The sequence below is a fragment of the Bactrocera neohumeralis genome, chromosome 4, assembly GCF_024586455.1.
Source record: "Bactrocera neohumeralis isolate Rockhampton chromosome 4, APGP_CSIRO_Bneo_wtdbg2-racon-allhic-juicebox.fasta_v2, whole genome shotgun sequence".
NCBI classification, from domain to species: domain Eukaryota; kingdom Metazoa; phylum Arthropoda; class Insecta; order Diptera; family Tephritidae; genus Bactrocera; species Bactrocera neohumeralis.
This window is the reverse complement of record NC_065921.1, coordinates 88,613,410-88,681,246: the sequence shown is the minus strand read 5'-3', so window position 1 is coordinate 88,681,246 and position 67,837 is coordinate 88,613,410. Positions and strand designations below refer to the sequence as shown.

Sequence of the window (67,837 nt, the reverse complement as noted above, 5' to 3'; positions counted from 1 at the left end):
AAGTGAAGTTGGTACTCTTAAGAGATCAACTAAACGGGTACATCATATCATTCACGATTACATTGGTATGAGAAAGCTCCGTGCAAAGTGAGTGCCACGGGAGTTCACTTTCCACCAAAAACCATGACGAGTTGATGAGCAGTGCTTGGAGATGTTCGAGCGAAATAAAACCGAGTTTTTACGTCGATATGTGACAATGGCTGAAAGATGGCTCCGTAGTCCAATCGACAGACATCTGAGTAGACCGCATACGATGATCCAGCTCCAAAGCGTGCAAAAACGCATCAGATGGCTGATAAGGTTAAGGTGTCTGTATTTTGGGATGCCATGGAATAATTTTTAGTTACTGAGTTGAAAAAGGAAGTATCATCAACAGCGACTATTACGTAGCGATATTGAACGAAATCGTCGAAAATGGTCTCATTTGAAGAAAAAGAAAGTGATGTTTTATCACCGTGTCAGAAACGATGGCTAAAAGCTAATTGGTTTTCGGATTTCTTCCGCATTTAGATCTGGGCCCCAGCTCCTATTTCCGGTTCTTAGATCTTAAAAGAATGCTCGCTTCATCGAATGAAGAGGTAATCGCCGAAACAGGCCTATTTCGAAGCAAGGGGCAAATCGTACTATAAAAATGGGATCGAAAAGTTGGAGGGCCGCTATAATCAGTGTATCGATTGTAATCAAGTTCTTGAATGGAGAACTTTATTATTTAACAAGATACTTAACAATCAATCTTCAAATAAGTTATGCAGAACGGATCACTATAAAAAATATTTGTTTATATCAAATAACGTGTGAAAGGTTTTCAAGCTTCGGTGCAGCCGAAGTCAACCAGAAAAAACGGTTTGATAGATTTTCGATTACTTTTTTGCTTGCAGGCTTTCTGCATTTATATATTTGGGGGTATTAATTTACAAATCATTTTTTAAATTAAAATTTTTGCACTTTTATCAATTGAAATCATAACGAGTTTGCATGCCGAAATCATCTCAATCGAAATACCCAAAAATAAAGCAATAAATTAGAAAACCAGAAAACCGCACCTATTTGGTACTTGGACATCGCCAAAAGTAAGTTGAAATTTCCTTATTGAGAAAAATGTTTTATTATTTATTTAAATGGCAATATGTGTATGATGTATAGGTATACCGTAACACGGATAACAGTACTCACCAAATTAGAGGGAAAGATTTGTGACTCATGTCGTAAGGGGTGCCCTGAAAACGAGTTTGAGTTTAAAACTTTTCCATCACTTACAGCTATTTTCGCCATCGTGATGGTTTGACTCCTACTGCCTCCAAAATACCTACTAACAACAACTCAAATCGTACGTGTTAAGATTTTCGATTTTAGTAACCCAAAATTAGCAATAAACAGCCTCTATCTTCATAGTCGTAAAATGCCTGTAAATTAGTGTAATTAGAAACCTCACAGCTAAGACTATCTTAATATGTATGAGTTCAAATATTATTTTCAGATTTTATTGAAAATCAACGGATAAAGAGAGCATCCACGTAATACCGGAGACTGTTTTTTATAACACTTGCATTTCAGCGCTAATTTGTAGGCGAGCTCACGCTTTCATTTAAGCAAAGGCTGTGAAATATAGCAGAGACATGAGAATTCGTTCATTCACGCATTCGCACATGCTCTTAAAAAATAATAGAAGTTTTTATATATTTTCTCTGATCCAGTATAATAGTTATAATCTTAACAAAGTTCCTATTAAACAGGTTCATCAATCATACAGCTCTTCTACGATAGTTCTACACACAGATAAGCGAGTAAATATGAAGTTGTCATATTTTATGATTAACAGCGTTTAGTATGGACACTCATAATTAAAAACTGCTAAAAAATAATAATAACATTTTCAAGTGACCTTGAAGTTCTTTGTCGCGCGCTCTTTTTGCATACTTCCTACCAAGGTTTGTAGCTGGGCGCGTAAAGTGTATTTTATCTACAATGCAAAGCGATTTTCTATAGAGTGCCATAATCATATGTACATAAGTATATAAGTAGACATAGAGTACATGTTTACATAACATAGTTTGCGTATTTTTATCTAATTAAAAGCAACAATAACAAATCAAGCATTATTGTCTACAGACACAAACGAGATTAGCAGCTGAAACCACAGAAACTAATTAGCGAAAAAAATTGGCAAAAGTAAACCGATTCAATTGAATCAATAGCAAGCAAAAAGACAACAAATGCAAAAACAAATAGACAACCGCTGAAATTATAAATGTAAAGTCAATGAATGACATAAATGTTGAATATTACGGTATTAACCAAATACAAACAATCCGCTAACATTAAGAGCAACAACTGCGTCAATAAAGAATTGCCAATTTGGTGGATGCAAAGCGCATTTTAATTAGAAAAAATAATAAGCAAAACATTGAAGTCTAAAAACTGACCGCAACGACTTCAATAGGTTATATTAACAAAAATCGGATGCCACACTTTAGGATTCGGGTTGCACCTGCGCGACTTGAGAAAAAAAGAAAATGAAGCTTTAAAACCCTTCACAAATACAAAAGATTCTTTAAAATAACTTAATTTTGATGAGTCAGTTTGTATAAGTGCTAAATGATATAGTAGCCCGATCTAAATAATTTCTTCGAATATTACTTTACTGCCTCAGGCAATAACTCATGCCAAATGTGGTCAAGATATCTCGTCAATTGACAAAGTTCTCCATATAAACACTTTATTACGATCTTTCAGTTTGTATGGCAGCTATATGCTATATTGGTGCGATCTGAACAATTTCTATGGATCTTACATCGTTGCTTTAGTAAATATTCTATACAAAATTTCGTTCAAAAATCTCGTCAAATGAAAAAGTCTTCCCTACAAGCACTTAATTCCGAGTGGTCCGATATCGACCATTCCGACAAATGAGCAGCTTTTTGGTGAGAAAAGCACAGTTGATTATTTTCACATCGATATCTCAAAAACTGAGGGACCAGTTCGCGTATACATCTTATTCAGGGCATAAAAACTGCTGCAATAATAACAGCACTGTTGATTTTTTATGTTAGCAACATTTTGCTTCTATTTCAATTAAACATTTTCATTAGTCTGAGCTGGCTGCCATTAAAATGCATTTTAAGTGTCACAACAACAACAACATTAGTACAAGTATTCGGCTGCTTGGAAAATATATTATGTGACGAGAAAAACTGTTTACCCCACAAACTAAAACATTTTTATGTTTGTATGTGTGCAACAGCACATGCATGCACGCGGCCACGGAGATCATTAGTTAAAGCACCTGTCTCAAAATGGGTTTGTCAAAAAAAGTTAAAATAAATAAAAACTGCGCCGAAATGTCTCGAAAAATATTTTCCCACAGCCCAAAATGCGTGTGTTGTACAAAAACAAAAAATACGCATTAAAATGCATTTTATTGCTATATTTTTCACGGCTTGGAGTTTTGATTTTGATTTTAAAAATGGCAAAAAATCATAATTCGGAGACAATTTTAATCACTTAATACTCACAAGGCTGAAGGCGCAACAACAAAATAGTATATTATAACTAATGAAAATTTATTCAGCTATTTATATTTTGCTTAGCATTTTTTAATATTCATTACTAGCATTTATAAGTGGTGTTTGGTTATGGATCAAAATGTATACGTGTCAAAAAATTTAATAGAAAATTTTGATTTTTAAAAATTTGTATAATTTGTACATAAAAATTTATTTTTTTGTCAATCCGGATCAAATTTGAGAAAGGAAAAGTTTTTTAGAATTGGCTATTTTTCAACACTACAAAATTTTGCACATACATATATATGTACATATGTAAATACATATATTTCACAGACCACAAAAAATCAATTACAAAATTCCAAACTTTTTTTTATTTTCGACACTATTTATGTACACAATTAAATCCCTTTGATCTTGAAAATAATATTTAACTCTAAAAAACACCTTTTATGTTATGCGATTTGAAACGAATTAACCTTTTAATTATTTATAGTCAACTCACTCGCATTAACAACTAAAAAAAAACACATACATTTCATCACCTTTGAAATAAATAAATTTTAAACACACGCAATTTTTATACACAAATTTTCTTTAGATTTTTACACTTCTTCCACTTCTTATTCGTCACATTTACCGTTCACGACGCTGTTGCAAGCGCAACGACTGCAGGCAGACTGTTTTCTGCAGCACCAAACACCGGCGAATGCAACAGCTGCCACCTTCAACTCTAACCAGTTGCTGTTATTGTTGTTATTGTTAGTGACAGCGGCAACGGCAGCTGAGATGCAATGCCAAGATACACAATAAAACAGCAGCGCGCTTAGCAAAGCAGCTGTCACAGCCGGAGAGCGATAAATAGGATGTTTAGATGCACCGCCAGCACGCAATTGACAACAAAAACAATAGCAATAACACATAATCGAACGAAGCGGCGCATAATTAGAACCATGCGAAATTTGGAAGAAGCAAAGCACCACAAATCCTCAACCTTTGCAGCCAATGCAACGTACGTGTGTTAGTTCACCTTTTGTTTATTAACTAAGCGCCAACAACAACAATACTAAGCCATAAAATGATTTTAAATACAATTTTGCACCTTTCAGACTACTCGCGTCGCAAAGTCCACATGCACCCACCTCACAGCATTGCAGCAAAACAACAACAAACGGTGGTCTTCACAATATGCACTGTCTATAAACACTTCACGCATACATTTGTATGTATGTGTATGTATGCAGTACGGTTATATGAAATCACTTATTGCAACTCCGACGTTACTTTACGTTCACTGCGAGAGACGTGCAACATTCGTTGACGGCTCATCAATGACTGAAGCAACGAACGTGCCCCCTCGCTAAGGTAAACAAAAGTCTCGGCTGCTCGCTTGTATTTTTGCACACTCGTGCCGCCGTTCAGACACATGAATGGGCATACATACTATATATGTGTGTGTTTAGGCGCACAACAGCCAAGACGATTTGCCTTTTGCATAAGGTGCTGCTAGTAGTGGTGAAGGTGACTGCTTAACCCTCCGCTGACTGTCAAAGACACATTTTTAACATTTATTAGAATTTGAGCAATATGAGTATTGTGTGTGCTGCTGTACCGCTAAACCTTTTACCACAACTATCCCATCTACTAATTAAAATGTTTACTAACCTGAAATAGTTTTCCTTCAATTGTTTAAATAGTTTATTTATACCACAGTTTTCTTCGTTCCTTCAGCTCTTCAAATCCAGGAAATATGCGCCAGAATGTTTCCCATAAGAACAGATCACTACACAACTAAAGAACGATTGATGTCAATTCCAAGACGTTCTCAATAATTGGGACTATCTCAAACCACAACCTGGCGGATTTTGAGAAAGGATTTGGCATTGCATCCATATAAAATTGTTCTCACTCAAGGACTGAAGCCATTGGAACACCATGAATTTGCTGAGTTTGCACTGAAACAACTTTAAAACGATAATGATTTTTGTAAGAAAAACATTTTCTCCGAGGAGGCTCACTATCGGTCGGTCTGGTGTAAAGAAAATCCACAATTTTGTTATGAATAAAAATTACATTCACCGAAATTGAAAGTTTTATATGATTTCTGGTCTGGTGGAATCATCAAAAAGTTGTGATTTAACGTCATTAGACTGCTTCTTGCGGGATTATTAGAAGTCATTGATCTGGTGGTAAACCAAACTCTCTTCAAGCTTTAGAATTCAATATTGAACGTGCTATTTATGACATACGACTTGATTTAGTTGTTAAAGTACTCGAAAATTGGGTTTATCGAATTCGTTCCTGCAAAAGAAGTCGTGGAGGCCATTGAATGATATTATATTCAAAACTTAATTGTATCGAGTGTACTTCCCATTAAAAAAATTTGAATTTCAATTTCCTTAACGATTAGTGTTTTCTCATATTTAAGGAATCATGTCGCTCGTATTGGAAAACCCTGTATATACATATCCAATCTATTGTATAGACAATCAATATATAGAATAAGAGACATGTGAATATCTAAAGAAAACTCTATATATTTGCAGTTTCTTCTCAGGTATTTAAATACACAGTCGCCTTCAATGGGTTAAGGCATATTAGTACGTGCGTATTTGTTCTTGACTTTATTTTTATTGTTGCTTTACTACTAGTATCAACTTTTATGCGCCTACACAACCACCGCCAACTAATAAAAACTCTCTCCCTCGCTCTCTTTTGATCAATTGATAAATGTTGCTACACACAATGTTGCCAGCAACATTTGAATGTTGAAAGTTGCTTTTTGGCTGCCTAAGACAGCAAAAACCACGATAACAGTTAATACATGTCTTTTAAAACGCATTTCCTCGTAATAAAATATTAGTTTTTTCCATTTTTACCTTTTTAAACGCAAGTGCCAACCTTAAATTCATTCACGCATCCCCTCGCGCAACTAATTAACACACACAAAAAATCGAGGAAAAACAACGGAGTTCAAACAATCATCTTCGTAGCCGGCATTGGTGTTGGCACATAGTAGCGCAAGACACAGGTAAACTCTACGGGTTTTCATTTCAAATTACGCCACAGGGCGACGTACGCCCGCGGTGAGAAGGTCATCAGCGGTGGCGCGCAGACGTTGTCCGTCAACAGACTGACCAAGCCATTCAGCAAAGATATCAGAAGTACGAGACAGTTGAAAAGTGACTACAAAATCGGAAAGTGGTGTCTGGCGCGCAGCATTGGACGCCCTCGAGCTCGTAGCGGGGCACAAGGTGCAGTACGTGCCCACTTAAATGACCGTCGTGTACGCCTTCATGCGTATTTTTGGTTCTTTTTTCTCAACTGCGCAGGCCATATGCGGCAATCGTGGCAGCTGTGCATAGCGATGCTAATATGCAGCGTAATTCCATACTCTGTCAGAGGTGCACGCGGGTGAGCAGGCGCACAAGCAACGAGTTCAACCAAAGGGTTCAATTAAAGGCATGCAGTCATTTTGTTTTTGATTTTTTTTGTAATTTCATCACTTGTTTCTTATTATTTTTGTAACTTCGACTCTGAAAATTCTTATAATGCTGACCAGCGTTTCGGTGCCAGACGCATGCGCAGCTATTCTTGTGAGCAATTTAAATTTACAACCACATAAACCACTCACTTTTCATGTTGCTGCCTCCAACATTTTGCTCTTTGAAATTGCTTCCAAATATTTTCTCTGCCCATCGCAGTGGTGCGGAGTGTGTGTGTGTTGTGGAGTATTTATTTTACCTTGTTGCACGTTTTTGTTTGTTTAGCCCAAAGTGAAAGGATGCAGCGCATACAAATGCTGGATGATAAGGATGCATCAGCATTTTACTTGAATGGTTTGTTTGTTTTGTTCTTGTATTTGTGTATTTTTATTGTGTTTGCGTTGAGTTCGCTCGAAGGTGACGTGTAGGAGCGCGCCAAGTCAAGTCAAGCAAACTACTTAAGTTCATAAATCAGTCGAGTTGTCAGTGTTGTGCATAAGCAGTTGCTCCACTTATGCTCTTTTGGTGGTCCATGTGGGTAAATAACTGTTGTAGATTAGTGCAACCGGTGTGGCAAGTAGGCTTACATAGGCGCTTCAAAGCAAACGAAAGGATTAAGTTGCACGAAATTGAGAAAATTAGGAAAATTGAGATAAACTGATAATTGTTGGAACAAATATTTACGCATTACCAAGAATATAAGGAGATCCTTCTTAGAAAAAACATAGAACAAAGTCAGAAGAAGCACGTTCGATTTGGAATTCCTTCTAAGTTAGAATTTGGAATCGGAAAATCTTTTAAAAAAATATTTGAAAAAACACTTGAACTTATTTGGATATGACATTAAGGCTTTAGCGGTAACGTGACGACCTATTACTCCTAGCTTCATACAAATAATTTGCTGCAAATTAAGAGCTCACGATTTTGAAAATCATAAAAATGCATTAATTCAATATTCATGCCCTTACATACATACAAACCTACATATACATATTTATCGACACTAGTAGTCATTTAGGAATGTTCTACCGTGTCTCAATAGATGTTTTCTGAGAACTTTTCCATCTTAGCGCGTCTGGAGGCTAAATACATAACAGTATAAGCTCCTCTCTAACAATGGCAAAGGCAACCGAAAGCCAAAAACATACAAAGTGGACGCATACACAAGCGCATCGCTTTGTTAGAACAAGTATTCGAACGCCAGCCATGCCGTTACGCCCACAACAGTTTGTTGGTGGCGCTGGTGTTGATGCTGACGGTTGCGCCAACAACACTGGCAACGACACGAATTGGCAATTTGTTAAAATTTTATTGCAGAAAATGTGAAAACGCGCACACCAAAGCTTAGCACACAGCCACATTCATATATACGTCTATAAATATGTATATAGATACTGGAGCGCGCGTCTGAGCGAAGATCCGAAAGCGCATTTTCATTTAACCACCAACGCAAACAACGCGATTGAAGCGTTGCGTTGTTGTTATGCTCTAGCAACATGTTGCTATAAAGTATAATAGTTTTGTTCACATAACGGTTTTTTTATCCGCTAAAACTAAATGAGTTGGATATAGGGTTATATATATATATGTACATGTACAAATGATCAGGATGATGAGCTAAACTCAATATATCACACATGTTCCTTGGCACCAGTCATCCCAATTGTAAACAAAGGTTGCGGACTTGGCTAAAAGTAAACGAATGGGTCATTGACCTACAAAATGTTAACAAAGGGATCATTAACCTCGGGAGAGTGTAAACAATAAGGTCATCGACCTCTTAATGTAAACAAAAGAGCCATTCACCCAAGGTTCAGTGGACCCTAAATGTAAACAAAGGTTGTGGACTTGGTTAAATGTAAACAAAGGTTGCAGACTTGGCTAAATGTAAACAAAAGGCCACTGACCTATAAAATGTAGACAATAAGGCCGATAACCGCATAGTGAAAACATAAGGGTAATTGACCCCAAAAAATGTAAATAAAAGGGTCAGGCCAAGTTGTGGACTTGGCTAAAAGTAAACAAATGGGTCAATGACAAAGGGGTTATTGACCTCGAAATGTAAAAAATAAGGTCAGTGACCCCAAAAAATGTAAATAAAAGGGTCATTGACCTCATAATGATAATAAAGGAGTCAATCTGCGACCATAATATTCAGATCGGACCCCTACAGAAGTGCAAAGATCTTTTTATACCCTATTATGTTATAAGAAATGCCCCTGTAAAGGATATAAGGGCTTCGGTGCAGCTGAAGTTAACGTTTTTCTAATTTAATATAACTTTTGGTTGCACCCGAAATAAGCCCGTCCTCGCTAAGTTCTTTTTGTTTGCAGAAACAGGAAGCCGAATGAATTTCGCACATTGTGCCGCGCGGCTTGGCAGTGATAGTTTACGAATGTAGCGGCAATTAACCCGCCGCGTGAGTGTAGGTCAAGTTGCCGCCACTCGACACGCGGCACTCGCTGTGCAAACACACACACTCGCGGGCACAATGAAGAGGAAGCGTATGGCCGCGACATGCGAATCGTTTCTTTATTATTATTATCAGCAGCAAGCGGCCATTATTTTCGCGCACATTTTTATATTTCGGATCTTTTTTGAGCATTTTTGTGGCGATTATAATTGCCATGGAGTAGCACGGCAGCGGCAGCGGCAGCTTACAAATGAAATGTGGCAGCAGACAGTCGCTGAGTAGCCATTAGTTGCGTCGATGTCTTGTTGTTGACTGGCGCGTTGTTATTGTAATTGTTGTTCGCCAAAGTTGTTAGCCAAGTTGACAAGAAGATGCTGCGTTGTTAAGACTGAAGCTGAAGGCTTATTGTTGCCGACGCAATTGATTTTAGTGCTACTTCTTCTGCGAGGCACTGCGACTGCGCAGATTCTGAGGCCTTTGTCACACTTCATTTCACTTCCTCTATAAGTTAACTGTTCGATTGTCTTCAGGTGAAAGAGCAATTGTGCAGAAATTAATCTGGTGAAATGGGTGACAAATGCAACATGTTGCACACACCAGAACTATTAAAGAAAACGGTATAAATATTTCTATGTTTGTAAGTAAGCACTCGGGTGTATGCATATCTAAGCTTAACATATACACCAGATTGACAAAAGAGTTTTATATTATTTACAGAAGATAGCGCGGTCGAAGAACCTCCCACTCTTACGAGCTTCCTTCGAGCCACCCAGAAAAAAACTTATATTATATAAGGCCAGCTGGCAGCCAGCTTCCCGTGAGCCCAACTTATGACCTCCAAATCACGGCGGAAAAGTCACTGACGCACTGGCCAGGCACGATGCCTGCTTTACTTATATAAAGCCAGCTGGCAGCCAGCTTCCCGTGAGGTCACCTTCTATCGAGACCCGAGAGTCACCCAAACACTGGCCAGGCTCGGTGCCTGCTTTCTTTTATAGAGCCTGCTGGCAGCCAGCTTCCCCTAATGTCAACTTGTGACGCTAAACCTTTTCAATATCTTAGAACAGAAAATTTTCAAAATTTATTTATAATACTTAGAAGGGTTGAAGAGCTTACAACTTAAAGAATTTCAGATCTTGGAGTTCATACACTACCCAGTAACAATTTGACACTTCGACTAATAAATATATTTCACTTCATTCGTTTCCTTTTCATGTGACGACTGCAATTCGCCAAAGTAGCGGTTTTCATTACCAATCCGTTAGCATAAATGTCAATACATCAACACATTTGCAACGTTTTATTAAATAAATCATCATTGTCAACAACAACAACGTCTAAATTGAAGACAACATTCATTCATTAGCCTATCCACACGACAATCTGACTCGCATGCACCTCTTGGTTGCATGTGCAACGCATTGACATTCGCGTGCACCGCTTCCAACTCCGAGCAACGTATCCAAGCTGTTATCACGCGCAACGCCGCCAAATGGCTGTCACCAGTTCGTATTCCTCTGCAACTCTCGCAACCATGAGCCTATAAACACATGGAGATGTGTATGTGTCGGTATCTATTGGAAGCGCATGCTCCAGCGCGTCGTCGCCATTAGCCACTCAGTTCCTGCATCGACATTTCAGATTGTGCGCCAAAGCGAAGCGTTAGTGCGTTGTTATGCGCTAACGAAGTTGACATTTTGACATATGAACGCGGGGCATGAAGTTGTTGGCGATATTCGCGCATGTTTCATTTAAGCTCTTCACTTTGTTGCTGCCTCGCATGCAGCGCCACCTTCAACCGGCTGCGCAACCGCCATAAACTGCACGTCCGACATGTTGCAGCTGCAGTTTCCACTCTCGAGGTAAGAATTTGAAATAACTGGTTCACCGCTGCAGAAATCAGAGCAGACATGCGTTCGAACTGACGTGTCAAGAAATACAAAAATGTAAATATTTCAGCGATAAAAAGTACTTAGCAATAAATTCCTTCAGCCGATCAACGCTGGTTGATGTGACATTTGGTTGCTGCAGTGGCGTTGGCGACCTGGCGGTAGGGCGGTGCACATTCGCATTCAATTTGCGGTTGCATATTTGTTTTGAGAACTTTACAGCTGCAAAATGTAATCACGCAGCGCCTTCGAATTTATTCACTCGCATTTTCAATTGATTTTTTTCGGACGTGTCTGGTTTCAGCTAAGTGGTGAACTTACTTGGTTTGCTGAATATATTTTTAAAACGATTTTTGTGCTCAGATACTTTTTAGTTCTATAATCGTAAAGGCAAAATGATGACAGGTTGAAGAGTCCTCGATATACCATAGTAAAATACTTTTTTAATTCTTATTTTTGTTCAACATATGTATGTAGTTCCCTTCAACGGTCGTATACTGATTATAGCGACTCTCCAACTTCTCGATACCAATTGTAGTATGATTTGTCCTTTGCTTCTCAGTTTCGACAAAGCAGCAAATTTCTTCCCATCGAGCATTCTTTTGAGGTTTGAGAACAGGAAATAGGAGCTGGGGGCCAGTTCTGGAGAATACGGAGGTTGCGGAAACAAGTCAAAGCTCAATTTCAAAGTAGCCAATAAAAATTATTCCATACGCATCCTAAAATACAGAGGCCGAAACCTTACCTGTCGACTGTTGCGTTTTTCCTCGATTTGGATCGTTTTCATCATGTGCAGTCCACTAGGATGACTGTCGATTAGACTTCCGAGTCAAACGATGGATCCAGTTTTTATCTATTGTCACATATCGACGCAAAAACTCGGTTTCAATACGTTTGAAGATCGCCAAACACTGCACCGAATCATGAAGTCATCGTTGTTCTTGGACAAAAGTGACCTCGCATGGCACCCACTTTGCACAGAGCTTTCTCATATACAAATATTCATGATTTATATGATTTACACATTCAGTTGATATCTTAAGTGTGCCTACTCTCTCGAACAACTTCACTTAAGAGTCATCGAAAAATATTTTGTGCACTTTTTTGATGATTTCGTTGGTAACAATCTTTTTAGGGCGCCCACTGCGTCATCGTCTTCTGTGCTCATTTCATCACGTCTAAAATAAGCATACCAATCCTTGATGGTTAATTTTCCAGATGTAGCGTCCAGAAACTCACCATCAAGCCAAGTTTCAGACAGCTGTCAAATTTATACTTAGGCATTTTGAAATGGCTAATCAAGCCAGGCCTTTTCAGTTGACGCGTTATATAATGTTACTACTAATATCCAACTGGCGAAGGTTGTGAGAAGTATCAACTGTCACCTTTTCCTTAACTTTTCTCGGGTTCGAAAATTTATGAATATTGCCTTGCCAAGTCATAAAAAGACGAATTAATTTTTATAACGGGTCTTATTTTATTTTTTTTTCTGTACTAGAAAACTTCAAACACCTTTTCTAATCGTGCATATACCGAAGTTCCATATGCCAGTAAAGAGGAATAATAAAAATTAGTTAGTGTAAACTAGTGTAATAAATATGAACCGTACGTTTGAATTAGAAAATCACCCATTATAACAGTATATTCCATACAATAAGACAGAATTGAAGTCCTTAAACAAAACATTAAATAATTAAGTAAGCAAATTAAGTTTATGTACAACAACACTCATGTTAAACTAGCGCTAATACAAAAGTAAAAAAATGACAAACTTTTTGAGTTAATTCCACTACATTTCGCTAAAGCCAACATAAAACTAATGTCTCTTATCTGTGGTTTCATTTCGTTTGATACTCGATCTTTATAGTTTCGCCTTAACTAATGAACTCGACTCAACGGTGGTTTGATGCAGCGACGCTTCTACGCCACTCTTTTTGCTCGCCGCCTGCCACTGCTCCTCGGTCAGCAAATTTCCTGCGGCGAAAATATTTTTCGGGTCGAGTTGTCTTTTCGCCGCCAGGTACAGTGCACTGCCGGATTTGGAAACGGTATTCTCATACCATTGGCTGCGTATTTTACCAACGCCGTGATGATGCGACAGCGAGCCGCCCGAGGCGAGTATCTCGTCGCGTGCACCCGTCTCAATCTGCTCGAATGTGGCGACAGGATCGGCAATGCCGGTGTGCCTAAAGCCGAAGTAGAAGTAAACGCAAGCGCCGGCGTCGTAGGTCTGCGTTACGCGACAGGAAATGATGAAGTTCTTAATGCTACGCTTGTGACATTCCTGAAATACAGAGATAGTTAACGGCTTTCGGTAATTGAATCAACATTTTGAAAGTAGAGGTAAAACAGGAAGTGCCACGCTGTGTATTATCTACACAAAACGGCAAAATTGCCTACACAAATTGCAAAGAACTCACCGCTTCCACACGGCGCTTCACATTCCGACACAGCGAACTGCAACGGTCCCATGGCACAGATGTCTCAAAGGACTCCGCAACGATCTCTTGGTTTAATGCGAAATCCTGCAGCGGAGTAGAAATAAATATTATTACAAATACTATTGGATTTCTTTTGTGTCTCGCACTCACCCTTATGTACGCTATGACGAATGTTAGTATGTAGCCACGTTCGCCATTATCACCACCTGCCGGAAATCCTTTAAACTGCTTAGCAATCTGGTAAATGAGCGCCTCCTCTCGTCGCACATCTTCCTCATTACCCTCAAATAGCAAAGTTGCCGCACACATTTTCGTTAAATCCAAACCCTTCCAAGCCGTGATGTAGGTTTTCTTCAATGAATCCAGCAAACCAGCCAACCAGCTTCGCACTGGCTTCAGTGTTTGTCCCATAACGAATTGTTCGTTATCCACTAACCGCACCGACGCCGGTTGGCAGCGGCGACGCGCAACTTCCCGCATAAATTGTACGCCGCTCTCGAAATCGGGGAAAACCAGCGAGCCATAACGTTTCACGGCGGGCAGTGGACGCACTTTCAGCACCACCTCAGTCACAACGCCAAGTGTGCCCTCGGAGCCCATTATCACATGGTTGAAATCCGGACCACACGAAACACGCGGCGCCATACACTCACGCTCCAGCACCTCTCCAGACGCGGTAACCATACGGACACGCACCACCAAATCCTCTATATTGCCGTAGACGTTCTTCTTCATGCCAGAGGCGCGTGTCGCCACCCAACCACCGAGTGTGGAGAACTCATAACTGTCCGGTTCATGACCCACAGTCAAACCGAGTTTTTGCAATTCGCGCTCCAAATCCTGTCCCACAATGCCCGCCTCAAAGCACACAGTCAAATTGGCTTTATTCAGCCACAGCATACGATTCATCTGTGACGTATCCAACACGCAGATCATACGTTGCTCCGCTTGCGGACAAGTAATTGAGCCAGACACAGAGGTGCCACCGCCATACGGTATAACCACAACATTATGTCTATTGGCGAGCGCCACAAGCCGCACCACATCCTCGTGACTGTGCGGCCAGACGACTATGTCGGGAATACGCTTGAATTCATTGCGCCAAAGATAGTAGATATCGTGCAGCGTCTGACCATGACAGCGTATGAGACGGTCCTCGCCAGACTGCGAGCTCGTCAGCTTAGTTGCTTCGAGTTCGCGCAGGAAGGGCGCATTCACGGTGGGTGCCGGAAACTCGGTAGGCATTTTCGGAGAGGGTAAATTCTTCTCGATACGCAAATTGAATTTACTGTAAACCCATTCGGTGAAGTAGGGCAACATGCAGCCTTCAAGTGGATACCTGTGGAAAAGACGAAAAGCTGCAGTTTTCCACACACTGATACGGAAGTTTTCTTGTTTGTATGTATGTAAGTGAGTACTTTGTTGTCAGCGTGATGAATTAGAGTACTTCTCAGCTGCTTCTACGCCGGTTCAATGATTCATTCAGACGCGCTAAATTAGCGAAGTCACAGGAAGTATCCAATATCGCCGCCAAACTGACTCGCTGATAATTGTAGCCACCAAACTCTGGCTAATACCAGTTTCAGCATAAACAACGCACTCGCTTACATATGTACATACAAACAATAAAGTCATTATGTAGCCTAAATAAAGCAAACGTCAGAAACAAACGTGTCTACACAAGCGCGTAAACAAACAAGAAGACGAGCTTCATTACATACTTGTCACCCTTGAAGCCGATGATGCCATTGTCCACATAGAACTGTGAGTCTTTGTAGCCCCAGCCGTACCACTTCAGCACGTCCTGACTGCAGCCGCACGGAAACGATAGAGATTTGTGTTTTTAATACAAATTTTCGTTAAAAGTGCTTGAGTACTCACCGTCGCAGCGGATACACACCCTGCACTTGCCGCGAGAAGCGCTTATCCAGCAGCACAGTGGCGGGCGCAGCGACCGGCTCTTTGGCGTCGGCCAGCTTGCTGCTGCAGTTGTTGCTTCTGCATTCGCCGACACTGTGGCTCCCGCAGCTGGGGGCTTGAGGCAGCGCGTTGAAGCGTATATTTGCTGTCTCCATGCTTAATAATAACGCAGTTTTTGGTTTAGTTTTTGGAAATTTCACAAACAAAATGCAATTGACTTGTGTTGACGTGCGTCTCTCTTAGTGTATGTGTGTGTGTGTGTGTGTGTGAAGTATATATTTTTAAATAGCTCCGCCGCCTTGCGCGCACTTTGTCCGTGTCTTGCTCACGCACAAAAATCGATTTTTTTCAATCCGTCGCCAAACAAACTTTCAGCCTGCGTATCTCACGTGTTTTTTTCCTGCTTTTAGTTGTATTATTTATTAATAAATTATTTTTATTAGTATTTGTTTTAGTAAGCGCTTATTTCTCTGCAATTTTCATTCAACTTATGCACTTTGTTTTCGAAGGTATTTTTCCCTAAGTTCGCCAGCCATTCAGTTATGCTGTTAAGCACACACGTTGTCGCCTGCCGTTCAACTAACTAAACTCTAGTAGTGAGTAGCATTTCAGGGGTGTGCAGCGCTTTCGTGGGCAAAGCGTCAAAGGGAGGCATTTTCCTGTCATATATAATGTGCACGCTTTGAGTGATTCCAAGCATTGCCGGCACTCAGTGAGTACGCCTAAAAGCCTAAAAGCGCTCAAGTAGAGCGTCGCCTGCTTTGAAATGCGTGAGAGCGAAGGCGTATGGCTAAATGGTTCCTAATGTAAATTGAAATTCTACTCTTGTTTAATTTTTTTGCACAGCTGTGTGGCCCAGTTTCGCACCACAATATATCGCACAGTAGTTGTTGTATGTAAATACTGATATATATGTATGTATGTATGTATTATTATACATAATGTATGTATATTGAAATGTTTATATATTTCAGGTCAGAAGCCAAGCAAACGCGTGTGTGGTTAAATGCTGCTTGTATTTTTTTAAATTTTTTTAAACAACTTATCTTTTTTTAATTTAATAAATTGGAAAGAAAGAGCTTTAGCAGCTTGAACCGATAATAGAAGATTGTTTCGTTTGAAATCTAGACAGTTTATTGAGTCCAAAATTTACAAAATGCATAGCAGACAGTTAAAAAATTCTTCATGCATTGCTTATATCATTAAAGTCATTCATAATATCCACCTATCCACCTATTTTCATACACTTATCAAACCTACATTGGCTCAAAGTCCACTAGCCTTTCAGTATGCATATCACTTTTCAATTTAAAAGGCGTTCAAGTGAAATGTAATCGTTCGATTAGCTTATTATGATAATTAAAAATATATAACAAACTAAAAAAAATAAAAAAAAAATAAAAAGGCAATTGCGATAAACTCATGGTCCATTTTGTCACGTTTTTTCTACAAACTCGTATGCGCGCATTGACAAACTTGATTACAGTTAGGAATGCGTAAAAATAATATAAAAAAATTATAATTATGCGTCTACTCACTAGCACTAAACTACATACATATGTATATTCTATTCCTGCTTGCTGAACACACGGCATGATGTGTTTATGTGATATCACCTTTATGAGCCTTCAAGTCGTGCATCAAAAATTTTTATGCGAGAAATGGATAATGTTAAAATCAACAGGTCATAAAAGTATAAACATGAACGAATAAAGTTTAAGTGCAAGGTGTGAACATTCCGAAATTAAAAAAATGCCTACATTTTTCTTAGACGACTATGCACATTAGAGCGGGTTGATTTACAAGGAGCCATAAAAAAAATGGATAAATCGCGCTTTGGAGATATTTTCTACAAAACATTCAAAACAACTTTGCCTTAGAGATTTTGGGTCTAAAAGGGGTTTCGAGCCAGCGATTTTTTGGGCGTCTTTTTTAGGATTTTCCGAGATAGCCGAATAAAACTAAATACGTAGGCGCATTTTGTTATTCTCTTGCTCATTTGTCGAAATCGGTAAGATCGTATAACCACAGCACATTCCCCGGAATAGCCTTGAGAGTCGAGGTGCATGCGGCTTGGATCTTCTTTCATCGGCCTTTTCAGGCAAAGAAACAAACCCGGTTTTAGACCTACAGTCCCTCATGCAAAGTCATTCAGAATGATCCGTAGCATATATGCCGCATTCCGAAACTTATAGAAACAAAATCGGCCCTCTCTAATGTACATGGTTACATATACAATAGACGTGTAATTGACTTGGCGGGTAAATATGACGCATACTGTTTCATAGAAATCCATACACACTGCCAACCACATTTATATTAATACTTAAAAATGTATATTACTGCGCCCCCTCCCAGAAATGACAACACACCATGTGCACGCTGCTGATAAAAATCAGGCGTACGGCTGCTTGGCTGCGAAAGTGGCGCAATTTCTGTATGACTAAACGCACTCTCGCAGTGAAGACGCTCCAAAGCGTTGCGCGCGATTAGCTCACTCCTTTCACGCGGGGGTGGAAAATGAGTGCAAAAGCTGGCATTTACCGGCTAGTTGAAAGTGTACGAAATATTAGTGGAAAATATGCGCAGAAAATGGACTTATTTGAAGAGTACTACACCCGCTTTCGCTCTGCTAGAAATGACTCAAGAGAAAAGCTAAAAACATGCTATCGCAAAGTATTCTACTTAAAAAAAACACTGGAGCCCATAAAGCACTGTTATCGCAACGTTGGGTTTAGATAAGAACGAGTTGTTAGTGTGGGGAACCTTACAAGTTAAGCAGGTGTTGTCTTCAAAGGCATTAAAACATAATATAATCTTGCGCTTTGGCCTAATTTCTTTACGATAAATAGGGTATTTTACGGCGGTCCAAAGTAATTACAGATAAAGCAAGTTTTAGGGTACTTTTTTCTTGCATGGTGTTTTTTTTATTGTTGTTTAAACTAATTACTGTAGTTGTTGTGGAAGTAAAGGGTGTCACAAAATGAACGTAAGATTTAAATTTGTCAACATTTATGTATGTAGTAAAGTTTTCACAAGCCTAAAAAAATCGAGGGCTAACAGTTTAGGCTTAGAAAAAATGGAGCTTTACACAATGAAACAAGGTGACTTCATTGCACAATACTTCAAAAATAATGAAAGCTTGGCGGCCGCAGCGCGAAAATTTCACACAAAATGTGGTCAACTGTGAAGAGTTTATTTGAAATCGCGGCAAATTTAAATCTTGCGTTCATTTTGGGACACCCTGTATTTCTTTTAATATTGGATTTTTTTTATAGAAAATATAGAAACTTTTAATTTTCAAATATATAAAACTTTGAAAAAACTTTTTTTATTCCCCAAAATTCAATTCGGCATTTATTTTGGGACACCCTGTATTTTTTAATTTTGTAAGGTTCATCTAATTTTGAATATATTTTTATTTGAAAATTTTTTTTATTCCTCAAAAATTCAATGCGGCATAAATGACCCCTTCAATTAAGGCACAACGTATAGTCAAATATTGTTTTAAGTTATGTACGTAGCACTGTTATTATTATTTTATGCTGCCTTACTATTTTACTATGCACTTAAAGCACTACACATGTAATTTCCATTATCACACTTGCTTTATTATTAGTTCGTCCTCACAGCTGGCGCCTTCACACAGTTAATAATAATGCACAAGCAATGCCGACACAAACTGAAAGAATTTCACTTGTTAGGGGTCACAAAGAGCCCACGTAACCTTACAACTGAGTCTTGAGTTTATGAATTACATATACATATACAGCCTGACTCACGAGGGTTCCCGCGACTGCTGCTTTTCTTAAGCCAATGCAAGCGCTGCACTAAAAATTCTTTCAAAATTCACTTTAGAATTTAGCGTATACAAATGTATGTATGTACATATGTATACAAACTACGTGAAGCACAAAAATGCATGCGTTCTTTTGAAACACACTTTGTCGCGTCAAATTCAAATGCCTCGTTGGAATACGCGCCCTTCGCCATGTAAATCGCAACTGGCAGCCAGCAATCTGCGACTTTATCAGTTTCAACGCCCGCCAATGTTGTGTGAATGCTGATGAAACCAACCACATACATACCTACATATAACATTGTGTGTATGTAATTGTTGTTGTACTTGTTAAACACACACACACATAATAAATTGGCAAATATTGTATTATAGAGTCTTAATGCTTTTGCAGTTGTTTTGGTTTTATTGTTTTATTAATCCCTTCTAAAAGGCGGCAAACTCGTGCCAATACTACAATCGTATAATGAGTGCTGGATTGTGATCAATATTTGCAAACGTTCGAGGTATCGATATCCGTATGCACACACGCATTATGAATGCAACTACAAATATGAAAATTTACAGTAAACTGCTTTAGATAAATATTTAGATACCTTTGGGTGTCGCCCCATAGTAATAAATGCAAGTGAATGCGCACGCATACTTACGTAAATGTACAATAAGTATGTGTGTATGTACATATGTATTTATATGGGGTATAATTGCAAAATGTTTGAATAACTTTGAATACCGGAAATGGATACTGAAGTCAAAGTCTCTTTCTTCATGGAAAAAATTTTACAGTTACCATTTAGACCAGAGAATATAAAACTTTACGAGTTTTATAACGACTTTTCAACAATACATTATTTTATATTTCTTAAGGGTGAACATACATATGTACATATATGTACATACATAAGGAAGTATATTAAATATTATACATATAGGGTAGTCGAAAAAGTCTTTTCGTATTTCTAATCAAACTTCAATATATAGTATATGGCATAAAAGGAGTAAGACTTATACAAAAACATGCATACACACATACATACACTTGTATATATACATACATAGCACATAAGCCATTTACCTTCTATATGCAGCGAAAGCCCAAACCACTTTCGGTTTCAAACGTATTTGACTAACTTAACAAATGTGCATACATTGTATGTATGTACATATGTATGTATAACTGCGAAAAGTGCGCTGCGTTCATCAGCAAATTTGCACTATACTTGAAGGTGCTTTGCTCATTGCCGAGTTTGCAACAAAAAATAAAAATAAAAATTAAAAAAAAATATAAAAAATAAATAAAAAAAACAATAAATATGTAAACACAAACACATTTCTATATAGCAAATACTACGAAGGCATATAATGCCACACACAAGTTTTACAATTTTTTACCGTTACAAATCTGTTAAAGTCAGGAAACAAGAAACGCGTTAACACCGTGGTTAACATGTTAGTTATCCATTAACGATGTTTAGACAAAGCGATAACAAGAGCAAATTTCCGCGGCACACCCTATAACAGCTTAATACTAGCAGTGCAACTAAGTCGACTTATGTGTGCGCATATGTATGCATTTACATACGAACGTTAGCAATTTGAAAAGTTGTTAGGCAGCGGAGTAATTAAATTTCACCGCAAATCAGTTGAAATAATACAACAACAATGTCTTTTTACACATTTAAATCTTTCACTTTTATTTAAAACAAGCGCATATGTACATATATACGCACATAACGTATAGCATAAAATATTTAAAAAACAAATACAAAAAAAGTCCGTTAAAATTTTAGCGCAAGCACAGACTGCTCATATTAACAATTGCAACCCTGCGTTACAGCTGTGCTTATTAAACACAGCTGGAAATAAACATGTGTGTTATATAGAGTTTTGTTTATAAAATATTTTTGGTCGAGCAAGTGTTTTCCCTTTAAAAGTACATAAATATGGCTGATGAGAAATTGGATTTGCAGAAAACGTGGACAGATGAGGAGCGTTTAGCTTTGGCCGCAAAATTGGATGAGGAATTAGATGCGTTCATTGATGGTTTGGAGAAGAAACGCTATGAGGAAGGTTGGCCAGAGGATCGTTGGCAAGAAGTATGTAAACTTATGTTATGAAAGGTATTGCTATACAGAAAAGTAAATAAATATAATATGTTTTGTGCAAAGGAAATGGACAAGCATCCGTTCTTTATGAAAAAAGCACCGCAACCTGGCGACGATGTGCATCCCATGTTCGAGGGTCTGCAAAAGCTGAAGTACGATCCAGAGGAAAACACAGCGGAGGAACTGGCACTTAATTATAAGGAGGACGGCAATTTTTATATGAAGCATAAAAAATTTCGTACTGCAATTTATAGTTTCTCGGAGGGCTTGAAAGCCAAATGTGATAAACCGGAAGTTAAATCTGTGCTATACAACAATCGTTCTGCTGCACATTTCTTTCTAAAAAATTACCGGTAAGACGCGCTTCAACATATTCTATCTTCAGACTACAACTTCTTGTGCTTATAGTTCGGCACTCATGGACGCGCAAAAGGCATTGGAATATAACGCAGAATATGCCAAATCGCGTTGGCGCGCGGCACAGTGTGCCTTTTATTTGGACAAGTTCGAACTATGTGCCCAATTATGTGAAGAGCTACTGAAACAAGATGCAAATAATAACGAAGCACGCGACTTGTTAAAAAGGAATAAAACGAAAAAGGTTTTGTGAACACAAAAAATGCTCAACTGAAATATTCAACTTGGTTTTACCTACATTTACAGCTGGAAATTGAACGAGATCAACGCAAAGAAGCTGCAGAGGCAAAGAAACGCATTGTGAGCTTTCAACGGCTAACTGAAGCACTAAAGGCACGCGACATTAAATTCGATGATGTAAAAAATAATAAACCCATAACGGAGGAATTGTTGCGGCCAAAATTTCTGCCATTAGAAGATCATCCAGTTCATTTGGATAGTGACAATGAGACGCTTGTGTGGCCAACAGCCTTTTCATATCCAGAATTTTTATTTAGCGATTTTCAGCAACAGCTGTCGGAGCATGTGGTGTAAGCACATGCATTTTTTTTTAATTGTACAGCAACTGTTCTTTAGTTATAAATTATTTTGAATTTTTTTCCTTTTTGCAGTATGGAAGATTGTATCAACGACATGTTTAAAGAGCCACTGCCATGTGACAAAACGAATAGCTATCGACCTGGCAATTTAAACATTTACTACGAGAACCGTAAAGTGGGATGCGTGCATAAAGTGGATTTAAATAAAACTATAAAGGAGATTCTAAACGAAAAGGGGTATGTTGGTCTATTGTACTATGCGATTCATGATACGAATATTATAAAATTTTTGAAATGCAGCTTCTTTGTTACTGGCGGCTCGCTGCTGTTTTATGTTGTACCAAAGAATTCTCAGGTCGAGCGCGAATTCGTTAATCAACAAAGAAGACCATTGATTTATGCGTGAGAGTGAACACGTTAATTGTATGTTGAAATTGCGGGAACGAGTTCATGTATATAGCATTTGTAAACAATAAAGTAATTGTATTTTATGTACAGTAGTATATTTTGTATTTGATTAAAACAAGTTGATTCATTTGTGTACGGGTGCATGTATTTCTCATATAACACTTAATATCTTATACATAACAATTCTATATAATACACATTTGATTTCATTGTATAACTTTGATTAGGAGTCTCCACGCCAATTGACACACATATGTGTGTAATCGATGTGATGTCGTAAGTGCACAATGTAGTGCACGCTAAATAGATGTATACATAAGCTATTTCAACGTGTATGCCAATATTATATTTGTCTTATTATCAACTATTGCAAATCGGATTTCTGCTACGATGTTTCAATCGCTTTTGAAAACAACGTATGTATAAAAATAATGTAGAATTTTTTCTCGTGGCAGGAATAGGTAGGATATTATTTATCTATATTCACCATACAAGTATGAGCATTACTTTACTGTGTTCGAGGTTAGCTTATATTAAGCTTTTTGCTAAAAAAATATAAAAAAAACGTGTAATATTGTTAAGAAAAAAACTAATTGTGCGTATAAGAATTCAATGATCATTTCGAATTCAATAATATCATCTACAATGCTCTAAAATACATACATACAAGATTTCTACTACAAATTGATCCATATTTGAACTTTAATATTTATGTACAAACTTTGGTTTCTACTACTTGCTATTTAGGGACAGTATTCTTTTTTTTGTTGAGATTCGTTAAATAATACATATCATGTATATCTATTTACAAAATGTGAATGTGCTTGGTGTGTGGAATATATTTAAGCTAATGAGAATATACATACATACAGAAAAGGGTTATTATTCAACTAAATTGCATGCATGCAATTAGTAGGGATGACTCACACGTTTATTTAAGGAGAAAAAGTGTGTTATTTGAGTAAGATTTATAAAAAAATATTAATCGTTAGTGCTAGAAATCTAATAAAAAACATATACAAGAGATTCTACAAATGCTTTGCCTTAGTCGGACATACATATGCATACAATATAACATAAAACAATATAAAATAATTAACAAAACAATTTTCGGGCACAATTATAAATTTCGGTTCGAATAAAGTAAATACGATATGCCATTGGTATCCAACTAAAGTTTAAGGTCTGCCTCCGAATTAAACTTTCACAGATGCATACATACACAGAAACTAAAAACTATTACTTACTTTCGTTTAAACGAAATGCTAAAAATACTTTTTCTTTTTACCTTAACCTTTTTTAACATTAAATGTTCTTGTTTGTTGTTTGTGTTTTAAAAATACTCGCCTGCTGCTGCATACACTTTCGGGCAATGTTTTTCGGCGAGAATACCATAAGCTACGTTTGCACCCACTTTCACATGCCTTTGCTTGGAGTGTTTGTTCCATACATGCGCTATGTACGAATCACGCAACAAATTCAGGGTTTCAGTCAGGTACTGTGCTTCAAAGAAATATTCCCACTTTTTCCAGGGTACCGCATAAAATGCTTCTCTTGGCATTATGTGAAATCCCATACACCGTTTAGCATTCATCATTAACTCAATGTTGGCTGTCTTGCAGACATCATTCATGACACGCGTTATGACACCTGGCCCGTTGTTACCCCAATCACTGCCGTCGAAATTTAATAGGAAATCTCGTAAACATTTTTCAGCAATTTCATGACCAAATCCATCGGGAGCGAAGTTCATTACCCCTGCTGCGAGGTATGTTGTTGATTCCGCTCCTGTATAATTTGGTGGCAATTTTTCTAAACTACGCAACACTACGACATCCATATCGAGATAAGTGCCACCCCAACGCCATAGTGTTAAATAGCGTAAAAAGTCGGAAAGGTGTGATAGCACATAACTGAAATTTTTACATATTAGATCCGCTAGATATCATTTAATTACTATTGTTTTGTTGTTACCTGGATCGAAAAAGTTTCCCATCTTTTAACCACTGGTACATAGGTGTTCCAGCTGCATAAGTCCATATATTTAGGTTCCGTAAATGTACATTTGGGTAGCTGAGTATCGCTTCTATCACTGGGGGAGTATTATTGTAATCACGGTAAGCGGGACTGGCAAAAAGTACAAAAACACTAAAACCAGGATTGTGTAATGCAGCCGATTCAATGGCACATGCTTCCCGTGCGGTAAGATCCATCATATTAATTGGTGCGCTGCCCAAGTATTGCATCCTACTACGTAGTTTTTCATTTGGACAACTGGTTTCGTGAAAGATAATGCTACGCCCGCTCGCATTTGGTTTCGGTTCCGTAAGCATTATATCGTCCAGGAGATGCGGACCAGCACCAAACTTATTTTGTGCATATTTTTGTTGTGCATATGAAACTGTTGGAGATGCACTGAAGCTATTCATGAAACAGTAGCGTATGTCTGTTTGATTTATGTCTGAACCATAAAGTAGACACCAGCTTATTACAAATAGCGATAGCAGGAAGAGGAGTATCCATTTCAATCTGGGTTTGGCTATAATTTGTTTCATTTTTTTTACTTCAGAAATACATTTAAGTTGTGAGATTCAAAGATAATAGAGAATGTGAAATTCCTATGTCATATTTTATTTAAGCGATATGTAATTGCTCAACTTCCCCCAAACCGAATAAAGAATCAGGCTGTTTCAGGAAGTCCACATCTTCGTTTAATAAGGATAATACCACGGCTTTACACTAGTTTGAACACAATCACTTAGCAAAAATATACAAGTTTTCTTATCGCTGTAATATTTATTTTATTGTACTTTTGACAACCTTGAAATTACCAGGGTGTCAGTTTTTTATACTTGAAAGGCACTATAAGCATTACATATGTATTTTTTTATTATCATTTGAAATGTTGTCTGGAATAAGTAAACAAACTTTTTAATAAAAGTATTATTTTAGCGAATTCAATGAGAGAACGAAAATTAATAACATTTGATGTATGTACATCTAGTTAACAAAATCCAAAACAGACTGTCCAAGGAAAACCCCTAATTTATTTCACATAATTTCGAAATAATTAATCTTGCATATAAAATCGTATAACAATTTTATTTGTAAGAACGACCAATTTTATGCAGTGATAACATGCCTGCCCTTGCTCAAATCACTGTGCAATTAACTGCGTAAAGTGCAACTCTGCTCGACGCTTTCAAATGTCAATTGAGCATTTTCTCGAGCCGGGGATTGTAATATTAAGCAAGTTTTGCATGATAATTTAGATAATGTAAACATTTACGAAATTAAAAGCAAGTACTTGCAAGTTGAACAATATTAAGTGACTATATAATTTGTGTGTTAAAATAGCATATTATTATAATTCTATCAGTCAGACTGGATTCAGTACAACGGCGCTGTTTGAGGTTAGAACAGTTTTGGTGTTGAGAGCAGTTTTTTGTTTGGCATACGTTGACAAGTTTGCGACCGGAAATTTGTCATTTTACCTGTAAAGCGTATTTAAAAATTTTGTCTTGCACAAAGCAGAGATATGAATGTACCTCCGGGAGCGGCGGGTGGTGCAGTACCGCCACCAATGGGCATGCCGCCAATGTTTAACATACCGCCACCAGGTTTTGGAGGGCCACCTCCACCAGAACTGGCGGCAGCATTTGGTGGTATACCGCCTAACACTGAATGGACAGAACACAAGGCTCCCGATGGACGACCATATTACTACAATAACAACACTAAACAAAGCTCATGGGAGAAGCCCGAAGCACTGATGACACCAGCCGAACGGTTGACTCACCAATGCCCTTGGAAGGAGTATCGTTCTGATGCTGGTAAAGTGTATTATCACAATGTCAACACAAAAGAGTCACGTTGGGAGCCTCCACCAGAATTCGTAGAAATGCAAGCTAAAGTCAAAGCAGAAGAGTAAGATTTTTTTTATTTTCTAACTTTTGCGACAAAAAACTAAGTGCACAATTGTATATTGTTTTAGAGCTGCTGCTGCTGCCAAAGCCGTTGCTGCGATGACATCTTCCAGTTTGGCGGGAATGGTGCCACCGGCTGCGCTAGCCAGTATACTTCCGGCAACTCTACCCACCGTGGTAAATATAGCTACACCTGATATTCGTTCACCTATGACCCCAGGCAGTAATGAAAATTCTTCATCCGCCCTTGATCAAGCCATGGCTGCTACATTAGCTTCAATTGAAATGCCACAAACAGGGAAAGAAGAGAAGGAAAACAGTAATCGAATAATAACATTCAAATTTGTTTACGATAATAATTATTGAATGATTTTTACAGATAAAAAAGAATCACCTACGGAAGAACCCAAAATAGTATTTAAAGATAAAAAAGAAGCAATTGAAGCTTTCAAAGATTTACTGCGGGAGAAAAATGTACCATCAAATGCTAACTGGGACCAGTGCGTCAAAATAATTTCCAAAGATCCGCGTTATAGTTCCTTTAAAAATTTGAACGAAAAGAAACAAACATTTAACGCATATAAAACACAAAAACTGAAAGATGAACGAGAAGAATCGCGTTTACGCGCTAAAAAAGCCAAGGAGGACCTTGAACGTTTCCTAATGTCAACTGATAAAATGAACTCGCAAATGAAATATTATAAATGCGAAGAGTTATTTGCGTCCAATAAAATATGGACCAGTGTGCCGGAACAGGATCGTCGTGATATTTATGATGACTGTATTTTCAACTTGGCTAAGAGGGAAAGGGAGGAAACGCGTTTACTAAAAAAACGAAATATGAAAGTATTGGGCGAGTTGCTCGAGTCGATGACCACAATCACTTACGAAACTACATGGGCGCAGGCGCAACTAATGCTGCTTCAAAATGCTGCCTTTAAGAATGACGTTAATCTACTTGGGATGGACAAAGAGGATGCGCTTATAGTTTTCGAGGATCATATTCGATCATTAGAAAAGGAAGAAGAGGAGGAACGTGAACGCGAGAAGAAGCGTCTCAAACGTCAACAGCGCAAAAACCGCGATTCATTTTTATCCTTATTAGATGCACAACATGAAGCTGGAAAACTTACATCAATGTCGCTTTGGGTAGAGCTGTATCCAATAATATCGGCAGATTTGCGTTTTTCAGCAATGCTCGGCCAGCCGGGTTCTACGCCCTTGGATTTATTCAAATTCTATGTGGAAGACCTAAAGGCGCGCTACCACGATGAAAAGAAAATCATACGCGAGATACTCAAAGAAAAGCAGTACGTGGTACAAGCAAACACTTCCTTCGAGGAATTTGCTACTGTTGTATGTGAAGACAAACGCTCTGCAAATTTAGACGCGGGCAATGTCAAATTGACATATAATGCTCTGCTTGAAAAGGTAAATAAACTTGACATATTAAAAAAAAAATCCTATCTAAAGGCAATCATTTTATATTCTTGAATAAAAAAATAGGCCGAAGCCGTCGAAAAGGAGCGTCTGAAAGAAGAAACTCGCCGTTTGCGAAAATTGGAAAACGAAATCAAAGCGGAATGGCAGGAGGCAAATATTTCTGTACAGGAACCTTACGAAGCTGCAAAGAAGTTGGTGGAGCATTTAGAAGCATTCACTGTTTATGAAAAGGAAGTCGGAGTGAAAAAGATCTGGGAGGACTATATTAAAGAAAGCGAGGACGCCTGCAGTCATCATCATTCCCGCTCGCGAAAGTCGAAGAAGAACAAAAAACACAAGAAGAGAGTGCGCTCCAGTTCTAAATCGGTAAGCAACACAAGTGTACCAACAAGTTTCAAAACAATAACAAATTTTAAAAATATTAATTAAAGGACATTGAAAATGATCAAGATGAATTTGAGCCGGCAAAATCAAAAAAACGAAAGTCCCATTCGCGTTCGGTAAATATGCATAACCAAATTCTAGGATTTTTTACATTAAATTTACATTTATTTTTTTGCAGCATTCGATTAGTTCTAGCCTCAGCATGGAAAGTGAACGCATATCGAAGAAAAAGAAGAAGCGAAAGAGCAAAAAAACCTCACGAGCTGTATGTAGTGTACAATATACCATGAAAAATGTTTGAATAATGTTAATATTTCCTTACAGTCCTCCTGCGAATCTGAACGCGTCATCTCCTCGCCAATTGCTTCGCCAACCACTTCACAATTGGATGATATTACAGTTAGCAGAAAGAAAAAACGCGACAAAAAGAGCAAGAAGGAAAAGAAACATCACCGCTCTATTACACCGATAAGTGCAAATGGTAGCAATCAGTCCGATGTTGAAAATTCAGGTACTAGTTCGCGTAATGCCGAGGAACAAGCGCTAAGCGAAACCGAACTGGAGTCAAAACGCGCCGCATTATTAGCACAATTGAACGAACAAATGGAAGATTGACCGACGGTGAAAAGTCAACTATGTTACAAATCGTCTAGACCAATAATGAACAGTCGCAGCAGCCAATAACTAAGCCAAGATCAATAAAGCTTTGTACAGAAATTGCAAGCATTAGATATTCGAAATTCTCTTTTACCATGATACATTGCGTACAGGACTTCTAAGCAACTGCGAGTCTTTTAAGAATAATATTTATTATTATTATTAATGTTAATTTTATGTATTTTATGAATTGCACATACAAACATATATGAATCTTGGCATATACTTAGAAACAAGTAATTGAGCAACTTGTACGATTAAAATAAATATTAAAAATATTGAAGTTCACTGGCGCTGTTTAAATTAAATATAACTTTTGTTATAAATATCACACAAAAACTGCACAAAATTTATTTGAATTAAACGAAGCTTTCCCCGAATTTCTCTTTTTTAGAGGTTATAACATTTTGTGCACACGCGCTGACGTTTTTCTTGTTTCTTAAAAAATGTGTCACAAGGTCAGCGCCATCCTCACTAATCAGTTCATGCTGTTGCCCGTGAAAACCGCATAAGTTCAAATCAAGCAATTTTTACCACACATACAAACGAATGAGTATTTGTGCGCTGCATTTCCGAGGGATTGCCGCACGAGCAAATATTTGAAAACCCGAAACGTTTTCAATTTTCTCGAATTGCTTTTCATTCAATACACCTAGAAATTATGCTCTCGGCGCAGTTGCACTTAGCATGTGTAGAAAATGCAAAAATATATTGCAAATGCGAAGAGTTCTTTGTATTGGAAAATAATTTCGCCTGCAAGACAAAATAAATAATCCACACACTGCATTTCGGTTAGTGGTTTGGCGTGCAACGAACGTTTCTCCGTGGTAATATTCCTTTTTGAATTTAATTAATTTTCCACTCAGCTGTGGATTTTAGTTTTCGCTATTTCAAATCCAAGTGAGTTCAAAAATACAAGTACAAATATTAAAAAAAAGTTGTAAGTGCATGTGGACAGTGCAGGGGTTAACAAATATGGTTATAAGTGTTTGAAAAATATTTTTATTACGCAATAATCAGCAAATTGCATATTGTGGATGCTAAATATGAAAACGTTATGTAAAAATTTAACAACAAATGCTAAAAAAACAGTAAAAAATAAATGCCTAAATATATTGATATAGAAGGAGACGTAAGCAATACTAAAGGATTTTCACTAATAATATACACCTGAGCTAAAAGCGTAAAAAACCGTTTACAGTACGAAACAAAATTAATTTTTAAACTATTTTCTTAAACTGGGCTTTGAAATTAAAATAATCTTATACTACAAACTTCGAAGTTCGACTGAAATTCTCTATACCAAAAAATGCATAGACCTTCAATGTGTTAATGACCTTCTCTGTTGAAGCATATGTAGATAAAATAGAGACAGTTGGCCTCTAACTGTAATCAGCGTATTACATCATTTTTGGCAAACGACTGTGCTAACCTAAAAGTCAATAACTGACAGCGTACATTAATTTAAATTTAATTTGAAATATTTATTTTTAAATAATTAATTTTATAACTGAATTATTTAAATTTATGTTTTTATATTTATTGCATTTATTTTCTCTAATTTTGCTTTTATTTTTGTGGGTTCCATAACATGCAGCCTGAACTGTAAACATTGACGAAATGCTCTTCACATCCCTACTTGAAGCCGCCCAAAATTCTCCCTTTAAAACTCCCTTTTCGGCAGCCAGTTGTCAGGCGAGCAGCCGCAGCGATGGCTCAAAACTGACGCCAAACCACCAGATAATGGCTGCCGCAGCCGCCGAGGGAGGTAAGTTAAAACGACTTCAATTTTGTTAAGGAATTTCCACAAATATAAATTTCTTTTGTTTTACTAAGACTCCTGCGAGTTCGGTTCGAACACCTACTTTGCACTCTGTGGTCTGGGTGGTATCATCTCGTGCGGTCTAACTCACACCATGGTGGTGCCATTGGATTTGGTCAAATGTCGCTTACAAGTCGACCCCGTTAAATATAAGAGTGTGTTCAATGGCTTTGCCGTTACACTTAAAGAAGATGGCGTAAAAGGTCTTTCTAAGGGATGGGCGCCAACTTTCTTCGGTTATTCTATGCAGGGTCTCTGTAAATTTGGTCTCTATGAAGTATTTAAAGTGATCTACTCTGATGCGATTGGTGAGGAGAACTCCTACCTGTATCGTACTTGGTTGTACCTCGCAGCTTCCGCATCGGCTGAATTCTTTGCCGATATTGCTTTATCTCCTATGGAGGCGGCCAAAGTGAAAATTCAAACAACCCCCGGGTTTGCAAACACTTTGCGTGAAGCTTTGCCCAAGATGTCGGCACAGGAAGGCATTGCCGCATTCTATAAGGGTTTGGTACCATTGTGGATGAGACAAATTCCATACACAATGATGAAATTCGCCTGCTTCGAAAGAACGCTGGAACTTCTATATAAGTAAGTGAAGTGTTTTCAACAAAAATTAAAATATGTTTCTTATACCTATATATCTGATAAATTGCATTGTACCGTTACAGATATGTCGTACCCAAACCCCGTCAGGACTGTACGAAGGGTGAACAACTGGTCGTAACTTTCGCCGCTGGTTATATTGCGGGCGTCTTCTGTGCCATCGTATCCCATCCAGCTGATACAGTTGTATCCAAATTGAACCAAGCCAAGGGCGCCTCAGCCTTCGATGTGGCCAAGCAACTGGGTTGGGCTGGTACGTACATACTTTTCTGTAGCATTCTCTTATATTTATTAAGCTTCATATTTCTTATGACTTTCTCTTCCCCCCTAATAGGTCTTTGGGGCGGCCTTGTGCCTAGGATTGTGATGATTGGTACTCTAACTGCCGCTCAATGGTTCATCTATGATGCTGTTAAGGTGTACCTGCATATGCCCAGACCACCTCCACCAGAAATGCCCGAGTCCTTGAAGGCTAAACTGGGTGTAGCTTAGTGTGGCGTATGAAATAATTAAATATTTAGTGATAATTGACAAGCGGCATTGTTAACTGTAAATTTACCCATGCAATAAAAAGGCAAACATATTATAGAATTCGCGATATCATAAGAAACGAAAGATTATGCTGAAATAAAATTTATTAGAATTAAATTAACCAATGAATTATTTGTTAGTACACATTGAAGGGTTAATTTCGTGAGACATTAAGACATTGCTGCCCTTAATTAGTAATGATCGCCGGTAGTAAAAATACAGTCTTCCCTTCTCTTAGATAAATAGATAGAAACCCCAACCTAAGGTCTTCTCCTCTATCACACAGACTTACATAGTCCAGTACTCGGATAAATTCCAGTACCCTGATGGCTGTCATTTAGGCGATATGATCCTTATTCAAATATATAGATCCCAGGGCCTAGACACTGGGTCTACAGGCTGGTGTGCAGTCTAGAATGAGGTGCTCAGGAGTTTCCTGCTCACAAGTAAACGAAATTTGCCCCTTGGGAAGTTAATTATGCTTTTAACCCTAGTGAGGTTGTAACTATCCATTATCAATTTTGCCTGCCGTATGCCGCATGTGCTTGTTGCCAGCATTTTTCCCTACCTAGTCTCTCATCCTCGCGAAGCAGCTTCATTTTTGTATGAAAACCAACCGCAATGCTCCGATCCTTTTATTCTGGAAGCTGCTGCAAAGCGGGCAAGCTCGCCACTCAGTTCATTCCCGACTACACTTTGTGATCTGGCACCCAGATGAGGAGCATTCAGTTGCGAACTGATAGGCTGTAGAGCTGTTTTATACATTCCAGCACCAAAAGCGATGTAATCTCATATGGTAATACCACTTTAAGTGGCGCTTGACTATCGCTTCTGCTCAGGAAATGCTCGAAAAACGTCTCATAGGTTTCGAAAGCCTGGTACGCGATATCAAACCAAGGCTGGTCCACAGATTTTGAAGCCAAATTAAATAAGTGACGGTTACCCTGCCATAAACAACTGATAGTACACTGGCTCCCAAATTTAATGCAAGTATAAACAAATGCACGTGCCAGGCATAAATGTCAAAATAAATTTTGTTTTCAATTAAAACACGCACTAGGAAAATGCCTGCAGTTAAAACAAAAAAGATAAAAGTCCATCCGAAATCTAATAAAATAAAAACTATTGAAGATGCGCTGGAGAATAAAGCTTGGGAGAAAGTGAAAATCAAAGGCAATATAATCTCTGATGACGGTGGCGGCTTTGAAGGTCTCATTGGCCTAGAGGTATTGGAAGAATATGACCCTAAATTAGTAGAAACTGCTAAGGTAAATAAAATATTATAGAGAATGTATTTATGTGCATCAATCATCACCTTATATGTATATTGAAGGGAAAACGCTCAAGGAAAGAAAAGAGAAAGGAAAGCAAGTTGGAAGCTAAAAAACGTAAGTTGGAGAAGCAATCAAATTCGGAAACTGATACAGAAGATGATGATGATACAGAATCGACTACGCCGAAAAACAGAAAGGAACGTCTGGCAGAGCGGAAATTAAACTCAATTGAAAAACGTAAAGCAAAACGTGAAAAACGTAAACAGAAGAGGAATGAAAATAAACAAGACGCTGATGTTCAGGTCGACCAAAGTAATGAAGAGGAATATCCTCCAGATCGCTTTGCTTTGCTGAGACCACCAGTTGAAGATAGTGATGTAAATATTGAAACCAGTGATGATTGAAACTGAGGCTCCACAGTTGCTGAATGCGTCAGCGATAAGCGTTGATGACCTTGAGGTAAGAATAACTTATTTTGAGAATAACTTATTTATGATACAAACATGCATTTCAATTTAAATGCAGGGCTGGAATGGATTAGGTGTGCCACAAGTCATTCTTCAAGCTATTGCTGAAAAAGGCTTCAAATCGCCGACGGAAATACAGGCTATGACACTGCCTGCTGCCATTTTGGGCAAAAAAGACATACTTGGGGCGGCGGAAACTGGCAGTGGTAAAACTTTAGCATTCGGTATACCGTTATTAGCCGGTATCATGGAACTGAAATCGAAAAACCTACGTAGTGGGATACGTAAAGCGCCTAAAATAAAGGGACAAACTCAGGATGTGAAATCCAAAGCAATTGAAGAAGATAGGGAGCTAACTCCACCACCAGAAGAACTTGATTTTTATCCGTCTTTACCTACAGAGGACGAAGCAAGTGATTCGGAGGACGATCAGGAGCACAACGGACCACTGTATGCGGTGGTGCTCACACCAACTCGTGAGTTAGCAGTACAAGTACGAGATCACTTAGTAGCAGCCGCGAAGTACACTGGCAAGAAAATTCAATTATATTGATTAACTTATAGTAATAAACGCATTGAACCTTAGGTATAAAAGTTGCGGCGATTTTTGGTGGATTAGCTGTCGCTAAACAGGAACGTTTACTGAAACGTTGCCCTGAAATTGTTGTTGCGACTCCCGGACGCTTATGGGAGCTCTATCAACAAGAAAATCCACATTTAAGCAAAATTGAAGACATAAGTTTCTTGGTAATCGACGAAACTGATCGCATGGTAGAAAAAGGCCACTTCGAAGAACTTCGGAGCCTTTTGAAAGTGCTGAACGCAAATGAAGAGAAGAAGCAAACGAGGCAGAATTTCATATTTTCGGCTACTTTAACACTGGTGCATGACTTGCCCGACCATATGCAACGTAAATTGCTTGACTAAATTTATTTAACATATGTACATATTTTGATGATATTTAATTTGCAGGGCGAAATGTGGGAAAACGGCCCAAGTTTATAAAACAAACACCCGGCATGAAAATTCAAGGTCTTATAGAAGAGTTGGGAATTTCACAGCCCAAAATTGTGGACATCACCAGCAGTCAACGTAAGTTTAAGCAAACCACCAACAATGTGGAAAGTTGGAAAAGTGGTCCCACTACTGAAACCTATGTATGAGACCCACCAACATATTGAGTCTTATAACAACTTACCACCCAAATGAGACTAGATAACCACTACAACAACAACAGCTTCCATGTAATTATTAAACCATTTCATTGCAGAAACGGCACATAACCTCACCGAATGTCGTCTCATATGTTCAATCGATCAAAAGGACTATTATCTATACTATTTCGTACAGCGTCATCCAGGTCGCACTATTGTGTTCTGTAACTCAATTGACTGTGTGAAACGCTTGACAACACTCTTTGGTTTGTTGGAATGTGCACCTTTGCCGTTGCACGCAAATATGGTACAAAAACAACGTCTTAAGAACCTGGAGCGATTCCGCGACAATCCGAATGGATTCTTAATCGCCACCGATGTTGCGGCGCGCGGGTTAGACATACCAAATGTGGAACATGTGATACACTACCAAGTGCCACGCACCAGCGAAAACTATGTTCACCGTTCAGGGCGAACTGCTCGAGCAAATAAAAATGGCATAACCGTAATGCTTATGGAGCCCGGCGAAGTGAAGAACTATGTAAAGCTTTATAAAACCCTGGACAGATGTGAGTGCATAGTCGATTTTTTCTTTTTTTTCGAATGTATATGCATATTAAAATTCAATACAAACAGCGGAAGATTTACCATTGTTTCCCGTTTCCGAGAAGTATCTACGTGCGGTAAAGGAGCGTGTGAACTTGGCCAGGGAGGTTGATAAGCTTGAACTTAAGCAACGTCGCACACAAAGTGAAATTGGTTGGATGAAGAAGCATGCGGAGGAGATGGATATGATAATAGATGGATTTAATGACGAGTCGTAAGTAAAAATAGTGCAAATAATTAATGGTATGATATTTAAATTTTCTACATTTTAGTGGCAGTGACCAAGACGAAGACGCTTTCGTGATCGAACGACGACGCGATCGGATGCATTTGGAAAATATACGTGGTCAGCTCAGGTCTTTGTTGTCAAAACCAATGTTTCCAAGCGGGTTCAGTTTTAAGTAAATTATTATTATTACTTTTTTAAATATATTTCTTAATTTAATCAACTTATTTAAATTCGTAGATATCCAACTAGTACCGGACAATTGCAAATGCCGGCCATTGGCAACACCGTTACAGATACTGATAAAGGGAGCGCTGTAAACGTAATGAAGGCGGCAATAGAGGACTTAAAGGAAGCAAAGAAAAATCGGAATAAAAAACGAAAACTAGCATAAAAATACACAATTATTGAATAAATGATGTTTTAAAAATAATTATTAAATAATGTAAACTAAATATAAGTCAGTGTTTTGATACGAAATAGCGCACACCATTCTCCGTAAGAGAGCGTGCATGTTTGGCCAATAAGGTCGACACAGAGAGGGTAGGTGTACTAAAGCATCTACAAGAATAAGATTTATATAATGGGTGTTTGGTGTACTGAATTGTAACGGTAATGTTTACTCACTCAATATAAGGCTCCATTTCATCTTTCGTCCAACGCGCTTTGTTTTTGAACAAAATTCGCATTCTTTCGTGAATATTTGTTGGCAGCAGCTCTTCGACGAGCGATCGAATACAAGGAGTAACACCCTCCCTATCAATAATGCCCAGGCCACGTAAAAATTTTTCCTAAATTCAAAATAAAAAAAAAAAAAAAAATTAAAATATGAAAATGCAACTATTTTTTCTACTTACATCACAACGCATGCCCTCTGGTAATGCTTCTTGCCAAGTGCTCATAAATTCGTCTTTACGAAACTTTAACTCCGGTTGCAATATATTCTGTGCAATGATACGTGAAACAAGGCTCTCTTTATAGGTATATTTTCCTTCTTTGCCCTCAGTCGGCGCTGTGTAAATGCGGAAAAGTCCTTTTACAATTTCAGTTGGCGCGATTCCTTCCAAAGCCGACAAAGTCTCTTCATATTGCACTTCATCTAAAGGCCACGAATTTTCACTCAACAATCCCAACATAAAATTCACTATGCGCATTTCATATTCACATTCGAGTACGCGCATGCGTCCTTCGAATTCCATAGCACGAAATTGTATTAAGCCTTCATCGAATTGCTTACGACTACATTGTACTGTATCCAACAGTTGATCATATGTGAATAGCAATTTGCGATCAATATACTCCTCGTTTTCCGGTCCAGAATAACGTGTTAACTGTAACAGTTCGTATATCTTTCGGTAACGAGGTCTTATTTCGCGACATTCAAAGTATTCGTGAAATATTTTAAGCACTTTACGCTGCTCCAGTGCTCGATCAACCGAAATATCGTCATCATCATCGTTCAAACTTGTCTCAAGTGAAGAAGTCCCGGCGCGAGGACTCTTCAACGGTGATGTGCTAGTAGCAGCGGCGAATTTTAAATCCGGCACCAACAACAGACTGTTAGAGATCTCTGCGCCCTTCACGTCATACGTTTTCTCCTCAGTACATAGCACAATTTTTTCATTATGACCCCCTTTAAAGTAGAGCTTCTGACCAAGACGTATTTGTTGATGCATATGTGTATCCAACTCTAGCAGTTTTAAATTATCGTCGTCCATTGTAGAAGATGGGTAGTAAAGTGCTTGGGTAACTTGTGTGAGATTTTTAGCATCCAATTTGGCATGTTTAATGATACTTTGGACATCTTCCAAGGTTCGCACATATCTAAAATATTGTAAAGCTATAGCTAATGCATTTCGCTCAATTATTTGTATCTGGGTATTACTTTATATCACTAAAATGTGTACCCAAAACCCCGAATGTTTTGATTTAGATCAAGATTACTTACGGTTTTTCTTCATTTTCTCCTAAATCTACTTCCATTTCCAACTCACTCATGTTTTCAGTAATAACCTTTAACAAACGTTTTATAAAGTACCAATTTTACGAATTTTGCGCCAACATGAAAACAGCTGTGTTTGTTTACAATACGAGTAAACGCCATGTTCCAATGAATCATTTTTGGATCCCATACAGTTTTGAAAGAACTGTAATGTTTTTAGATTGTATTCACTTTTTGAATGATGATTAATGTGATTTAGCGCTAAAAACTTAAATTAAAATTGTAAAATAGATATTATTTAGATTTATGAATTACAATGTTCAAATATCAATATGGTTTCAAATCAACTTAAGAATTTTACTAAAATAGTACTGATATTATACTAGTGTTGGATTTTACATTTTTCAAATTGTCGGCAACACTGAAAAGGAACGGTATCCTTCTTGAAAGTCTTGATGGGCATTCATTTATTTGTTATTGTACATACAAATTCAATAGAATTTTTTCCAGTGGCTTTTCTGAAAATATTGTTTTGAGTTATGAATTTTGTACTTTATACTGCAAAATATTAATTTTGTTATCAAAAAATAGTGTTTAAAATGGAAAACAATGAGATTACAATGTATATGGATGTTAAACTGGATATACATAATAAACGCCCAGATTCACTGAAGTTTAAGCAATGGTCCAGATGTGAAGTAAAAATTGAAGGCATCAAATGCCTACCTAGCTACTTACGTATCGCAATCACGGGATGTAATGATGCTGAAGGATGTCTGACGGAGGAACAACGTTTCCAATCCAAAAGATATATTAGTGTTTCCATTATAGTGCCGGGTGTTAGCATAAGTTTAGCATCTTCGCGAACGAAAGAGTTCAGCTATGGGCTATTCTGGACACAAAATCGAAAGCAGTGTTTCATTTATTTTGCTTTGGAAACAGAGATAAGTTGCAGGCGTCATATGAAATGGATAAAAAAGACTATAAAAAATTTAGAGTTACATCGGCAATTAATGCTGGAGCAGAATAGAATGAGCCGCGATCCAAGTATGGGCGTGGCTGGCAGCAACACAAGGCAGTTCGAAAAGGAAAATATGCAGATTCCGCTGCCAAAAAATTTGAATGAAGAGTAAGTAATCAAATCATTTAGAATATATTATAATATTATTTACAATAAAATAAAATTGCAGTTCGACTGAGGCTATTTATTCATCACTTGGACCTTTGCCAAAAATTCCTATATGCCATGATAATAACGAACACGGTTGGTCTAGGCAAAATTCAGATATTTATGAAGAAATACTTGAATACGTTGACGGGCAGCCACGTCTTTCAAGGCGTGTGTCACGAGCATCAATTGCTTCCGGTATTTATGAGGAGATGAAACCTACTACAAAAACATTTAACGCCATACATGAAGAGACCGCTGAATCACAGCAGCGGTCCACAACTGGAACTACACCACCGCCACTGCCACCGCTTCCACCACCCCGCAAACGTATAAACACTTTCGATGGTCAAGGAATCTTAGGTGAAATACCGCGTTCGAATACAAATCCTGAGTCTGAATTAGCCAAGAAAAAGAAATATAAAAATGTTTTGGACAATATATTTGGTAGTGGACGAGCCAAACGTGCTGAAAGCGTAAGCGAAACACAGGCTTGCACTGCAGAAGATATAATTAACAGTATTACGCCGACTAAGCCGATTAAAAATGATGAAGGAACTACACCTATTTATGCAAACGATGCCATTGCAATAGCGCAGAAAAAGTCATGGACAACAACTGTGTCTGCTATATCAAAACGAAATAGTTTTTCCTCGCCAGACCTATCAAAAATCAACTACTTGGACACGTTTGATGAAAATGAAATCGTTGGCGGTGCATCGCATGATTCCATTGCAGCCTGTGATGATCTAAATTTAAGCGGCGAAAGTCTGCATAACGCTTGTTTCGTGCCGTCCAAAGAAGCATGTTTATTAGCCAATGGAAGGATATCAACGGATAGTCTAAACGTGTCTGAAAAAATTCCAAACAATTTTAATTTTTCTGCTATCAATTCGTCTAGTATAAATTTAATAGGCTATAATGGTGCCACCATACCTGCAAGTAATCAGAAAAGAAATAAAATATTGGTAGACGATTTAACGGGATATTGTGTGATGGCACCTATCCAACCCAAGAAAACGGAAGACACGGCTACCGACAAGGTACCTACCGACCCAACCACATCCGGTTACTCCACTAACTCATATCCATCGACAAGTTCTTCGTCTGCAGAAGAACCGAAAGCATCAGCTCCAAAAGTAAATCATAAAGACACTGCAGAAGAGAGTGCGATTTATGAGCAAATGTTGGATCTGCACAAATCTAGCACCGACGTAGATACCACATCAAATAAAAGTAATATGAAGCAAATCGATGATTCGGCTACTCTCAGCTCAGCAACTGCTTTGACATCTACCTCCAACGTTGATGATTTTACCGGTAATTTGTACGAGAATTTATTGGCTGTTAAAGCATCACAAGAATTGGAACATAAACTGCCGCCTGCGTCGCTAAGCACAAGTACCCCAACAGAGTCGCCACACACGCAACCAGCTGTGGAAACAGAAAAGTCGGCAGAGGAAGAGGAAAACTACTATCAAACGCCGCGAAAGTCAATTATCAGTGTCGATGACAAAATTCCTTCTTACTATCCGAACAGCTGTGATACAGCCAAAACTCGCCGCCACCACATATTGGCCACAGCGAGTCCGCAACAAACAGTGGCTAATTCTTCACCAACAATGTCTGGTGCGGGCACAACCGAGGTAGGCACACACTGTAAAAAGAAGAAAAAATACAAACTATTTTTGTTAAAATACGTTTTGTTGTGTTTATTTTACTTTGTATGTTTTTATTTAGTTGTTTTTGGGAGTTCGTCAAACTCTTTCGATTATTGTAGATTGTCTTCATTGTTGGAAACTTAGTTCGAGCGTTATTTAAAGAAATTCATAATTTATTGTTGTTATTATTATTGTTGTCTCTTGTTGCTGTTTTCATTTTGTTACTCTGGCTGTTGTTGCTTTTCCATCCTGCCTTTGTTGTTGGCGTTTCCCTTTCTAATTGGTGTTGTAGGTTGTTGACATTTTGTTGTTGTTCTTGCTGTTAACATTTTGTTGCTGTTGACATTTTGTTGTTGTTGACATTTTGTTGTTGTCATTTTGTTTTTGTTGTTGACGTTTTTGTTCTAAAGGCAAAAACATTCCAGACAGTTGTTAGATGATTTCTCTCATAATGTTAATTTATGAGAAATGTTTGATATTTGATAATATTTCAGAAATCCAATAACCCCGCCTCATCGGTTGGTCTACGTCACTTAGTGACTTTGAAAATAAAGCGTGAGCGCAAAGAGAACCTTTACATGTCATCACCACAAAGCATCATAGAGCAGCGACAATGTGGCAATTATGCGACGGAGGCAGACAACAAAAGTGCACCGAAAAGCAGCAAAGTACATAAAACTCTACGGGCGGGTGCTTTAAAAATTGCCGAACATGTCTATACCGTTAAGCATGCTAAGCAGAAAACGAACAGTGCCGACAAGAATTTCAACAATAACAACAATGAAGCAGATGTGACGAATTTGGCCGATGATGTGCGTGAACGCCTGCAAACGGAGCTGCTACAGTTCGCACTGTTGCAAAAGATTGACTTCAAATTTGATGACACAAAAATAGCTGCCGATCAACCGAATCCATTGGAGGGTCTTAAAACACCCTCACCTACCGGAAGGCGACAACCAACCAACGCCACCGATAAGGAGCGCATCTACGAAAATCTGCTGCACCACCATCTACAGTTGCGACAAACTGAAAACCGTTTAGCTGCTGGTATTGGCAGCAATTTGTCCACCACGCCGGTGTCTAGCAGCAGCGTGACAAACTCCAAATTGGAAATGCATCAGAGCTGCATGGCGGGTGTAGGCGATGAGACCAACATGGTCGACGGTGGCATGGCTGAGGCGGTTGACAGCTGCAGCGCAGACGCGGCTGTAGGCGGCCAGAGTGGTGTGAAAAAATTTGCTTCGCTGCCGCGTTTCAAGAAAATCGACTTCTCGCCACTGCGCTTGAGAATCAACAATGTGCTGCAACGCGGTCAGCAGCAGGATTTTTAATTGCAAGCACCATCCCACCCACAATCTATATCGGAAAGGGTGTGTTATGTAGTGTAATTCAGTTTAAACGTGCGGATCGTTATTAGTTTAGCTGTAATCGCTTTAAAAGTGTGCTTATGTAAGCTCTAAATTATTTTACACTTGTTGAGTTTTCTAAGCTATTTACCATTTTACGCAGCTTTAAGCTCTTGCGCTTGTGTTTAACCTCTAGTTGTAAGTTTTTATGTAAGCTTTATCTCATTTCAAATAAGCTTTGGCTGTTCTATATATGTAAGTATGTATGCATTTGGAATACTGTATGTTCAACGCTAATCTCACCATATCAATTGTTATTGTTGCTTTTATTGGCCGACATTTAGAGTACAAAAACGTCGAAATTCGACTCAAAAATGTGATTTTCCGTGAATTATCGTATTGATACTATGTAACACTTATTTTTCCATAATTTTCACAATTTGTGCTTAATTTATATGTAAATATATATATTTTTCGTTTTCTTTATATAATTTGTATTTTAAAATATGTGTGTTTACTGTGTGCTGTATAAAAAACAACATTGTACAATGTACAAGAATTATATGCTCAAAATGAATTTTTAAATATTGCTATTTAATCTAATATATTATTTTATTTATATTTTATATTATTATAATGCTACCTTTACATATTTTTTATTTTATTATTTATATTTTTTAAAATATTTTTTTATAATAATTTTGTTTAATATTTTTTATAATTTTTTTTTTAATATTTTTTTGTGTATACTTTCTCATTTTACTATTTATATATAACTCAATATTGTTTATTTTTACCTTACTTAAGCCATTTTATGTAAATATTTAAAATTTAATGCTGTCATTTGCTACTATTTTTTATTGAATTCTTTTAGTCGATTTTATCGCCGGCGTTTCTAATGCCTGTTTGTTTTTAGTGTAGCGAATTGTCTTACTCAATCATATATCCGTATGTATGTGTGTTCAATAAGGAAAAGTCCAAAATAAATATCAACAAGTGTATATGAATGCTGCGAGCGCATATGTTATAATCGCATATTAAATAAATTAGATACTCAAACTAAAAAGAAGCGTACAAATACTAATAACCGCCGATTTAAACGTTCTAAACATAGTTTATACATTTGTAACAACTAAGTAAATAATATTAGAAAAATAAAATATAAATAAATTCGAGTTGTGTTAGCTCAAAATATTTTAATAACGAAATAGACTAAAGAGTAATATTATTGACAGCATGTTTGTGCTGCCAGCATGTTTTTAGCGAAAATATCAAATGCAAAGCAAAAATCTGAACGCAGCTTCATTAAAATAACAACTAACTTATAGTCTATATATTTAGGCATAAAAATATTCCTACAAAATCTAAAATTTAAAATATAGACAAGCGAAGCATAAAAACACAAAAAAAGACACACAAATGTTACTAAAAGCATATCCCATAAAAATATCCGAAACTGCTCGAAAATTAAAGCGCAAACGCAACGCTTTGCTTGCATATTACTTTATACAAATAACTACTATATAACTATAAATATCAGTATTCAATTTACTAAAATAAATGATTTAATAAAAACTGTGAATTATTTGTGAGAAAAATACTCAACACAGTGGTACTAAAATGTTACTTAAGTTAGGCTATTGCTGTGTTTTGTAAGTATGTAAGCGTATTTTGCTTACATTTGGCGTTAAAATACTAAAAAATATGTAAACAGTGTCGTAAGATATGCTCAAGTAAATGCTTTTTGGCTTACTATTTTTGTTAAACTTAAACATATCATTCAAGCTGCAAACGAACTGCAAATCATCACAGAAATTCCAAGAATATCACTCAAATTATAAGAAGTACACATACATATGTATGTATGTTTATACATATGTACATATTATATACTATTATAAATAACTTATTATATACATAGACGAAAAATGCTTGTAGGCAAACTAATACGCGCAAAATGTGTTCAACGACTGTTAAAATTAAAGCTAGCCATAAATAAGTTGTAAGAAAAATGCCGAATATTACAAGCGCTTATTGCCAAAATTTCTGTTTCGAACAAGATTTTGAAATTTTCTATATGTATCATTAGAAAAAATTTAAAGATTTAAAAAAAAAAATTCGAAATTTTTCGAAAATAAAATCGAAATTTTTCGAAAAAAAATTTCAAAACCAAATTTCAAATACAAAACAACAAAAAATTTCAATAACAAATAAAGTTTTAAACTTTTTTCGAACATTTTCAATTTTGTTTTCGAAAAATTTCGAATTGTGTTTGGAAAATCTTTAAAAATTTTCTCAAGATATATATACATACAGAGAAATTATTATTATCGAATATTCCTAGCGATTTGCAGATATTTCTTTTTCAAACAAAATTTTGAAATTTCTTTTTCGAAAAAATGTTAACACCTTTTTTAAATTTTTGAATAATTTTGTTTAGAAAAAATTTTTTTTGTTCGAAAAATTTGGAATATTTCTTTCGAAAAATCTTTGAAATCTTTCTAACAATACATACTACATATGTACATACATACATACATACCTAGTAGTACATTGTACATATGTATGTATGACAATTGAACAATTTTGAGATTAATTTCTTTTTTTTCAACGAGACGTATAGAATTATTAATTTCGAATAAAGCCATAGCCATAAAGACAAAATTTTGATTTTTTTTCATCGAATTTTTTTTCGAAAAATATTTATATTTTCTACGAAAAATGTTCGGAATTCGTTTAACATCACATACAGAAATTATTAATATCGAATATTAAAAGCGCTTTTGCAAGACTTTTTCTTTGAACAAAATTTTGAAATATTTCGTTTGAAAATGTTTCTCAAACTTTAAATTGTTTTTTGAAAATTTTGTCTTTTTTTGAAAAATTTCGCAATTTTTATTTTCGATCTATTATAATTTTTTTTTAAATATACATATTTGAGATTTTTTCACGATACGTATAGAAATATATGAGCAATTCACAACCTGTCGTAAAGCATCGTAAAATCGTAAAATTATAAATTTTTACACTTGTTTTTTTCTTTTTTTTATTTTTAATTATAAATTTTTACACTTGTTTTTTTGTAATTTTACGATTTTACGATGCTTTACGACAGGTTGTGAATTGAACAATAGAAAATTTCAAAATTTTTTTCGAAATTTTTTTTTTGAAATTTTTTGTTTGAAAAAAATTTGGTATTTTTTTCTTTTAAAAAAATTTTGAAATATTTCGTTAGAAAATATTTTTAAAATTTTTGAATTTGTTTTCGGAAAAATTTTGAAATTTTTATTTTCGAACATTATACGTTTTTTTTAATATATTTAAGATTTTTTAACGATACGTGTAGAAATATCGAACATTGCAATTTTTTTCGATTTTTTTATTAATTTTTTGTTTGAAAAAATTTGGAATTGTTTTCAAGTATTTTCTTTTCGAAAAATTTTTTCGAAGAATTTTCGAAAATTTTTGAATGTTAGATATACAATTATTTTTTTATGTTTTACTTATGTTATATAGAGCTTAATTGTTGTTGGTAGCATCTACAAATATAAATGTAAGAAAACTATTTTACGCTAGATAAACGTGTTGCAAGCGTATGGAAAGTAAGATATCAACACTACTGACGCTCAAATAGTGAAATTGCCGAATATTACAAATATAGAACATTTATAAAAATAAATAAATAAATATGCACAGGAAAAAGCTTTGTTTAAAAAGCTGTAGAAAACAAAAATTGTTTCGAGTTTTTAATTTGGAAAATAGTTCGAAATTAATTTTAATTTCGGAGATGACCCAGTTACACTCACAAACCCATTAAACACTCACAACTGAAAATAAACGGGATAAACGCAAATTTTCTCACATTTCTTTTAAATTTTGTTTTACTTTTATTTTTTATTTTTTTTATTTTTTTATTATTTTTTTTTTATTTTTATTTTTTTTATATTTTTTTTTTTTTTTTTTTATAATTTTTTTTTTTTTTTATAATTCTTTTTTTATAAATTTTGTTTATAAATAAATTATTGGAATCAATTTCAATATAAAACACACTCAAACACACAGTCTTAAACACTAAAAATATATCTACAAAAGCACGCTCTTCCAACGGCCTCGTCACATGCATTCCACCTGCTGATAGCGCAGACAAGCGCCTATATTATCCTCCGCGCTACCCTTGCCCGATCCGCTGCCGAAATGCACGCCTACATAGAAGGGCGTCACGGTTGATTCGATGCGACATGGCCACACGCCGCTGGAGCAGAATTGTGTGCCACAATGCACCGGTTCGCAGCCGGGCAATGTCGGTGAGCCCAGCGGACCCATGCCTATGAAGTCTTCGATAATACAAGGCAGGGTGAGCCGATCTGTGCAACGCGAATACAACTGACGCGCGCTTTTTGGTGGTCTCTCGCTACCTCTGTGGTTTCCGTTCTTTTCAACCAATTGCCGGCTACTGCGTCGAAAGGTATGGAAATCGAATGCGCTGCGCAAGAAACCGAGCAAATCGAAGCCTCCACGCACGGGTCTAGGTCGACGCGTTGGGGCGCCAGCAATCGGGTCGGTATCACCGCCGCCGGAACCTTCATCTGCAATTTCATCGCTGAGCGTAGTAGAAGAAGTAGCCGGAGTGGTGCTGCTACGCGTGTCTAATGTGGTGGCGCTACTGCTGCTGGCCGGTGTTTCCGTTGAAGAAGCAGGCATTTCGGAGGCAGCTGGAGCGGCGGCTTTTTGAAAGCAATAACACGTCCAAATATACACACAAATATATATACATATTTTATGAAAATACTCACATGTAACCTCTGTGCTGCTGGGAGGTGCCGCGCTACTGCTCGCAGCCTCTGTTGGCATAGTGGCGGCGCTACTGTCCGTTGCTGCTGTGCTGGCATCCATTACCGCGGCGGTAGTAGTTGTGGCAGCATCCGAGGATGCGGCGCTAGACATCATAGCGGCTATTGTTGTTGCATCCATCATTTGCAACATATTGGGGTCGTCTGCAAGCACTGTAGACTGCATTGTAGGCATGGCATCCAACGCCGGATCGTCGTTAGATACAGCGCCTGTTGCCCCGCCACCGCCACCCATCATGGTGCTCATCACCCCAGCCAACATAGGATCCATCATTATTGCTGGCGCGCCCATATTAAGCATGCCCGGCTCCGCAGCGCTGCCTGGACCAATGCGAAACGATTGTTCATCACACGGCTGGTACATAATCGAACACATGTACTGTTCCTGACGCATGCAGATGCGATAGTTCTGGTTAGCCAAATGACGACCGTTCTCAGCGAAATTGAAAGTCTAAAGTGGAGAGAAAGAGAGTAAAAAGAGCATAATACCAGTTAGTTTCCTAAAATAAAGTCAGTCGGATTGACGCAGACCTGTATGATGCCTTCGGTGCCCGTGTGGTACTGCAAACAACCGACCGGCGCACGTTGACTGAAGGGAATTTGCGCGATGCGTATCTCCCAGAGGCGTATCGGTTGGAAACGTTGCGTAAAATTCATGACGATCTCAATAATCGGCATCGCGCCGTCGCTGCTGTTCGGATACAGCTGACTGAAGGTGAGCGGACGCAGATTACCAAAGAGTGTCTGTCGAGGCGCAGAAGCGCCACCCACTTCATAATAAACTGAAAGCAGAACAAAATTAGACACTCTCGCACTTTCGCGGCTCAATTACTCACTGTGCTGTCCGCTGTTTTGACCGCACAAGGTCAGCGCGCCACTTGGACCGCCATTGACCGCAAACACGTCGCCGTCGCAAACGCCAGTTCGTCGATTCGGCTGCCCCATTGAAAAGTGGTAGAAGTCTATGCGCAGCTGACTGACCTCATTGCTCATAAGTTTTATTTTGTAGCTACAGGGTGCGCTATAATTGCTCGGCATAAAGCTGGGGAATTGCGGCGACACCAAATATGTGATGTTGTTACTAATGGTGGTGTTGCAACTGGCGATGACTGCATTGATGAAAGAAGCAATTTGTTGAATTTGTTGATATATAGGCATACGAAGATAACGGTAAAGTCTATACTTACATATGCAACACACGCCAAAGCCCATTGCACAATCGCCCTTCGCGATCCCGCCTTTGGCCCTGCATTCGTATATGTTGAAGCAGTTGCCGATGCGTCGGCCATCATCCGAGAGACACTCGCCGTCCACGGGCACAGGAAGCAGGTGTATCACTAGGGAAATGTTAACTCAGTAAATAACTGTAAATTCTTTACAATATTATGTTTATATATTCGTTATTGCCACGCGAAAATTAAGCTATCTGTACTCCGGTCCGGAAAGTAATAGGACCGAGTCGATTTAAAAAAAATGTATTGGACCAATCGAGTGTTGAGAGCCGAGGTGCATGCTGCTTGATTCCCCTCTGTCGTCTCAAAATGCTTGCCTTTTATCGGCCTTTTCAGGCAAGGAACCAAAAAAAAGTCCGAGGAGGCCACATCTGGGCTGTAGGGCGGCTGCGGAAGCGTTGGGATGCCAGTATTGGTTAGGTAGCTGTTCACAAGAAAGGCGTTGTAAGCCGGGGCGTTGTCGTGGTGCAACTTCTAATCGGCTGCGATGTCTTGTCGGACCCGATTGACCCTTCGTTTGAGTCTCTTGAGAACTTCCACGTAAAACTTGGCGTTGATGGTTTGTCCAGGAGGAACAAATTCATGGTGGACAATGCCTCGTTCGTTAGCTAAGAACGCCCTCTACCGAATCCAGTCGTTGCGCGTGGCTCCGAAGTACAGTCGTGGCGAAAGAAAATCAGTCCTATTACTTTCCGGACAAACCTTGTATCACATTTCGTGCAGTTAGAGCAACATTTTGTTCGCGAATAATCATTCATACTCAAAATTTTCGTTTGCACAGTTATGGCTAACGGTGCAAATGAACTTTTTTGTCAACGGAGAAAGTTTCCACGCAGAATTTGCATGCACACAAGGTCACTTACCGCGATTTTGGCGACTGTTTGGCGGGTCCAGTGTGTCTTTGCTTTTCAAATGCTTTTCAATGGTATCTCTGACTGCAAATAGATTACAATTTGCATAATTTCGGCTCAGAAATCACATCTCTACTCATGCTTACCACGTTTTGGCTTCTTGTCCACTTTCTGCTGCACTTGTGTACCGTTAAGAGCACCGGATGTGTGTTCGTGGGGCGCTACAAAATCAGTACCAGCATACTGAAAGTCCTCAATAGCATGCCATGACTGCACTTCCGGCTCCTCCTCAGCCGCCAGCTCAGCTCCGGAGCTCGACTGCTCTATTGCGCTCCAAATATCGATGTGCTGCAGGTTAGGTGGCCAAGCGTGGTCAATGCTATGCGTACCATTTGTGCGCAAGTCCGATTTAAGCCAAGCGAGACTGGGCGCAGCTTGCACCAGCAATGCTGGCGTGTGCGTACAACAGCTATTTAGCGCCAATAAAGTGCATGTCAAGCGCAACAAAGACTGTAGCGCCAGCAAGCAACGTTTCGTAAACAAAGTCCAGTTTATGGTGCGTTTATCTGGCACAGTTCTACTTAAACAGCGTGTATTCCTTGCATTTGCGCTTAATACAGGTCGCGCATGCGCGTTTTCACTTTCCATTCTGGCGGCTGCGATTAAAATGCAAATGACTTCAAATCGAATATATTTTTGTGTGTCTGTTTGTCTTGCTGGACAATTGAAAATTCGCGCGTCTGCACCTCGGTAACGCTCAAAACAAAATGCACGCAGCCTACATTGTTATGATTGCGCTCAGCTACTGAGCCAGTGAGCCACTTGGCCGATTGGCTGTGGCCGCGACTAAATATTGTCATCAACGGGAGTCGCCGCAGCCTCCAGCAGCTATTATCGGATATGGTGGTTAGAGCGGTATTAGCTTGGCGATAGACTACATGCGAGCATGCAACTAACAACAACAAGCTTTACAATATTGACACACTGCCACAGAGCGTCTCGTAGTTAATCGTGCGGTGAAATGAAAGTGGCGGTGAGAGTGTTTCTCGTTTTTCACGCCGCCACCGTTTGAAACGTGTTCTTTGAAAATGCTTGCTCTAGCCGATGGACACACACACCACTGGCTGCGCTAGTGTCGGCCACAGCGCTCCGACCAGACTCCTTGGTGCGTGTGTTTGTGTGCGTCTAATTGCACATCTAACGCACACGTAGGCCCAGCTACGTCTAAATCTTGGTCGCACTCCACATTACCGCATTTATTTGCTCATCTTTCGGTTTGTCCTCCATTGAAGTCTCACTTTGCAGCACGCTGATTTGTTATCGTCAGCTTGTTGACATTTTGCTAGTTATTTGTTGTTGTTGTACCACTGGAAGTTTAACGTTTATTTTGTATTTTAGCTTGTTTTGAAAAATTTAAATTTTTTTTTTAAGAATTTCGAATTTTTTTAAAATCTTTAAAACTTTTCTAACGATACATATTGATTGTTCGAACAATTTTGAAATTGTTTTTTTTTGTTTGAAAAAATTTTGAAATTTTTCCAACGAGACGTATAGAAGTTATTAACCTCGAATAAAGCCATTGCTCTAATAAAGATTTTTCCCCAACAAATTTTTTTAATTTTTTTCATCGAAAAAATTTTGAAATTTTTTAAAAAACTTTTGAAATTTTTTCCGAAAATTTTTTGATTTTTTTTCATCAAAATGCAAATAATAAAAGACCATTTTTTTCTTTTAACAAAATTTTGAAATATTTCGTAATAAATTTTTTCTCTAATTTTTTAATTTTTTTCAAAAATATATCGAAATTATTCGTTTGAAATTTTTTTTCAAAGTTTTTTCCGAATAAATTTTGAATTTTTTTTTTTTCGAAACAGTTTTGAAATTTTTTTTAAACAATTTTTATTTTCGAACTACTATAAATTTCATATTTAAAATTTTTATAACGATACGTATAGAAATTAATAACATCGAAAATTACAATATTGTCAAAATTTTTTTCGAAATTTTTTTGAAAAAATTTTTAAATATTTTTTCGAATTTTCTTTTCAGAAAAATTTTTAAAAATTTAATTTTTTCGAATTTTTTCTTTTCAAAAAAAAATTTTCGAAAAATTTTGAAATTTTTACTTTCGAAAATAAATTTATTTCAAATATACATATTTAATTTTATTAATAACATCGAAAATAACAAGAGCTTTTAACAAAATATTTTTTGGAAATTTTGTGTTTTTCAAAAAGATTTTTTGGTAAATTTAATTCTTTTCAAAAAAGTAAAAAAATAACTTATTTCGAGTTTTTTCTTTACAAAAGAATTAAAATTGTTACGTTATTTTGTAATTTAGCTTGTTTGTGTTAGAGAAATAGACGCATTTTGAACAAAAATCGAAAATATGTACATATGTACATATGTACATACATAAGTGAAAAGTTCGTTGCTTAAGTCTTTTGTTTTGGTCCGGTGAAATACTTTTTTCGAAGTTTAACGCTTATTTTGTGTTTCAGCTTGTCTTCTTTGGTTAAATAACGGCATTTTGATCAAAATTCAAAAATAAGTGAAAAGTTCGTTGCTTAAGTCTTTTGTTTTGGCGCCGGAATTTGTTTAACGCAAATGAACTGTGGCACGGAAACCGCTTTACTGCTATATCTCACATATTTCGACAAAAAAAACACAGAATTTTCATTCAATTTCTTACAATTATTTTATTCATAAAAAACTTCACCATAGTTCTGCCCTCAGCGGCAGCATAAGTTTGTGTAAATAATGAAGTGTTCATATTCAGTAATATTTTATTTGAGTAAACAATTAGTTATTAGCTTAAAGTAATTACTTGGGTAAACAACGGTACTTTTTATATGCATTTACTACTGCACAATTTGTTTTTGTTTTTGTATACATAAGTACATAGTACCTCACTTTAAATATATTTACTATATTTTTTAGACATAAAGTCGAAATCAAAGACATAGAAAGCATACAATTGCCGAGGTGGCGCCTTAACGACAGACTAAATGCGATTTATATACTAGTTAATAGACGACTATATGCGGCAAGAAACAGTTTAAGTCACTCAATTTCATTACAACAAATTTCTTTAAACACTTTAATGGGCGAAAATCGTATATCTAATGGATGGTGGCATGTAATACTTATTTAATAGAAAAAACAAAGCCTTTGCTTTAACAACTCAAGCAAAGTCATGACATGACATTGCCGTTAGTTAGTGTTGGCGCATGGAAAACAGTTGACGTATTGTTGCTGTGAACGTGCAATTGTGGTAATATTAATAATTAGAGTAATAAAGAGAGCGATTTCGCGACAATTTCACTTTCACATGAATTCGCATTGGCGATTACGATATAAAGTGATTTGCAGCGTTTTGCAGGTAGAGACGGTGTGTGATGTGTTCGTAGGTAACTTGTAACAGCACAGCTTTAAATGCAACATTTATGTGTGTATATATGTATGCGTGTACGCATGCATTTGAGAGCTTAAATATATACACTAATCAATAGCTTAAAATGCAAACTTAACGCTAATAAAATTTTTGTAAAAAGCTGCAACAAGAAGCGATAGCTGGACACAACTACATACATGCATGCTTTTAAAAATTGACAAACAAGTGTGTAGGCCTAAAACTGTTAGACAATAAAAATATGTAAATATTTGCTTAAAACGTAGGCGCTTGGAAGTACTGATTGCGGTAAAGCATTACACATGATTTACGCAGCTTAAATTTAACTTATGCCCACATTTAAGTTAAGCAAACACTTGCTGGGTTAATACTTTCAACTTATTGGCTAATCTATAAAGAGCATATGCGATCAGTTGCCATAAAACGGTTTCGTCAACGCGGTAACTACGTTTCCGTCGGTTCCATATGTCTATGTACCGTTACCGGCGCCAGTATGTAGCGCGGCGCCGCCATGCAGTCCTCGGTCGAGTCGTTTAGCGGCAGTGTTGTCTGGCCATAGACCGGTGCAGCGTCGCCAAAGTGGCGTGTGGGTGTCACCGCCTGTTGGTACTTTTTCGGTGAGTTTATTTGGTAGCGCGTCGGCAAGATATCTTTTGCTTGCGTCGGCGCTGGTGCTGGATGGTTGAGGTATGGGTTTTGATAGTGTGGTTGATGGTGGCGGTTTGTGGGGCTCGATATGGAAGTTGATATGGACATGGTGTCGGATTTGCTGTGGCGTTTGTCATGCAGGAGGAGTGGTTCGGCCAGAGCGAAGCATTGGTGATCGGAGGAGTCTTCGTGCGGCGTCATAGTGGAGTAACCGTGGTCCGATTCACCGTTCGGCGGCCGGCGGTAGCTGCTGCCGGTGGACATATGGTAGGGCGAAATGTCGGCGGGATGTATAAGATTACGCTGTGCGGACGGATGATCGTAACCACCATTGCTGCCGGGTGGTTCGTCATGTGCTTGGCAATCGTCGAAATTGAAGCGCGACAGTGGCAGACCATAATTCTCTTCTTGCATCGAGTCCACATAGAATTGCTCTTGCGATTGTGCGTCCATATTGTGGCGATAGCAGTATATGGCGAAACCCATTACGAAGGCCAACACAATAATAGCGCCACCCACTGGACCAAAAGCCGAGTATGAGCTGGGCTTTTGCCCGGGATTGTAGCTGTGTGCGGCGATTATGTCCACATCGTCCAAATCACCATACGGTGTAAGTGAGGAGAGCACACCTATTTGCGAAATTAAGAATGATTATTAAAACAAAAAACTGAAAATATTTGTGATTCGCGCACTCACCATTAAAGCAAGATGCCTGCGCGGCACAAAAGGACGCCGTAAAGCCATTGCCGTCTAGGTCTTGCTGGCACCATTCACAACCCATCACACCGAGACACTCACTCTGCGTGCCATACACGTCACAGTTGATGCTGACGCACGAATGCAAGAGCTGATATTCTGCGCTGACCGGCGGCAAGGCAATGAAATGTTCGCTGGGCGGTTCGCAATACGAAAACTGTTGCGTGTAATTTAGAAAACGTGCTATGGACGACTCCGCAGGGTCCGCTTGTTTTGCGCCCACAGCGCCATTGAAAACCTCCATTTCCATGGGGCATTCACACGGGCACTCGCAGTCCATCTGGTCCATACGATTGCAGTTCAAACAAATGCGATCAATCGTGCTGCAGGGACAGAACGCACCGCCATCGCAGGTCGAATTGAGCACGGCGGCAAATATGTTGCTGCCATAGACCAGTGCGATGGCGTATTTAGTGCGTTCGCCATGCACTACATTCGTGAGTATGTCGCTCAGCGAGGTGTTGAACACATAGTAGCGTTGCAGCGTACGATTTTGGTAGTTCGCGCAGGCCAATTTGCGCACCAGCGATTTATGATTGAGTATATCGTTGGCTAGGTAGGATTCCTTGTGTGTGAGGTGCTCGTGTGGCCGACGTTGGTTGCGTGTTTGTGTGCTCGCTTCTAGCATACTCGGATGCGCTAAAAGGTAACCTTCGTTTTCGAAGAGCAGACATTTGATATGCTTCATCTGGCAGAGGGGCGTGGAGTCAAGTATCATTTTGTAATGGTATGCGTAAGGCAAGTCGAGTGCAACAATGGCTACCGGTTCATCGCGTTCAACAGAGTGCAACGCATTTGATTTGCCTTCGAAAATCGTATGCGCAATGGTGACGATGTACCCCGCGCCGCCAGCATCCAAATAGGGTTCGGTTGTGATAATTTTACCAGGCTGTTGTAAAGCCTTACGGAACCACGGCCGACGTGTCGGATCATAATTAGTGCTAAGCAAACAACCTGGGTAGACTTGAAGTACGCCATTTACACTGGCTATGTAACGGCGTATGATGTAGTTCTTGAGTGTGCCACGTGCATCCTGATGTCGTTTCTTCAAGTGTCGCATGGCATTATAAAGCGCACTCACTTCTTGACGTATTTGTGGGCGCAGACCTGGATTCGCCAGGAGGCCAGTGGTGTCTTTCAAGTAAGCCATTATACTCTCCACCGTTCGTATCTGGGCACGTGGTGAGTTCACACGATTGTTGTGTAGAAAGGTGAAGGGCGACATGAAAGCGGAAGCACTCAAGAAAAGCGTGGGAGTATCTGAAAAAAGCAATTTAGTGTATTTCATTTTTGAGTAAAGACAATTAACATACCCATAGTGGCCACTTGGCGAAAGTAACGGCATGCCTGACCATTAGATGGTGGCACCAGGTCCAGCCGGTGATAAAGCAATTCCATGCTGGAGAAATAGTCATAATTATTGTTGTGGAACCGAGCTGTGTTCTCCTTGGTTATGCTGAAACGCTGTAAGTTTAATGGCAAGCCGGGTGGCACCGTTAGAGTTGCTGCTCGCAAGCTGTTATCAGTATTTGCTGCCGTGGAAGAGTTGCTGGGACTTGTTTCTGCTTTAAAAGTAGACACGAGGCACAGTATGTAGATGCCCAATATGGACTGCCATTGATAAATTCGCTCAAAAGACTGAAATTACAGCAAAACAGTGCGTCGGGTGAGAAGTTTTATATTAAAAGGTACATTCATATAGTAAAAATTGTTTTATGTTTTCATGACCAAACCTCGATTTTACGGTCCCTGGTGAGGTAGACGTTCGTCGTCAGGTTTCCACGCTCTTCGTGTAGAATTTGTTTCCTCGTATATGCAAAATCCGTTGAGTTCTCCAAGAAGGCTATATCCACGGGAAATGGTGTCTGTTGCTGTGTCATGGGACGTGGAAATGCCGGATGCGCGATGGTTATACCGTTACGATCGATAAGGAATGCGTAGCTGAACTCATTTTTATTGGCGTTTTGTGTTGGTTGTCCATAGCTGATTACGTCCTCTACCAAATCGGTCAAATAAAGATTAACGCCCACTAAACCGAAAGGCGGCACGGCATGTGTGACTGATACAATAGCATCTGTAATGCGTACATATATTATTAATTCTATATAATTGCGGATTTTTATTTTAACAAGCTTTACGTACCACCACTATTTGGCTCCACCACAGGCAGCTGCACCTCCAGACTCTGGCTCAAATATCGCTCGCTAAATGTATGCTGAAATAATGCAACGCACAAGCGCATCAGTTCGTCCGTTTGTGTTTTAGTCAACACGAAAAATTTCCCGACCAATTCTTGGCGATCAGCCTCACCTTCTAACCATTCGTTTACCGGTATTTTGTACTTAGTATAGTTTTGTGTGGCGATATCAGTGAGAAATTGCTTCTCATACATTATGCGCTTTTCATCGGTGACCACCGCGCACGTGTGTATAACTATTGGATCTATTAATTGACGCTGGCCGTTTGCAATCACTTGGAGCACATGCATCGTGTCGGAGAGATTGGTGAGTAGACCACGCGTGACATAAATAAATTGTATCGGATTTTGTTCCGTTATCACACTGATGTTCTGAAGCTGATATACTGTTTGGAAGGCATATTCGAAGCCGAGCGAATGGTTTGTTTGGCCTTTTGTCACAGCGAGTGAATGTATATAATTCAGAATCTCTTCTTTACGTGCTCGGGTAGCATAGAAGACGCCGTTTGCTGCGTCGTTGGGGTAGGTATCGAACTGCATAAGATGTGCCTCATCGGACACCGTCGCTATGGAAATTAGATCGCTAGGCGATAGTAGTTGCAAAATATTTGCAGCTGAAATTAAATGGAAAAATCATGTATATTGTTATTTTTAGTTAACGGACTAAGCGAGTTTACCCAATGCCTTCGTTAGTTCCAGCAATTCCATATTCATAGCCGAACCGACGTCAAGTAATAGAAAAACGTATTTATTTTTTATGGACGATACATACAATTGCTGGAAATAGTTGTCTTCGTAATAGTGTGTGCGCAGATCGTCAGCATGATCGCTGCGCGATAGGAAGTATATATGTTTAAAGTGGTTTCCTAGGAATTTCAGTTTCGCGTTAGTTGTGGCTGTTGTTGAGGCTGTGCTGCGCACATTTGTCGGTAATTTAGTAAGCTCAATGGAAAAATCACTTTTCATTAATGCATTCTTCAAAGTTTGTAGTTTTTCGAGTATGTACGCATTGGCGCGCGCCTCAAAGGAACCTTCATCCATAAAAGTGTTGGAATGATCGAAATGCTGTAAGTACTGTGATTTATGGCTTGGTAAATCAGTCTTAAGATAGTTTAGGATTTGTATTTGTTGCTTGTTGTAATTTGACTCCGCAATTATTTGCCTATTGTTGGCATTGCTTTGAAAAGCCTGTATGCATGTGTGCAAATACAAGCGCAAATTACGCACGTCATGTCCTGTGTCCACCAATCCATCTAATTCATCGATTTCAACATCAAATTCGTCCTCTTCACTTTCAGCTTCGTTTTCTTCATCATCTTCATCTATCTCTATATCATCTGCTTCAGTATCGACATCGTCGTTTTCATCACCATATTCGGTTGTCTGCAGATGTTGCTGCAGCAGCACTTTTGTAATGTTTGTATGGAAGAAATCTCGCAGTTCCAACACTACATGCGTCGCCTTTTGTAGCTTCTTAGCGAGTCGCTTGCCGAAGATCTGCAAATCTTGTTCTAGAGTGGCCGACAAAGAACTGTACAGTGCGTCGCTACTATTCTTCTGTGCGCCCAGGTTGAGTGCGGCGCTATTGCCACTAAAATGCATCGAGTCAAATAATTCCTGCAAAAAACAGCGTTTAAGTTAACGTTATTTTATAATTCCATCTAAAAATTCACCTGTATGGTCGCAATACGCATTTCAACATTGCGTATAATCCGCAAACGCGCGTCAATGTTGCGCACCAGCTCCAGCACATTTTGCTGATTAATATAGTTTGTGAAAAACACGCTCGCTGAAGTTTGGGTGAATGGCGAAGAAGCCGATGGTGCGATAATACTGCTACTTACAGCGCTAGCATTAGATTCTTCACTTGTATTGTGTCTCAAAGACACTTTTTGAGGCGCCACACTGGTTGAAGACGGCTTTGGCACCGGTAATGCATTGATATTCACAGTGACAAAGTCCTTCGCCACTTTCGGCAATTCCGTGGTTACTTTCTGATATGCATTAAAGCTAGTATTACTTAAAAATAGAGGAACATTACTGTTAATGTGATTAGTAGTATTTGCATTGGAAGCTATAACTGCATCACTGCCATCGAAATCATCCAGCACCACTGCGTCACAGCTGAAGAGCAAAAGCATTACAAATATCCACTCCATATTGCTAAGCATTAAAGGCGTTTAGTTTATAGCAATGTACACATAACCAGCTACTGAAATGTTCTGTAAATAAATTCCATTATCATTCTTGGTACGGTTGATACGCTGTAAAAGAAGAAGTATATATTTTTAAACCAATTAAAAGATTTGTTAAGCAAAACTGGTTCGTCAAGTAAGTTTTGTTTTTTACCGCTGGTACATGCTAGTTGTTTGTTAGTGAAAATAAGATGTAAATGTGGCCAAATTTTTGTTAATAAAATAGCTGCAATTTCTTATTGGTATAAATGAGTTAAGCTGGAGTTCATGTTTTATTAGAAATGTAGAAAAATTGCTTATTTTCGCTCGTCTAGCAAGCAACTATGTATATGCATACATACACACTATCGCTATGAACAAAAGTTATTGCGTTCGTAAATAAGCACAAATCGCGAAATTAAATGTAAATATTTATGCTTATTTCGTTTTCGCACACCATACGAGTTATATATATAGCAACAACAACATGTAGAACATATAAGCGGTAGACTTCAATCACTGACTTGTTTTGTTACCTTTTATATTTTTTCTCGGGCTGGCTTTTTTGTTTATTTATCTATTTCCTTTATAGTTTGCCGCTCCGAGCAGTACATTCACACAAACTAACATACACCAAAAAGAAAAAAAAACACTGAAAAATTTATTGACCATGCCTTTACTTCATTGGCTTCTGATCACTTTAGACTTATTTATTTCAAACTCCATTTAACACACAATTGTCTGATATTGTTTTAATACAATTTCTAATATTTTTACAGAAAATAAAAGCAACTTTTTCTCAATAAAAACTTTAAAACATAAATGTTACTATCGTGCTATGCGCAACCAAGCGATGAAAAACAGTGCTATACTGCGAATGTCATATAAAGCGGAAGATGATAATTTTGATAAGCAAAGGCACAATAGAAAGTGGTGGATTTTGGATTTGGAGCGATTAGTGAATATTGTGCATTTCTTACAGCAACGGCAATAATATCGAAAAATTTACGATAATAATATAATTAATATCCAAATTGTCATAAGTTTATTAGTTACCGTTTGAATATTCCATATTACTGAATATAAATTATTTAATCGAATAAATTCATTTTTTGTAGCTTGGCAACTTCAAAACTCTTGGGTATTTCGTTTTATTTTCTTTCTTTCCTCTTTTACTGTTTTTGACAGTTAGCTCAGTAGAAAATTTACCGCTTTCCGGTGGCGTCGGTAACTGATTTTAACTTTATTTATTCTAAAAATTAAGCTAATAGAAATGAAAGTGGTAATAAATATCGATTCAGTGCAAAGGATAATGTGTGCAAAGTGTGAGTTCTGCCAATTCTGTGAGTGATGTGGCCCTCTTTAAAAAAATGGTGTTTGCAGAAGTCATTCGCCAGTTCTTTCAAAAGCTTTCATGCTAATTCGTGTGTGTTGTGTGTTTTTAAATTAAGTGTTGCAAGGGGAAATCCTGAAGTCTCGTTATGAAATTAGGAGAATTTATTTCGTCCAATAAGAAAACAAACACCAATCATTACATCTAAAAGGTATGCACTTATATATATTCATTTACATACATATGTATTTACATCTGTCCATACACCTTAACCTTGATTTCAGTTATACATAGCTATAGTTATGTTTACACAGCCAAGGTATTATGTGGCGCATCTAACGTAAACGATATTATTTTTTAACAATTCTGACTAATTGCCCATTGCTGTTGGATTTGAAAATCGGATCGTTAATTTCACCTACAGGCGTATACTGCAATTGTGCAGTGAAACCACCATTCTTTCGAGCCTCCTCCTCACTTTGTGTAGTTGTGAAACGCACCAACTGCAGGCGATTATCAGGTCCCAAAACATAATATTGACCACGAGTCGCACGTGAGGCGGGGTAGCCGGCACTTGCTTTCTTTGTACCGTCAACGTTAACCTCCTGCACATCTGCCTCTGATGCACCGTCATCACTACTCACTGCATCAGGTTCGAGTTTACGATTGTAAGCGTCTTTGGCTGCATTAAGTGCTTCGATGGCAATACGCGTTGCTTCCTCCAATTCAGCATCCGCTTGCCGTGGCTCTATATCTTCCGGGTAGTTAATGGTAAATTGTTGCTCTCCTCCGTTGCTTGGTGGCCCATAAGTTTGTGCTGGTCGAGATAAAGCAGATTGTTGTTGCACTCCGAAAGCGAAGTTTTTAGTTTTTGTGGACGCAGAGGACGTTGTTGTCCCGGCAATTGTTGTTTGGTGTTTGATATTTGAAATATGCGTGTGTTCTGTTGCCCTTGTGGTCGATAGCCCGCTGTTTGCAAAACGAACTGGGGTCCTGGCTTCTGATAAGGAGGGCGTTGTACTTTTAAGTCAAAATCAGTGCTCTGTCTCCTTGGTGGCAAGTGTGCATTAGCCGGTCGCCTATTAGGAGAATTCAAAGTATTTTCTTGTATTTGTCCTACATATTCAATACGCTGTTTTTTGAGTTCTACTTCAAATATGGATTGTTGTGGTTGTCTTTGCTTTTCAATATCACGTGCTGGAGGCAAGTAGTCGGTAGGCAAGTTAAAAGGGCGCAGTGGACGCCAACCTGTGGCGGCATATGGCGCTTCAGCTAGAACACAGCTAACAAATAGTAAGCAAATAACACCGGTCTGTGGAAGAGAGCGAACGTTTGGTTAGTGTTTTAGCTTTTGCTTCAGAATTTAGCAACAAGATGTAAAGATAATTTTGTGAAAAAGGTTCTAACACATTAATAATTTCAACTCAGTTCATTAAATCCTAACCGTTGATTGATGTCATCACTGTTTAGTGGAATTTTATTTTTTTACTTTTTAATAAATTTGTTTTGAAAAATACTAATTAAAAAGATTTCAGCATTTTATTTATGTCATATATGTATGTACGTTCTGTATTTTGCACACATTTGTATTGTTTTCACCAACCTTAAACCAAAACATTTCTTGACTGTTTTTAGCACCGCAACACAACGAATATAACCGACAACTGGTTTCGTGCAATGCAACAAAACACATTTTTATACCCAAAAATGCACTAAGTTTAATGAATATGCATTAAAAGTGCAATGCAAAATATAAAATTTATTAAGCTTCCAAGCGGTAAATTGTGATAATTGAAATTTCAGGCACGTCAGATCGAATGCACTAAACTGTGCTAAGGCGCTATGCATAATGTTCTCTGCAATGTTGCTGAGTTGCTGATGTCAACGCGGCCGACAATAAAAGGGTGGGATTTACGCATGTGCAAATTATTATAAAATATTGTAGAAACATGCAAGCTTGCTAATAAAACAAATGCAATGTGCAGTGATAATTGTTACAACAACAACATAACTTAAAAAAAACATTAACCGAAAATGGCTACATCCTCAGTGTGAACGCTGATGAATATTAATTTTTTGTTTTCATCGTAAATCCGCGTATATATGCATGTTAATGTGTGCATATTTTTATTTATATGTGTGCATGTATGTATTCCTTGTTACCGTATTAACACCGTGTACTTGAGTGTGCTTATGCTTTTGTGGATCTTGCGGGGTTGTCACGTTTATGTTTTACTTATTTATTTTAAATAACATTTTTTCAGACTAATTTGTAATGTGATTACTCAGATACTCATGTGTTAAGCGTGGCGGCTTTTTTTGAGCGGCTGGAGTGAAGTCACTGGAGAAGAGGCGCAGCGAGCTTTTTTAAGGATGTATCGAAGATAGTAGGGAAGTTTGCAGGGGAAATTTTATGTTAGGCAGTATTAGCTTTAGGCTACCGGGCCACTGTAGTGGCTTTCATAAAGAAAGGTTAGAGGGGGACTTTTCTATGAGGAGCTCTCCGTCAATATTAGCTTTCGGACACCGGAACAGTGTAATGTTTTTCATAAAGAAAGGTATGAGGGGCTACCGTAAATATCAGCATTAAGCTACCGTACCACTGTAGTGTTTTTCCGGCAAAAGTTGCTGCTATCAAGGCACTACTACAAAGTGCTGCCTCTTTTAGGGATGTGTCCACTCAATGCCAAAGCAGAGTGGCAATACTAGCGTTGATCTCGCTAACTGTGCGCTCAAAACTTGTCAAGGTGTGTCTGCTTTCACTAGAAATCAAGCTACTTTATCATCAGACTTGTTTGGGTGCCTGGCCACACAGGAATTGCTGGTAACTGCAAAGCTAATGAGCTAGCCAGAGGGAGTAACCTTGCGCCGCTTACATCGGAATGGAACCGAGTTGGAACTCCATTGGCATCTTGCGCTCTAGCACTGGGCCAAAGAACTTCCGGTGCACTTAGCAGACGCTGTTAGACGACCCGCTTCTCTGCGACTGCGTGCTGCTTTTCACCTAGAATAGAATGCAATAGATCTACTGAACTACTTGCTTTGAGCAAAGCTCATCTTGCCATAATCCATATTCCCTTTCTCCGCTAATATAGAAAAGGGACCGAATTGGAACTCCATTAACATCTTGCGTTCTAGGTTTGGATCGATAGCTTCACGAGGAGCTTCTCTGCGACTGCGTGGCACCGAGGATAGAATGTAGGAGATCTACTGTACTACTTGCCTTAAGCACAGCGCATTTTTCCATAATTCTAGGTGTTATTACGGGATACTGTCCGGTAGACATTCATTCGATATGGTTAAAAATTTTGTGGGACGCTAGTTGTAAAAGTTGTATGGAGGAAGATAAGGTAGATATCCAGGTACTTTCTCCGCCATTGTCCAGCATAGGCGAGACTGGTATAAGCCGTCTCAACAAATCTGTGTTAGGCTCAAAGGGTTTTGTCCACTTGTAAGGGTATTATGATCCAGTATATATGGGTTTTTTGGGTACCACAATGCACCGGCGTACAAAAGCTATCCAAGTGAGACCGCTGTTAGCATCGACGACTTAATCTAACCTGACCTAACCTAACCCAACCATGTGTTTACTTGTGTGGCAACTGTAATTTAGCTGCTCTACCGCGCGGTATATAACCAAATTTGTAAAAATTCATTCATATTTATCGTACAATCACAAATACCAATACATACAACTCCAATTGGAGGCGCGTAAGTGGACAATTAAATTAGTTTGGTTAGCGCGACTACTGGTCATGCTACAGCATTTCGGAGACACCGGTAATATATGTACATATAAATATTTATGTAAATAAGTAAGCATATATGTATGAAGATGTGAGAAAACAAGTGTCTTTATACTAAATGTTACAGCTGATTGTTTCGTAAGCTGGCGAGCCAATGTGATTGTCTTGTAGCGCCACCAGTCTTTGACCTTTGCTTGTCTTTTTCCAAATTCAACTTCAACTTGACCGTCAATGTCGAGTGTGTCAATTAAAGATGAGTGCGCAAATTGTTTCTTGTTTACACTTGTTCTGGGATGGCTTGTCGTGTTTTATTATTGTAGCTGCATACATACATACATAAGTAAATGTATAATTTTTTAATAGCGGTAAACGGCACGACAAGAGGAGTTGTGCGAAAATGTGTAGTGCTATATTGTTAATTGCTTCTTTTGCCAAAATATTTATCACCAATAAATACTTTTAATAATTATTTATTTTTTATAACAATTTTCGATTGCCTCTTAATTGTTTTTGTCCAGTTTAAAAGTGATATTGCACCTTTTGATTAATAATAATTAATATTATGGCTTTTCAAAGCACTTAAAGCTTCTGCAATAATTTGCAACAACATTTAAGCAAAGCAAAATTGAAATTAATAACTCAGCCAAAAAACATTTATATTTCACCTTTGGCTAATGTAATTCATTTTAGATTAATTTTGAAAATTTAATAATTATATAACGATTTAACACTTTGAGTATCTGAAATTACAGACATTTCTTTCACTTACAAATCCAAACATTTGCGAAAAAGACAAGGCTTGAATAGCCGCGTGCTATTTGAGTGCCCTTACAGCCTATTTAACTAAACACATTGCAACCGCTAATTTAGTATTGTAACAACATACATACATACATATGTACGTACAATAACCATTGTGCGCGCACAAATTGGTTTTATTGAAATTGCTTCGAAATTCGCTCGCATAAAATGCCTTTGCTTTATTGCCTATGATTTTGAGATCTGATGTGATTATTACGCCTACTTGCCACAAACACAAACTGTTTTTGTTTTTTTTTTTCAAACAAATATTCATACTTAAGTGCTGCTATTAAACGGCAAGTGCACTCATACATACACACATTCAAATGTTTTATTTGCTCTCGAGATAAACCCGCACTTACTGAACACTTGTCTGAGGAAAGATGAAATCAGCTTTTATTTGTTTTTGCTAGAAAACAAAAATTTTTGTAAAATCGTGGCAATTTCAACACAGCAGACGTCACAACCTACACCAACAATGAAACGGAAAGTAAAATAATAGACTTTTGTATAGCAACAACAAAGCAATTGTAGCACAACGCCTGTGGCAACATGAAGCCTTAAGCATACAGTTCCTCACTTTATTGATCGAGTGTGCAGAACTTTTTAATTATTTCTTTGCTGATGTTGATAAAATGTATTGCGCTAAGAGTGCTGTTAATAGTACCGCTACTGTTTCCATTCTTCGTAACTTGCGTGCCATCGAGTCACTCGCTTCTCTGAGCTCATTAGTTACAAAAAGTAATTGCGCTAAAGTGTGCAAGATTTAATTCCAGTTTTGGCTGAGATGAATATTTTAAGTCACTGTAAACAACACAAAGAGCGCTCGTATGCCAAAATTTTCTAAGTATGGATACCATAATTCGTAACAAACTGGAAAATTCGCCAAAACATAGGTCGCCAAGACCAAAATGCCTTCAGTCTCTGTCACTGAAGCGCAAAATAAATAGGTAATCCAGGGCAGTTGCAAGTGATAAGGCGGTAGAAATCAATAAGCAGCTTCGGAAAAATGATCGGCTTAACGTTTGTGATGAAAGAATTCGCAACGTCTTTGCTAGAATTGTTCAAAGGGATGTTCCAAAGTGAAGAAATCTCTTTTAACAAAGCACTATATGAGATTCGCAAAAAAGCATAAAAATTTCACAATTGAGGATTGGAAGAAAGTGATCTGGTCTGACGAGAACAAAATAAATCGTTTTAGATGAGTTGGAAAGCAATGGGCGTGACGTCGGAAAGCTGAACAACTATCGTCGAGGCACGTATGACCAGCCTAAAATTTGGTGGCGGTTCTTTGACGCTATGGGGTTATACAAGTATGAAATGGAATGCGGTTGGAAAATGTCACAAGATTCTAGGCCGAATGAGCGCATCCGATTATATTCATATTTTCGAACAAAACATCTTAGAAAGCTTGAGTTAATGGGTTCTCATTATTGAAAACTCAACTTTCCAACAGGATTATGATCTCAAGCATACCACAAGAGCTACAAAAAGTTGCTTCCAAGATAAACAAATTAAAATTTTGGATCTGCGCCGCAGTCACCGGACCTCAAGCCAATAGAGCACCTTTGGGGAGAGCTCTAAAGGTACTTGGCCAGTAGCGATACAGTTCGCCGAAATCTTGGCGAACTTTGGCAACAAGTGACAGCGCACGGGAAAAAATGACAACAGAATTCTGTCAGAAACTATTGAACGGGATGTCTAACAGAATAAAAGCTGTTCTATTCAAGGGGTGGCTATATCAAATATTGGGGTTAAACTCGCATCAATGATCGAAAGGCTTTATCTTTGGTTTGTTTCACTTTTTGAATGAAAAACGTTTGAGTTTTTGAAAATATTAAATCTCCCCTTTGTTAATAAAAAAATTTCGAATTGATTTTGGTTTTGTTTTCGATCATTTATTTGAGGAACTGTTACGGCCGCTGATGAAGCGCATCCTCTTGTGTATAAGAGGAGGCAGCTACAGATGTAAGCGTTTATATACGTTTGTTTTTATGCGTGATTTTTTTTATCTTTTGTAATTACTCATCGATAGTGTGGCGGGAAAATACGTATTAAGCGCTTATAACTGTTTGCCACTTCAACTTGTCCGATTGTGTAATGAGCTTGAGACTGCGCATACGCCACCGCTTGGTTTGTAACGACGTTCGCTCATGCCTTGTCTTGTAGATATTTATATATACCCGTATTTGATATATCGACACATAAGCTGATACAGTTAAATGCCTCTTGACATCGTTTTTGAGAGCTCATTTTTTTCTTTGGCATTTAACTGCTCGTAAATTTTATCCAGCTGTCAAATTTTAATTTATTGTCTCTCATTTATTGACGCTTGGAGTGTGGCCAGACCAGTTTTGACTTCTTTTCTCCTGGTGCGCCTACAAACTATCTACGTACTACTTTTATGAGCTTTCAGTTCAAAAGCTCTAGCCCTTTTTTCTTCTTTTTCAGAATTGTATCTGTGACAATTTCTTTCACCTTTTTGGAAGTAATATGTCTGTTATTGTAAATTTTGCTTAGTGGTTTTGAGCATAAGCTTCCGCTTCCCCTACAAATTATCTGCGTATTTCTAAGAGCTTTCACTTTAAACGCTCTAGCCGCTTATTCGCGTTCTAAAGAGAGCTCGAGAGAAAGATATGTTGTCTATAGAGTTTTTTTTAACATTTCCCTGATCCAATCGTCACTAGCCTTTCTTTGAGAAGTTGACAAATTGTGTGGGATCCAACTTGAACAAATGTTTTTTTTTCAGTCAAATGTTCATGCAATGTTGAATATATGCTAGTCTCACTAATATCTATAGTTGCCACATATGTCTCATGATGACTTGCTCCATTAGTTTACGCACATCATTACTATTTTCTGGATCCACAACTGATTTAGGACGATCTTCATGAAATCCGTCTTGACGCAAGCTACGACCTCGATTGCTCGCAATTGCTAAGTTAATCCACCGAAAAGGTTACAAAAGGTGGCCGCGCGAAAATGTTCATGATTTAATTCTATTTTTCGGCTGATATGAGTATTTTGAGTCACTGTAAACAATGCATAGAGCGCTCGTATGTCAAAACGTTCTGAGGATGGATACCATCAAAAATGTCAGACTTTACGATAAAGTTGGAAGTTGCCAGATTGCAACACTAGGGTTGCCAAATCCCTAAATATAAAAGGCAACCTAAGCACGATTGTCTTCTTAAATGTTCGTCAGTCAGTTACCAAAGTGTACTGCTGGCCTCACTACAACATAGTGATGCAACAGTTGTTCTAAGCTGAAAACATGTCTCCAGTAAATCTTCAAAAAAAAACAAAATTTATTAGGTATAAAGATTTTTGAGTTGTTTTGGTGACAACTGCCATTATTGGCATTGGTTCAGAACCCTGTCTAATTATTCAGGCTAGAACTGTGCTGACTTATCAATCGAAGTTTTTTCAATTTTTATCATCGCAGAACTTACACAATTTATTCGATTTGTTTTAAATTTCTAATTATTCAATAATTACCGCTTGATTATAAAATACTTTTGTTTTCTCTTCGAAATGAAATCCAGGATTATTTTTTAAACTTTGTTTTATACAAAAATGCTCTTTATTGATATTTTTATGACATGCACAATTGTTCTGGCTTACACGTTATTACATTATTAACTATTGTTGTTGCTTCACAACGACAATTACCGTTTTTACATAAGTATTTTTGTTTTGTTTTTG

At 38.0% G+C, this 67,837-nt stretch overlaps 12 protein-coding genes across 16 annotated transcripts in view; 5 read left to right on the top strand and 7 right to left on the bottom strand.

Moving 5' to 3' along the window:
* Positions 1 to 12,743: 12,743 nt before the first annotated feature.
* Positions 12,744 to 19,847, bottom strand: LOC126756641 (alkyldihydroxyacetonephosphate synthase). Of its 2 annotated transcripts, none has more exons than XM_050469853.1 (6): positions 19,434 to 19,847; positions 15,613 to 16,054; positions 15,453 to 15,539; positions 13,882 to 15,070; positions 13,711 to 13,815; positions 12,744 to 13,574 (listed from the first exon to the last, which is right to left on the bottom strand). In XM_050469853.1, exons 2-6 carry the CDS (start codon positions 15,804 to 15,806, stop codon positions 13,152 to 13,154), a joined length of 1,998 nt encoding a protein of 665 aa, XP_050325810.1. In that variant the 5' UTR covers positions 15,807 to 16,054; positions 19,434 to 19,847; the 3' UTR covers positions 12,744 to 13,151. The 2 variants fall into 2 exon arrangements, with proteins under 2 accessions (XP_050325810.1, XP_050325812.1); XM_050469855.1 differs by having other exon boundaries at positions 15,613 to 16,051.
* Positions 19,848 to 21,284: 1,437 nt separating this feature from the next.
* LOC126756643 (DNA polymerase interacting tetratricopeptide repeat-containing, protein of 47 kDa) lies at positions 21,285 to 23,014 on the top strand. Its single transcript, XM_050469857.1, has 6 exons — positions 21,285 to 21,546; positions 21,619 to 21,908; positions 21,964 to 22,156; positions 22,219 to 22,502; positions 22,584 to 22,748; positions 22,812 to 23,014. The coding sequence occupies exons 1-6, from the start codon at positions 21,394 to 21,396 to the stop codon at positions 22,915 to 22,917; spliced, it is 1,191 nt and encodes a 396-aa protein (XP_050325814.1). The 5' UTR covers positions 21,285 to 21,393; the 3' UTR covers positions 22,918 to 23,014.
* A 28-nt stretch (positions 23,015 to 23,042) lies between these two features.
* On the bottom strand, positions 23,043 to 25,755 carry LOC126756644 (lactosylceramide 4-alpha-galactosyltransferase). 2 transcript variants are annotated; one of them, XM_050469858.1, is made up of 3 exons: positions 24,894 to 25,755; positions 24,267 to 24,832; positions 23,043 to 23,464 (listed from the first exon to the last, which is right to left on the bottom strand). In XM_050469858.1, the coding sequence occupies exons 1-3, from the start codon at positions 25,472 to 25,474 to the stop codon at positions 23,448 to 23,450; spliced, it is 1,164 nt and encodes a 387-aa protein (XP_050325815.1). In that variant the 5' UTR covers positions 25,475 to 25,755; the 3' UTR covers positions 23,043 to 23,447. The 2 variants fall into 2 exon arrangements, with proteins under 2 accessions (XP_050325815.1, XP_050325816.1); XM_050469859.1 differs by having other exon boundaries at positions 23,043 to 24,832.
* A 364-nt stretch (positions 25,756 to 26,119) lies between these two features.
* LOC126756639 (pre-mRNA-processing factor 40 homolog A) lies at positions 26,120 to 29,617 on the top strand. The gene is made up of 7 exons (XM_050469851.1): positions 26,120 to 26,846; positions 26,914 to 27,164; positions 27,225 to 28,276; positions 28,352 to 28,654; positions 28,720 to 28,788; positions 28,851 to 28,937; positions 28,997 to 29,617. Exons 1-7 carry the CDS (start codon positions 26,458 to 26,460, stop codon positions 29,285 to 29,287), a joined length of 2,442 nt encoding a protein of 813 aa, XP_050325808.1. The 5' UTR covers positions 26,120 to 26,457; the 3' UTR covers positions 29,288 to 29,617.
* Positions 29,618 to 30,063: 446 nt separating this feature from the next.
* LOC126756645 (phosphate carrier protein, mitochondrial) lies at positions 30,064 to 32,409 on the top strand. 2 transcript variants are annotated; one of them, XM_050469861.1, is made up of 5 exons: positions 30,064 to 30,156; positions 30,927 to 31,097; positions 31,166 to 31,742; positions 31,823 to 32,010; positions 32,092 to 32,409. In XM_050469861.1, exons 2-5 carry the CDS (start codon positions 30,950 to 30,952, stop codon positions 32,247 to 32,249), a joined length of 1,071 nt encoding a protein of 356 aa, XP_050325818.1. In that variant the 5' UTR covers positions 30,064 to 30,156; positions 30,927 to 30,949; the 3' UTR covers positions 32,250 to 32,409. The 2 variants fall into 2 exon arrangements, with proteins under 2 accessions (XP_050325818.1, XP_050325817.1); XM_050469860.1 differs by having other exon boundaries at positions 30,098 to 30,229.
* An 899-nt stretch (positions 32,410 to 33,308) lies between these two features.
* On the top strand, positions 33,309 to 36,475 carry LOC126756640 (ATP-dependent RNA helicase DDX24). Its single transcript, XM_050469852.1, is given in 10 exon segments — positions 33,309 to 33,556; positions 33,622 to 33,963; positions 33,965 to 34,021; positions 34,088 to 34,559; positions 34,616 to 34,939; positions 35,002 to 35,121; positions 35,300 to 35,752; positions 35,820 to 36,003; positions 36,062 to 36,190; positions 36,256 to 36,475. Coding segments are annotated over 10 exon segments (2,439 nt in total). The 5' UTR covers positions 33,309 to 33,352; the 3' UTR covers positions 36,410 to 36,475.
* Positions 36,420 to 38,066, bottom strand: LOC126756642 (sister chromatid cohesion protein DCC1). Its single transcript, XM_050469856.1, has 4 exons — positions 37,964 to 38,066; positions 36,873 to 37,839; positions 36,643 to 36,806; positions 36,420 to 36,576 (listed from the first exon to the last, which is right to left on the bottom strand). The coding sequence occupies exons 1-4, from the start codon at positions 38,011 to 38,013 to the stop codon at positions 36,477 to 36,479; spliced, it is 1,281 nt and encodes a 426-aa protein (XP_050325813.1). The 5' UTR covers positions 38,014 to 38,066; the 3' UTR covers positions 36,420 to 36,476.
* A 429-nt stretch (positions 38,067 to 38,495) lies between these two features.
* LOC126756637 (uncharacterized) lies at positions 38,496 to 42,487 on the top strand. The gene is made up of 3 exons (XM_050469850.1): positions 38,496 to 39,086; positions 39,148 to 40,771; positions 41,281 to 42,487. Exons 1-3 carry the CDS (start codon positions 38,557 to 38,559, stop codon positions 42,115 to 42,117), a joined length of 2,991 nt encoding a protein of 996 aa, XP_050325807.1. The 5' UTR covers positions 38,496 to 38,556; the 3' UTR covers positions 42,118 to 42,487.
* A 3,710-nt stretch (positions 42,488 to 46,197) lies between these two features.
* Positions 46,198 to 50,010, bottom strand: LOC126755407 (uncharacterized). Its single transcript, XM_050467956.1, has 7 exons — positions 49,208 to 50,010; positions 49,078 to 49,145; positions 48,170 to 48,319; positions 47,819 to 48,091; positions 47,514 to 47,764; positions 46,926 to 47,433; positions 46,198 to 46,856 (listed from the first exon to the last, which is right to left on the bottom strand). The coding sequence occupies exons 1-7, from the start codon at positions 49,711 to 49,713 to the stop codon at positions 46,246 to 46,248; spliced, it is 2,367 nt and encodes a 788-aa protein (XP_050323913.1). The 5' UTR covers positions 49,714 to 50,010; the 3' UTR covers positions 46,198 to 46,245.
* A 1,728-nt stretch (positions 50,011 to 51,738) lies between these two features.
* On the bottom strand, positions 51,739 to 59,015 carry LOC126755028 (VWFA and cache domain-containing protein CG16868). Of its 2 annotated transcripts, none has more exons than XM_050467294.1 (8): positions 58,789 to 59,015; positions 57,752 to 58,342; positions 56,756 to 57,695; positions 56,024 to 56,692; positions 55,615 to 55,955; positions 55,195 to 55,519; positions 53,822 to 55,141; positions 51,739 to 53,754 (listed from the first exon to the last, which is right to left on the bottom strand). In XM_050467294.1, exons 2-8 carry the CDS (start codon positions 58,247 to 58,249, stop codon positions 52,922 to 52,924), a joined length of 4,926 nt encoding a protein of 1,641 aa, XP_050323251.1. In that variant the 5' UTR covers positions 58,250 to 58,342; positions 58,789 to 59,015; the 3' UTR covers positions 51,739 to 52,921. The 2 variants fall into 2 exon arrangements, with proteins under 2 accessions (XP_050323251.1, XP_050323252.1); XM_050467295.1 differs by lacking the exon at positions 58,789 to 59,015 and adding an exon at positions 58,428 to 58,603.
* Positions 59,016 to 59,783: 768 nt separating this feature from the next.
* On the bottom strand, positions 59,784 to 61,239 carry LOC126755029 (uncharacterized). Its single transcript, XM_050467296.1, is given in 3 exon segments — positions 59,784 to 60,456; positions 60,459 to 60,897; positions 61,189 to 61,239. Coding segments are annotated over 3 exon segments (975 nt in total). The 5' UTR covers positions 61,204 to 61,239; the 3' UTR covers positions 59,784 to 59,935.
* A 6,480-nt stretch (positions 61,240 to 67,719) lies between these two features.
* The window catches only part of LOC126755437 (pro-resilin), a 6,301-nt gene continuing 6,183 nt past the window's right edge, over positions 67,720 to 67,837 (bottom strand). The window contains exon 2 of the mRNA XM_050468013.1: positions 67,720 to 67,837. This exon is cut by the window's right edge and continues 1,532 nt beyond it. The gene's annotated coding sequence lies outside the window, so the exon portion shown is untranslated.

Excerpts from the sequence above, each read along its gene's own strand:
- LOC126756641 (XM_050469853.1), bottom strand. The coding sequence starts at position 15,806 with ATGGAGACAGCAAATATACGCTTCAACGCGCTGCCTCAAGCCCCCAGC. Across the intron at positions 13,816-13,881 it reads TCGTCATAGCGTACATAAGG|GATTTCGCATTAAACCAAGA; the intron begins GTGAGTGCGAGA and ends ACTCCGCTGCAG. Across the intron at positions 13,575-13,710 it reads TGAAGCGCCGTGTGGAAGCG|GAATGTCACAAGCGTAGCAT; the intron begins GTGAGTTCTTTG and ends TCTGTATTTCAG.
- LOC126756643 (XM_050469857.1), top strand. The coding sequence starts at position 21,394 with ATGGCTGATGAGAAATTGGATTTGCAGAAAACGTGGACAGATGAGGAG. Across the intron at positions 21,909-21,963 it reads TTCTTTCTAAAAAATTACCG|TTCGGCACTCATGGACGCGC; the intron begins GTAAGACGCGCT and ends TTGTGCTTATAG. Across the intron at positions 22,749-22,811 it reads GAGATTCTAAACGAAAAGGG|CTTCTTTGTTACTGGCGGCT; the intron begins GTATGTTGGTCT and ends TTTGAAATGCAG.
- LOC126756644 (XM_050469858.1), bottom strand. The coding sequence starts at position 25,474 with ATGAAACAAATTATAGCCAAACCCAGATTGAAATGGATACTCCTCTTC. Across the intron at positions 24,833-24,893 it reads GGGAAACTTTTTCGATCCAG|TTATGTGCTATCACACCTTT; the intron begins GTAACAACAAAA and ends TAAAAATTTCAG.
- LOC126756639 (XM_050469851.1), top strand. The coding sequence starts at position 26,458 with ATGAATGTACCTCCGGGAGCGGCGGGTGGTGCAGTACCGCCACCAATG. Across the intron at positions 27,165-27,224 it reads GAAAGAAGAGAAGGAAAACA|ATAAAAAAGAATCACCTACG; the intron begins GTAATCGAATAA and ends TGATTTTTACAG. Across the intron at positions 28,655-28,719 it reads TGCGCTCCAGTTCTAAATCG|GACATTGAAAATGATCAAGA; the intron begins GTAAGCAACACA and ends TATTAATTAAAG.
- LOC126756645 (XM_050469861.1), top strand. The coding sequence starts at position 30,950 with ATGCTCTTCACATCCCTACTTGAAGCCGCCCAAAATTCTCCCTTTAAA. Across the intron at positions 31,743-31,822 it reads ACGCTGGAACTTCTATATAA|ATATGTCGTACCCAAACCCC; the intron begins GTAAGTGAAGTG and ends GTACCGTTACAG. Across the intron at positions 32,011-32,091 it reads CAAGCAACTGGGTTGGGCTG|GTCTTTGGGGCGGCCTTGTG; the intron begins GTACGTACATAC and ends CCCCCCTAATAG.
- LOC126756642 (XM_050469856.1), bottom strand. The coding sequence starts at position 38,013 with ATGAGTGAGTTGGAAATGGAAGTAGATTTAGGAGAAAATGAAGAAAAA. Across the intron at positions 36,807-36,872 it reads CAGAGGGCATGCGTTGTGAT|GAAAAATTTTTACGTGGCCT; the intron begins GTAAGTAGAAAA and ends TTTTGAATTTAG. Across the intron at positions 36,577-36,642 it reads GAAATGGAGCCTTATATTGA|ATGCTTTAGTACACCTACCC; the intron begins GTGAGTAAACAT and ends TTATTCTTGTAG.
- LOC126756637 (XM_050469850.1), top strand. The coding sequence starts at position 38,557 with ATGGAAAACAATGAGATTACAATGTATATGGATGTTAAACTGGATATA. Across the intron at positions 39,087-39,147 it reads CCAAAAAATTTGAATGAAGA|TTCGACTGAGGCTATTTATT; the intron begins GTAAGTAATCAA and ends ATAAAATTGCAG. Across the intron at positions 40,772-41,280 it reads CTGGTGCGGGCACAACCGAG|AAATCCAATAACCCCGCCTC; the intron begins GTAGGCACACAC and ends ATAATATTTCAG.
- LOC126755407 (XM_050467956.1), bottom strand. The coding sequence starts at position 49,713 with ATGGAAAGTGAAAACGCGCATGCGCGACCTGTATTAAGCGCAAATGCA. Across the intron at positions 48,092-48,169 it reads CTTTGGCGTGTGTTGCATAT|TCATCGCCAGTTGCAACACC; the intron begins GTAAGTATAGAC and ends TCATCAATGCAG. Across the intron at positions 47,434-47,513 it reads GCACCGAAGGCATCATACAG|ACTTTCAATTTCGCTGAGAA; the intron begins GTCTGCGTCAAT and ends TCTCCACTTTAG.
- LOC126755028 (XM_050467294.1), bottom strand. The coding sequence starts at position 58,249 with ATGCTTAGCAATATGGAGTGGATATTTGTAATGCTTTTGCTCTTCAGC. Across the intron at positions 57,696-57,751 it reads TGCGTATTGCGACCATACAG|GAATTATTTGACTCGATGCA; the intron begins GTGAATTTTTAG and ends TGTTTTTTGCAG. Across the intron at positions 53,755-53,821 it reads GCAGGCATCTTGCTTTAATG|GTGTGCTCTCCTCACTTACA; the intron begins GTGAGTGCGCGA and ends TTTCGCAAATAG.